The 72,089-nt window shown below is 36.3% G+C and overlaps 1 protein-coding gene across 1 annotated transcript; it reads left to right on the top strand.

Moving 5' to 3' along the window:
- Positions 1-17,942: 17,942 nt before the first annotated feature.
- LOC149796547 (proton channel OtopLc-like) lies at positions 17,943-71,197 on the top strand. Its single transcript, XM_089961251.1, has 7 exons — positions 17,943-18,683; positions 54,171-54,291; positions 62,290-62,620; positions 63,033-63,193; positions 65,251-65,407; positions 65,950-66,135; positions 67,510-71,197. Exons 1-7 carry the CDS (start codon positions 18,310-18,312, stop codon positions 68,208-68,210), a joined length of 2,031 nt encoding a protein of 676 aa, XP_089817377.1. The 5' UTR covers positions 17,943-18,309; the 3' UTR covers positions 68,211-71,197.
- Positions 71,198-72,089: the final 892 nt, after the last annotated feature.

Raw genomic sequence — 72,089 nt, 5'->3', positions numbered from 1 at the left:
AGGATGCCAAATACATGCTGGAGACGGTGAAGTAATATATCATGGTCTTTTGTGTCAAATGCTGCAGACAAATCAAGGAGGGTGAGGACTGTAATCTTTCCGCTATCCAACGCAAAGAGAATATCATTAACTACTTTTAGAAGAGTAGTTTCAGTACAGTGGCAATGGCGATATGCGAATTGTACATTGCTAAAAAGACTGTTTGAATTCAGATGAGATCCAAGCTGGGATAGAACAACCTTTTCTAAGATTTTTTATATGAATGGGAGATTAGAAACTGGGCGGTAGTTCTTTAAATCGTTATGGTCTAGTGTTGGTTTCTTCAGCAGAGGCTTTACAATGGCAGCTTTGAAAAATGGTTGGAATTCCCCGTATGAGAGAGAGGCGTTAATAACATCAGTTAGTGAAGGCAATACTGGATCTAAGCACTCAAGCAGCAGTGATGTTGGAATTGGATCAAGTTCGCATGACTTTGGTGCACTCTTCATCAGGATTGTACGTAAAAAATCCATAGAGACCGGTTCAGATCCTGCTAATGGTTGCAGCACAAATTCTCTATCCTAGCTGTATGGTGACGACGAGTCAATTGAAATTGTGGTGTCAATGTTATCTCTAAAGGTTTGTACTTTGTCACGGAAGAAATTTGCAAACATGTCCGGAAGGTCGACTGGAGAGGAGGTAGTTGGAAGTGGTGTGGATTTGTTCCTTGACATTGGCTTGTTAGTAATCTCGAAGAGCTCTTTGCAGCTGAAACTTTCCATGATCTTAGCAGTGTAGTGGGCTGATTTCGCTGCATGGACTATCTTTGAGACATTCTTCTTAGCGGCTTCATATGTTTGCTAATTGTGATAATTCACTTGATTAATTATCATAAGTAAGTTTTAACTGCAACGCTGATAACAAGATATATGTGAAATTCGCAATTATTTTTAGATGCTTACGTGGGCGTGATAAATATGGCCGCCTCCAGTTAAGGATGACTCGAATTCAAATCAATCAAAACGCGAATTATTTTATTCTAAATGTGCTAATTTACTTTAAATTGGGAAGGAAATTTATGTAACTGTTTATATTTTATGTGTGAATAATCACACAACACCGCCGAACATAAGCGACAAACCGCTGGCATTGCTGATGTGCTGCTTCAGTCGATTTATACAGTGCCTCTTGCTAGCCAATAAATGTGAACATAAATGAAAAGAAATAAGCTTGCTACGAGTGAATAACGGATATATGTCAGTTCGTGTGTGAAAAGCTAGTATTTTTACTCATAAAATTAATGTTTCACCGTTTCTTTGAAATATATCCATTGTTGACTAGTTTCAAGCAAATATCCTCGATGTAACTTACACATTAACGTCCGTTATTAAATACCTAAAAGAAATACATTTTTTCAGTCCGAATTTTTCCAAAAATTTGATTTGCTGAATATGTTTCACAACATCTCATTTGGACACCACGTGATGTGTGTCAAGCAAGTGATTAAAATATCCTAAATAAAATTTGTAATATTCAAAATTAATTTGTTACAAATGCAACAGTTTTGTAAAAATACATGTTTTTTATTTATTTTGTCATGAAAGTTGAAAACATGCTGTTAAAAGAATTAAATATTTAGCAAGCTAACTCCGGAAAATCTGTACATTACTTACTGACGGAAACTACCGAAGAACCAGTAAAGTGAAAAGGTACCATGATATAAATACCGCGATAAAGCAGTATACCTGTATTATTATATGCTCATTTCTTCTCCGTTAACTTCACTATTTTACGATATTGCACTCACGTTCACTTCATATTGCACTCACGTGTGCCCAAACGTGTATTAGGAACTACTTTGTAAACAAATCATGTACACGCACGTAGTAGGATCTTTACGTTTTGGTTGATTAAATTTTTTTCTGAATGAACTAAAGCAGATTTTCGTGGACAGCCACATACCAGCTAGTTTGCCACATTCCGCGTTAACCTTTCTTGATACAGTATTTCGGAGTTAGGTTAGCGATAGACGCCAGATTTCATAAAACATAACATGCAAGTGACAAGGCATTAGCTGTCTTCTTTAGCTGGTAATAAGAATGGCAAAAATGAGCTCACAGTTTTACATCCTGAATTTCCGCAAAATGTACTTTCTGAGTTCTGAAAATCCGAATTACATGATCCATGTCATGGGTTCTCAAGCTTGATAACACATTTCGAAATTATACTATAATTTCGACTATATTCCAAGTGTAATTACATCCTCATTACTGTACTCAAAATGAAACAATCATTATAGCGCCTTTTTGACAATTGCAATAGAAAGACTTCATATTTTTCCCACATTATGGTTTCAAACATTCAGTGGCAGAACAGAAAAAGACTTGCAGATGTAAACACGCTGCTGAAATCCAATGTACTACATGTAGAATTGGCACAGATAAATCCAGTCCATAATCACGAAATTTCGTAGAATCGACACAAATACCAAAATCGATTCATTCCAGATAAAATGGAAAAGTTGTAACAATGCGCATTCATTCCCAATATGACTCGAAATTTCAATTTTAAATAGACCAAAATGCCATAGTCTTTCAAAAGTTATGTCTAGCGCGCGACTAAGTTAAAATTTATCTGGGCGGAGTTATGTGCGCATTAATAATGTTGTTGCTGTGTAATGATGAATCTGCGGTTATGTATTTTGTTTGGGATGCAGCATACATTCAGTTACTTTGTCTCTTGTAGTGCATGTTTGTTTACATAATTAAGCCTTAGGTAGAATAAGAAATGAGCATATATTAAAAAGGTTACTGCATTTGTTTGGGGAAAAATATGAACTCGTTTTGTTGGATGGCTATATTGCACTCTCAAGGTCGTGCAGCATTTCCATCCGAAAAATTCGTTCATATTTTCCCTTACAAATGCAGTAACTTATAAATGCCACGCACGTCTGCTTTTTAATATGCACAGCGTTAACAGTTAGCTTTACATTTATAGTAGCAGTAAACAAAATTTATAAATCTGAATATTACAATGGTCAACGGTATTGCTTATAAAACTTCCACATAATTGTCTAACTCCGAGTTAGATTGTTAAATAAACGGAAATCTAATGAACGAAATCGTGTCTAGAGAGCTCATCCTACTTAACGTTTTGTCACGTCATGTGCATGCACAATGCGACGTCGTCGATATCTGTTGCCATTTGTCACGTGTCCCTTCTAAGGAAATGCTTCTTTTCATCAGAAAGGTGGGGTATTCACAGTTAAAATCTGTCTAACTATGTTTTAAGGATTGTTTTCCTGTATGGTAACAGTTCTAGGCCATTTTGAATGTTTCTAACAATTTTTTTTGTTACATCACGTGATTATATTTTAGACCACTCATAAATTTACAGGTAAATTCCTAGACCCCAGTGTTGTTTCAAAACTGAACACATTTTATATTCATCACTGGTCAACATTAACTCTAGTGCTGTAACACGTTGTACAACATTAACTCTAGTACTGTAACACTTTGTAACCTCTTAATTCTGCATGGAGTAGAGAGGTACAAATTTACAAATAAGTCAAAACATAAAATGATATATTTTTCATAGGTATATTGGAACTGGAAGCATTGTTGTAAATATTGAGTTTAGCAAAACAGCAGCAATCTCTTTTTCCACGCCATAATGTGAATTTGTTTACATGTTTGGATTGGATAAAAGCGTGGGCATGGTTAGATGCTGTTCAAAGAACATTCACGTGGATAAAAACGTTGATTTTGTGCTGTCAAGCATAAACAATATCCTTACACGTTTTTTAAAAAAAGATGAAGATTATATTCAATAATGATACAACAGAGATAAATATCATCAATCATAATAAGAAAAGAGTAAGATACAAGGAAGAAATCAATTGCGCATACGATGTTAATACATTTGCCAGTTTTTATTCGGCTAAATTTACAGAACATCTTGAAGAACTCGTGAACATTAATCGCTCTATCTAGAACGATTCACGATAATTAGAGATACGATTGGTTGAAGAAAATGTTCGGAACATATCAAACTACGGAAAATAAACGTTTCACGCTAATTGTTCAAAAATATAAAATGCGCCTTCTGAATTCCAGTATTCGTGAGTGTCATGACATGATAAATGATGTAATACATACCGTTTTCTGATAAGTTCACAAAAAAATGCATAGTAATGTATTATTCCAAAAGTCAGTAAACACCTTAGTAATAGTGAATATTTGAAATAATTATTTCCTCTTGAATTATACCGTTTCAACAACATAACTGTAATATCTGATCACAAATGTATTCCCTCAGACTGATTTAGGTCATGAATGTCTTGTGTATGTATTAAATACATATGTATACACATTTTCTCTTTACGTTATCATGGCAGTAAATGAAGCTATCCAACCGAGAGAGAAAAAACCAGTCGAATTGTTCTTAAGAGTGGCCTTGAACTTAGATTGTACATAAACTTGCTCACCAGTGTGCATACCTGAATACAATTTACAATCATGGACAAAAGTTATGCATGCAATATAGATTAAATAGGAAGATTTATACAAAAAAAGCTTCCTTGAGCGTATTCGTCAAATATACAAATCATACGATGATAATAAAAATTACATAGGAAGATATAAATGACGTTCAGATTATTTAACGCAAAATATACACAGCCTCCTTTCCTTTAAAGGCAAAATGTGTTCATCTCGTGATATATCAATGAGACAACATACGTACTATATATATCATATTTTTAAAACTACGCTTATTAACGTCGACATTAAAAATGTACATCTTCATTGCATATAGTTTAGTCTTAGTGCTTACCTCTCGTCTTTGAGTTGCCAGGTGATGTATTGTTTATACTTGTTGAGATTTTGGTATTGAAATTTGAAAATAATTTGTATTATGTTGATGTGTTATGCGTACTTGCTGGATAATAAGTTTATATCCATGGCTGTGATGTTTGGCGTTGCTGTATTACAATTTGAAACTACTGTTGATTAAGTGTAAGGATCGTACGTCGCAATTTCTTTCGTAAGCAGAACGTTTCCAGAGGTGATGTGTACTTTCGATACATCACCACTTGCTAATTTGCATAAAGATCTCACTTGGTTCCCAGCTGTTATACGATTGGTTGTATACTTTACATTTCACTAATACACAAATTTCAATGTTTGACCTTTTGGTTTTAGTAATTTCATTTCTTTTTGGTTTCTATACCGTATCTTGTTTGATATACACAGACAACTTTTGCACATACAACAAGTCACCGGGATCCTGTCCCTCCCAGTTTGTAAACTCCATAATTAGATTATCTTTTTAGGATTTCTTACTTTACAGCGTGATATAAATTTGTCGAGCATGTCATCTGTTTTCGTCTATACTGATGACCAAATATATTCGAGAACTATATGTCATTGCCTATATGCAATTATGTCCAGCGATCCTTTTTTCATACGCCTGGATGTCAACAAAGTCTATCTGCCACTTGTCGTCTACTGATATAAGCACTTCTTTGTTTTTCATGTTTGCTTGAACACTTTGTGTAATGCTTAGATAATACTGCTCAGTTAATCACTATCGTAATTCAATTTAATTTTGTTCCGAGAGTTAATAAATGTTTTAAGCAACTGGAATTTCATGACCGTTTGTTAAAATGTCTTAAACACTACTTTTGATCGCTAGTCTCCAATGGATAGATATTTGCTAGGAACACGATTTGAAACTGTCTAAAATCGTGCATTTAATATTTTACACTTGACAAACTATCGTTTGGGGTTATCAACAAGCCACAACACTGACACTTTCCTTTCCAGTAATTCGCAACATTTATTCCGTCCATTCAAACTTAACAGTGATTGTAGACGAATGCAATTTGTTTCGTACCTATGGTTGAACCGCATTAAAGATCTTTCAGGATATTAATTGTAGTTTCCTATGGGACATAGTATGCTGGTTGTTGTTGTTGTTGTTCTAGGGTTTAACGCCATTTTTTCAGCACAGGATAGGCGATACATGGCGGCCAGTATAACTGGTGAAGGAAGAACCCTGGAAAAGCCAGGGAAGAACCACCGACCCACGAGAAGCTACTGGCAGGCTTTCCCACGTAACCACGCTAGCCGAGAGGTGAGATGGCAGACAGAAGTGAGATGGCAGTGATCCGGAACGGTGAGCGCTTTAGACCACTCGGCCACTCGGGGCCCCTTGTATGCTGGTACAAGACAGAATAGATTAAGATCGAGGGTTGCCAGTTTTACTTGATTACTTAGGTTACAGCTGATACAGATCAAACCTTAGGTGTACTACTTATTCAAACAAGGCCATTTACTATGTTTATAAATGATACAATAAGTATCTACCACAAAAAGTTGTATTTGTCTCAATCCCTCAGAACTGCATCCAGCAAAGGCAATAAAAATGTTTTTACCGTAGTAACAGGCATCAATTTTTAGCGTAATTGTACGTTGAATGGCGCGTAAAACGTTGAATTTATGTTTTAACGACTTGCCACACTCGACTGAAAATGACGATTCGAGGCTACACTTTAAAATGTCGGTATTTTGTTGGACAGGCAGCAGATGTCAGAACCATAAAGCTATGTATGCATATTCCTACAACAACAAAACAACATGAATTTAGTTCGACTGCAATAGTGACGTACTTCCTTCAAAACAGAAATATAAGATATAAATACATGTAAAAATGTACAGCTGTCACTCCTTCAGTCCCGTTGACATTACTTACGTATGACAAGCAGCTTTAGCATAAATACCTATTTTTACATATATAAAATTCTTTTAATATATTTGAAATTCTATTTTACAAATCTGAAAATGAATTTCACCTGCATAATGAAAGCATTTTGCATATATGAAATTCTATTTCACATACCTAAAATGTATATTCCCATATATAAAATTAGTTTTACATATGCAAAATAAATAATTTATTTCACTAATGTATAACTCAATTATCACATGTGAAACCGAGTTTTGCTTATTTTCTTTTCGTTTTTTCACATATGTGAAATTCTTTGTTATGTATGTAAAATAATTAATTATTCACAAATGTAAAATACATTTTTTATAGCTATTTCACATAGGTTTACAAATATGATCATATATGATGCAATGTATTTCACAATATGAAAAAGAAACTTATTTGTGTGGGAATTTGCTGTTTCTATTATTAGACATTCTATTATTATCTTCATATGTAAAATAAATTATTTATTTCACATTGAAAAAGAATAATTCACATACAAGAAAAGAACATGACATGTGTGTAATGTTTCGTATGTACACGTGTCAGTTCTTTACCAACAATGTGAAACTCTTTGTTTTCATATATGAAATACAAATATTAAAGAATATTTTGCAAATCATTTTTCATATATGTAGATAAAGAGTTCATACCGAAAACGCTTAAATTTAGAATCACTTTAAATTGTGTGCAACCTCTTCCACTTTCCTTAAAATGCAACTGGTTCTGTCTGGTGTGTGATAAACAGTTCTTGACCCTCAGTTCCATTGGATTGATCCACTGTAAATTTACGGATGTGCGATTATATTTCTTCATGATTGGTGCTGTCGAGCTGGCAGATTGGATGATACGATGCAGCAGAAGGGAGATTTAGCCTATTCTGGTTTGGAATGCATTTAATTCCTGAAGACCGTGCCTCAAGCAATAATACGGGGATAACAAGGTTATCGTCTTTTATATTATTTTGGCTCCAGATAAAATTGTGGGTGCTTCTTAATATCGACATAAAATAAAGAAAACATTAACTCTGATCAAAGTTATCATACATGGCACAGTTTCACAAAAATACTTTAGAAAAGAAGTCTTTCATTAGACATGTTTTAGAAACGAGTCCTTTCCGAAGTGCATCATGACAAATTGTATACCTAAAAATCTGTTGAAGATCTTTCCTAACTTTACGAAAGGGGAAGACGTACCTTGAAATACACGTTTAATACACGTTTATACAATATTGATTTTAAACATAATCATAAAAAATCTAACGGCATGTTTATTCACTTCAGATGACACCAATATACTGTTATCTTCAGCAGCTGTTGTCTTTCCAATATTTCAAGAAGGGGGTGTGTGTTTTTGTGTTCTTAACTCTGATTGACATTGTATTCATATACATACTAATAGTATTTCCCATTATTCCCATGCTCTTTCACCTATACTAATTGTTTGAGGCTAAAACCGAATAAGATGAAAAATCCTATTAAATCAGCTGTTTAGCTTGCAAGAAAGAACGAAATATGTAATAAAAGATTTTGCATGTAAAATTGTTATTAAAGCTGTAAATATATTTTTACGTAAGGAATAATGCAAACATCATGCAGAGTGTGTAGCGAATGATCAACAAAACATCCGGTACTCAACGTAAATTATGTTTATGACCATCGACAATTTATATTAACAAAGTAAACATCAGTGGAATCACTTCAAAGATAGTTCATTAGATTTAATTAGCAAAGATTTGTCTAAGATAGCTTTGTGAAACCGTTTACGATATGGCTTTGAGGTAACAACAATCTTATGGACTATCTTAAATACAGTCTTACAAAATGGCTTAAGAAACGTTGGCGAAACTGGGCCAAAGTCTTCTACAATAAGGCTTTATCTTAATGTTTTCTGCACTATCAGTGGAATGAAGAGTGAAAATATGTTTAAACTGTGGTAATATCTTTACTAAATACGAAGAGAACACTTTCAATGTTTCTGAATGCTTCCTTAGTGCAGAATCGTGTGTTGGTTTTTCCGTGCGTACATATGTGAGCGTCCAAGTGTGAAACCTGTTGTGAAACATTTCTAGTGCACTGGACGCGTCCGCGTGGATCTAATCCTGTGTAATCTCGAGGATCAAACTTGACAGACTGTCTGGCATACGATTCTAAAGTGCCTCTTTGTCCCAACATTTTACCTAATTGACCCGTAAAATGTTCTTTTTCTAGCGATAAATATACGTCAAGTAATCAGTGCTAATACGATGATACACTGGCGCCGACACATTGTACAGACAGGATGAGTTGGCTAATTTATTGTATGTACTTAATGAAATGCCCCGCTGTTGTCTTTTAAACTTTAAGTGCTTTCCAACTGTTTTACTCTCTCTCTCTCTCTCTCTCTCTCTCTCTCTCTCTCTGCCATGAAGGCAAACACAATCGCACACATGTACAGAAATACGAGCACATGCACACACACGTACATGTAAATACAATTGTAAGGCAATTTGGAATCTTACGAGGGGTCTTGTCTTTCACATAAATTCGGCTCTCATAGGCGATTATATTAATACCCTCTTAACTCTAAACAGACTCTTTCTTGGCTGCTAACTACTCCATCCTTTCAGTCAGGTGATGCGTGCAGTATAATCTGTCCCACAAGAGATAGATTATATTGATACTGAGGCAGAAACGCACTCCCTTAGAAACGTAGTAAGCTTGTACTGAATGATTTTTCCTAGACAAGTTTTGTATGTAACCCTCTCTAAATTTTAGAAGTTAATGAATACTTTATAGCTTATTTATATTTGTTTGTGCGTGTTTATACTCATAGGTATTACTCATTTTTCCACGTACAATACTTTTGAGAAATAATTCCAAATCAAGTGCATATTAAGTCACACATGCAAGTTCAAAAAAAAGAATGTGTGTGTGTGTGTGTGTGTGTGTGTTGGATTTTTAACATAGCTTTAAAAAAAAATGAGTCATATCGCTACGATGTCTGCAGTGTGACCGTTTATAGTGATGTCCCTCACTCGGGCATCATGCCGCAGACATATAGCATTATGTCCCACCCAGTCACATTATCCTGACACCAGGCCAACTAGTCCTAACACTAACCTCTTAATGCTGAGCCTCAAGCGAATCAGCTGTTAAAATCATTTTTATAACTCTTTGGTATGACTCGGCCGGGTTGGAACCCGTGACCTCTCGCATCCGCGACGGACGCTCTAACCACTAGTCCACCGGAGCGGTCCAGTTTTAATTATACTGAGGGCCTTAGAAGTGTAGATCACAGAGGTCCAGTTTTAATTATACTGAGGGCCTTAGAAGTGTAGATCACAGAGATCCAGTTTTAATTATACTGAGGACCTCAGAAGTGTAGATCACAGAGGTCCAGTTTTAATTATACTGAGGACCTTATAAGTGTAGATCACAGAGGTCCAGTTTGAATTATACTGAGGACCTTAGAAGTGTAGATCACAGAGGTCCAGTTTTAATTATACTGAGGGCCTTAGAAGTGTAGATCACAGAGGTCCAGTTTTACTTATACTGAGGACCTTGATCACAGAGGTTCAGTTTTATCAAATGTTTGCAATTACTGTCCGTTGTTAAATTGGCTACTTAGATAGACTTTAAAATTATAAAATAAGTTCAATAACAAAGCGAACCGAATCTTAGATGCCATTTGTAAATTTCACTGACACATTCAAAGAATTTCACATAAAACACAACTTTCATTTTTTTAAATAAAAAATATCAAAGATATAATCAACTATTTCGAAACGAAACCTTATTTCTTGAATTTTATTATTCGTAGCTGCGTATAGTTTGTTGAATCGGAAATCAGAACAATGAAAAATGCATCCAAAGGTTGGATGCCTCTTTTACAATATATGTTATATCAAAGATAAAACGCTGCTGCATTTTCGTTTTTCTGCTGAATCTCTCCAATCAAGTCAGCAGCAGTTTTTCTGTTGCTATCATCGAAACCATTACGCTGAAATTCAAAGAGAGGTGGTTATATTTTACATTTGGACTCACTGACCCAAGCTGTAAAAATTGCCATACACGACTGCACTTAAAAACCACATTTCGTGTAACTTTAGCTCACTACACAGCACTAAAATCCGCACAAAATGCGTTGAACTGCACTGCGATGCGCTACACTACTCTACAATCTACTGGGCTCACATTCTGTTTATGAAGGTACAGTTTTGAAGACTACGATTTGAGCGATGGTAAACAGAACTACGATAATCTCTTTTGGGGATACACCACCTAATCTATTTTCTTGAAAATAGTATTGCCTCTAATACAAATAGAAAGTGTGTTTGTGCCGTTAGTGCAGTCGAGTACTCCTGTTAGTAGCTGAAGGTAATTATCTCTGAAATTCGAGCATGTTCTGTAGGTTTGTTATGAGGCGCCGTAGCGGACAAAAGCTTCTCCAATCAGAACGTTGCCGTTGAAATTTTAATGTCATATGCCCAGAATTCCAATTTCGCGTGTTGTGTCAAAAATGCTTGTCTTTAAAGTTCCATTTTCTGGGTCTATATTTTAGATTGTATCTATTGAATTAAACAGTTGTGGTTGAAAGTTATATTTTCTATGTCGAGGTTTTAGATTGTGTCGTTTTGAATTACACGGCGGTGGTTGAAATTTCAATGTCATACGTCGAGAATTCCTAATTTACGTATTGGTTCAAAGAGTTTATGTTGAAACTTCCATGTCATATGTTGAGTATTTAGATTTCATCTATTGAATTACCCAGCGCTGGGTGAAAATTCGATGTCCAATGTCGAGTTTTTAGATTGTATCTTCTGAATTACACTGCGGTTGTTGAAATTGTAACTGTAATGTCATATGTCGAGAGTTTCAATTTAACTTGTTGAATCACATTGTTTGTTCTGAAAGTTCCATTTTGTATGCTGAGTTTTTAGATTGTATCTGTTGAATTACACAGCGGTGAATGGAAATTTTATTGTGCTTGTCAGAATTGTTATTTTTATATGGGGAAATGATGTGTTGGTGTTAAAAGTAGCATTACACAATGTCCACTTTAATAATTCAAAATAATATCGAGTATTAAGATACACCATTCGTGTATTCAAATCTGAGGCGCCATTACATATCATGCATTTACAATTTGAAAGTTACCATTCACAGGTCGAAAATTAATATGAATTTATTCGCTAGACGTCGCTCTCGTGAACCGACCGCGTTATTTTTAAACAAGGAGGCTGCTTCTCGTTGCTATGAAATTCAACAGATCAAAAATAAATACTTGCCATATGAAATGGAACTTTCATCATAAACAGTTAAATACAACGTGTGAATTAGGGATTCTCGACATATGATATTTAAATTTCAACCACCGCTGTGTAATTAAAAATGTACGCTGTAAAACGTCGACATAAGACATACAAATTTAAACGACCACTGTATAATTTAACATACAAAACATAAAATCTCGAGCTAGAAAATGGAACTTTAAGGACATGCAATTTGATCCAACACGTGATATTGGATTTCTCGCCATACGATATCGAAATTTCAACTGCAACTTTCTCATTGGACCAGCTTTTGTCCGCTAAGGCGCCTCATAGTTTTGGTAGTTCTTAACTAAAGGATGTAGGACGGCCTGGTAAATATTTAAAGTTTGCAAGAATGTAGGACTGTTGCCGCCGAATTTCGTTTGCTACGGTTATTCGCTATCTACAAAAGTGGGTAAGGTGAAACGTTTTCCGTGTTACAGAATACTTTTGTGTACATTTTATTTTGTGTTGGAGATACTGATTCAGATCTTATTTATTTATTTATTTAAAACGCCTTGGCGCTAATTAAAGAACAAAAAAGAAACAACATTGAGCAGTATAAATACAAATTACGATATATTCTAAGCGTTGATTAATGACGTATTAAGCATTGACCTGATGTTGGTAACACTGTAACCTTGCGTTTCATAGTGAGATGCATATCATCCAATTAAAAGTGACTTTTCAAAAGTAAGTACATGTATACTATAAATTGGAGGGCCAAAAATGTAATATTTAAATGATATTGTAAATATATTATTTTCAGTCATAAATACTTGCATTAGGCTCATCCACCTACACTTGCCATCATTTCATGCTTGGATAATAAATTGTTATCTTTCATTGGTTATCGGACAAGTGTAAGATAAATTACGCGCTGTGTAGCCTACACTTGTACACACGCCTTCCCGTTTCATACAACCCATGTCTGTAAACCTCAGAAAGACACGTGGGTCCAGACATACACGTTTATCACGTTAATTTAGCATAAACCTAATCATCCGCGATGGTTCCTGGATCTTGTTTCAATTAATCTTATCACCACTGAGCACGAACGCACAGGTCCCGCATGTACCTCGGTGCTGTGCTCAAGTGGAAGCATGACAGTGTAGAATTCCCACGCTTTGCAAGCAATTTGAGATCAAAACATATTTATATAAACCCGTTTTGGTTTCCTAATCATATTTTGTAGATACACACATTAGGCACAGAAAATATTCTTGTGCCAAATACTTCGTCTAATCAACAAATTTGATTTATTTTAATATTTCATGTACATTTTAGCTAGTTGAGTAGACGTTAGTGTTTTCTTGTCGTTTATTTTATGTACTTATTTAACTATTTTTTTTAAAATCCTAGTTCACTTGGACCTTATCATCAACAATTTATTGGGTTTCTTTAATCCTCGGCCATCATGACCCAGCTTTAAACCAATTGTTAAAACGAAATATTCAATGCCACCATAATCCTAATATCCACTCAATAATTTTGACAAACATAGTATAATGTTTGTAAAATGTACATCTGGTTTAAAAACTACATTGTCTCTACTTTTCTAAAATAAAATATATTCATTCGATATGCATGTACATGCCTATGTAATGAAGTTACAGTGCCACATTTAAGACCTCCGTTAAAATATATTTTGCATACAATCAAGTGGAAACATTAGAATAAAAAGGCCAAACATTCATACATAAGTTCACATTACACATAAGCATACTAACAGCTGCCTCGCGGGGAGGAGGGGGGGGGGGCGAGTGGTATAAAGCGCTCTCCGTTACGGATCACTGCCATCTCACCTCTGTCTGCTTCAGTTCGAGTCTCGGATTCGGCTAATGTGGGTATGTGAGAAAGCTTGCCAGTAGCTTCTCGTGTGTCGGTGGTTCTTTCCGGGGTTTTTCCTCCACCATTAATACTGGCCGCCATGTATAGCCTATCGTGTGCTGAAAAATTGCGTTAAACCCTACAACAACAACAACAAGAGCTACCTCGCTAGGTGCTCAGCATTAAGAAGTTAGTGTTAGGACCGCTCGGCCTGGTGTCAAGATAATGACTGGGTGGGACATCATCCTACATGCCTGCGGCATGATGCCCAGGTGCTAGATATCACTATAAACTGCCACACTGCAGACATCGCAGCGATATGACTGAACAATTGTTAAAGCTACATTCAAAATACTAATCCCACACACATAATCAAACAGCAAAACCCTGACCCCCGCCCCCAACTCCGGCCCGGCATACACTCACTCTGCATACACTCAGGTCGTAGACCTTACAAGGATGGCAGACCGCTCATACATAAACACTAAGCTATGTATATATAAACACTAAGCCATCTTTCAGCAAAATATAGTTAGCTTATAGTAAGTGAATTATCTAGCCAGGCGCTAAAGAAGTAAACATAAAATAGCAATAATTTCCTCCCAATAAATTGATCTTATTCGCTCTTTGGACATCCTTTTCTGACCGGTATGTATACCGTCTGTGCAAACACATTTGACACTGCCATGGGTGTATTCAAAATAGAGATGTGAATATTTTCAATACCAAAGTTAGTCGAACAACTTGATTTAGGGGCGAGACTTAAACAAAATAGTCTTTTAATTATGTTGTAGATAGAGATATAAATAGATCACACTTGATTTTGGAAAAGTACGCCGGTCACGCATTATCAATTGTACCTAGAGATATAAAGAGATCACATTTGAGTTTGGAAAGTACGCCAGTCACGCATTATCAATTGTAGCTCAGTTTCCTTGACGCTGTTGCATGTATTGTCATGCAACAGTTTGTATGCCTTCGCATGTCACTTATCACAATACTCATAAAAGTAAATTGTGTTTGTATTGATTTGCTCTTCTTCCGTTTCTGTGTATATGTATAGTACTAGTGAAGTAGGCGAGACACCATTCAACAGAACTTTCCGCTGATTAATTTTTTGTCGACACCTTCACATTTGTTATCCAATAAAAACCATCTAAGAGAAGGAAAAATCTGAAATTTGGATTGGTTTTTATATATAAAAAAGAAACACAGTCGATGCTCTATTTCATCTAACTATATCTCTCGCGTGCTCTTTGCTGCCATTTTTGTTATACTTTTGCTTTTTTTTATTTGCTCGTCTTGTTTCATTTTTTGACCAAGGTATGGTGGACGCTTTATCATGGAGGTAACAGATCTGACGAAAACAAATTATGTGATATACTAAAATATACGGGTGGGGGGAGGCGAATGAGAACGAATTCAAATGAGAGAAATCTAATTACTATTCCAACATTTCAGTGTAAACTCTTTAAATTCTATCATATAATGCCATGCTACCTATATACGGAAATAATACTACTAAAATACTTTTCTAATCGGTGTACATGTATGGCTTTTAACCGCTCTGTGTAAATAGCAGTATTGCACCAGTATGCTATAGCGTCAGATGCTAACGATGCCTCTCTTCAGTACAAAACAAGCAGCAACACCAAGCACATCATCTTTGGCTCATACAAAAAAAACAACAAAAAAAAAAAACAAATGTGAATACTGCAGTGTTCGTAATCCAAGTGCTGGCCTCCTTTTTGGAATTGAATTGTAACCTCCTTTTTCGTACTCTTCCTCAACAGCCAATATGGAAACCACTTATAATTGGGCTATAGCTATGTAAACACACATGGATCCAATTATAACTACCAAACAATAATCCTGTCTTTTCCTTCGTGTTCCTGTTTATTTCTTTCTGTTTTGAAAACTCTGCATTTTGTTCTTGACATTTTAAGAGGATATGAAGTATGAACAATCAAAGCAGAATCAGCATAGATATTGACATAAGCATGAAACAAAATTGTCTTTATATAAACCACTACCACCACCATCATCATTGGTAGGACTTCAGTTATAAAACATTCGGGAGTTTCTTAGACTATTAAATTAAGCACATTTTATTTATTTTTTTAAACTTACAGTACACTGTCTTTTCAGCATTTTTGATAATGAATCAATTTTATTACAACCATATCTGTTTAACCAAGCTATGAACCCGTCGTCGTTTGTCGACGATTTTCTTCTCCCTTCATTTCCAATGATGTCTCATTTATAAGCAGGATTTTGTTTTTTCTAATATAAACCTGGACTGCATGATTATTTGATATCAACTTGGCGATGTTGGCATTTGTTTTTTGTTACGTTTCTAACTGTGTACTCCATTTTTCTTTTTTACTTAATGGTAGTTATAAACAGAACAGAAATGTGTAACTTTCAGTTTCATTTTCTTGAAGGCAAATAGTGTTTATTAGGCAGAATGAGTTTGTCAAAGAGATTATATGTAAATCTACCATTTCGTTTCCGAATGAAACACACCAAACTGCGTCTCAAGATTTTAACACATAAAGGATGGCCTCATTCTTATACAATAATTTCGTAGATGACTTTCATCTTGCACCTATGTGAATACCAACTTTAGACTATTCAAAACGCTTGAAAATGTTTAATGTGACCTTTTGTAGACAAATATCTGCAACATATGTCAAATCTGTCAAAAGTGTCCAGTCTAGTAGAAACAAAGCTTCCACAGACGCTAGGTTCAAATTCCCCTTTCTTTTAGTTAAAACGGCACGCACAGACAAACAATTTACTTGTTATATATAAGGCTACTTACGGCATCCTTATAACTCATCAGCTAATATCTGTGTTAGCAATTTTCATTCTCTAAGATATTAAATGTTAAGTCGTTGTAACTGATTACCTAAGAAAACGTTCTTTTTAGAATCCTTCCAAATATACACTGCTTCGCACAACGCTGCTACAAGCAAGGTTGTAACAATTAGCCCGGATTTCACAGAGAACAGGCATATGTTATTATTAGCTGATATATTGTCTGTGCAGTAACGTTAAAAGCACATGTTTGGAACAAAAGGTGACTAAAAATAGACGCAAAATATTCGGCCGAACAAACATACATATTATGATGCTACCATTTCTAATATTGCTGCATACATACATACATACATACATACATACATACATACACACACACACACACACACACACACACACACACACACACACACATACATACATACATACATACATACATGCATACAATGATACAATGATACATACATACATACATACATACATACATACATACATACATACTTCCTCCCATTTTTGCTCTTCTTATGCTTTTATTATCGAAGAAATAATTTTGTCGATCAAGACAAACAGACAAACAGAAGAACATGTTAATGTGTTGTCAATATTGAAAATAATAAAGTTCCCCAAAAGCCAAATTATTATCAGTGGCTTATGATTTATTTTCTTCAGTCAAAAATGCGTAACATAGGAGTAGATTTTTTCTTTTCTTATAATAGAGAACACTTCTGCAATACAGCAACCCTTAACAAATAAATTTTTAAAAATATTAACGTGTATGGCCTTGTTTAATCTCCTTGTAGGTTCGATGGTAAAGTCATGTTTAAAATCAACATTTAAAGTATCAATAATTCAGTATGCTGAATAATTTGACAAGAAAAAAGGAAAGAAAAAATATCTATCTATCTATCTATCTCTCTCTCTCTCTCTCTCTCTCTCTCTCTCTCTCTCTATATATATATATATATATATATATATATATATATATATATATATATATATATATATATATATATATGCACATATACATCATTTTCAAAGAATGCATCTGATGTTAGCACACCACGTGCTCTTTAAACTAGCGCCTTCACCCAGCGGGAAACCGCCCTTTGTATCACTACAAGCCAGATTCCCGGCCTCAACATAAACTTCACACGTGCAGTCTAATTCCGGTACTCCCGGGAAGCCGACCCTTTAAAAAAATCACACTCCGGGATGGCATGAATCAATCTTGTGGGATTTATCAGAAAAGATAACATTTCTGCTGGGATTTTGTTGTTTGTTTTTTTTTTTTTTCTTAGTATCTAGTTCCGCACACGTTTGATGTGCTGGCTGGCATCAAATCCCAGTGTATGTGATCTAAGAAGGTTTAAATTATTGCGCGGTGGTGATAAGTATCATAACTGATTGGGCGATTGGGAGAATGAGAGTAGCATCTGTGGTTCTGATTTGTGATTTGTTACTAGTTCACAACAAGTGCTGAAGGGAGGAATACGAATACTTGTTGATGGTAGGCTGTTGGTAATACTTGTGAAGGACCACTCTGGAGTATCTTTGTTAATATCCTTTTTGTGGGCGCAAGAACCTAATCTGCCGTATTTTTATGCCCCGGCAAGATGCGCTCAGGGGTATACATTGTAAACGAGCCGAGAGCTGAGTCAAACAACGAAAGCGAACCCGACCACGTATTTCTTAATAATATGGAAGGAGAAGCTAATAAAGTGGTACAAACTCCTGACGATCGAGGTCAGCTTGAACAACCGGACCAAGTGCCCCCTAATACTCCCAATGGGGACACCGAGACCTCTGTTGAACAAAAGGAAGAGCTCGAGGAGATTAAAGTGAAAGATGGACAAACAGAAATGCCTCTTGATGTCCCTCCCATGGCGCAGGAGGAGTCGGTAAGCATCTCACTGGAGCCTCAACACGAGTCACCTCAAAAAATTAACCCCAAAAGGAAGAGGACGCTGACGCTGCCCCCACTTTACCGGTAAGACCCTTTCTAAAGCATGTAATATCAAGCTGGTTACATTTTAACTTAACTTCCCATGCTAAACATATATAAAAGTCATACATGAATTGCAGTATATATGTATTGCCTATTGGTGCTTTAAAATACATCTCATAATCAAATATCCTTTTAAACTATCCTTCAATGGCCTAAAACTGACAGCCGTTTATTTTCCATGCATTCAAATTAACATTTTTTTCCATTATTTTCTTTTCCCGTATCTGTGTCTACATTATCTTTTCTTAATTGAAATAGACCCGATAAACATATTCGGTTTACATGTCTATTTATATTCGGTAACAGCCTGAATTATTCTTACAGCTTTTATGACATTTTATCTTGGAAGAAAATGTTCCAAATCAAAAAGAAAATTAACAATATTTAGTGATAAATTTACATAGATTTCCATTACTCATAAAACCAGTTAGACCTTTTTGATGGAAAAAAGTAACAATTAAGATATAACAATGTGCCACTTTAAAAAAAAAAAAAAATTGTATCACCAAGAATCTGTATGGGTCTAATTGCCTTGAATCCCATTCAATGGGTATACCTTTATGCAATGTTTATCATTTGCATCCTTGTAATAACGTATATCATAAACGCATAAATCTGCTGATTTTTAATATGTGCATTTCATAATTCGTGTCGTTTAAATGCAACAAGACCATTTTTATCAGCGTAATAATTAAGTTTTCGTCTTGAGTGATAATAGAAAGATTTTGAAGAGAACAAAACTCCAAGTGTTCTTCTATATATAGGCGAATTACTATCGTGTGCCACGGTTATTTAGTAATGGTGTCTGGTTATAAACTTTGATAATTCTTGGCAACCATTCCGTCTGTAAACAAGATCTGGAAACGTTAGAGTATGCCCGGTGTTGAAAAGTCAAATATTTTGTCTGCATCCAATTATGATTTAATTGTATCGTTTTTCCATGGGAAAGATATATTGTTGAATTAGATCGTTTGGGGGTACATGTTATTAGTTAGAAAGACATTTTCACACATGACAACAACTGTACTATAAAAGTGGACTTGAATAAATGTTTCAGAAAGAGATGTTTCAATATTTGCTCGAATAAAAATTTTAGCTGTATGTATTTACACGAGAAGTCGCTATTTCCTTTTGAGAGTACAAAATCTCTTCGTGTTGCATCATTTAACGATTTAATGTAAACGGATTGAAATGATGAAGTACTATCTCATAATGCTTAATTTTTAATCTGAACTCCACAGCCGTATTTAATTCCCTATTCCAATGCCGTATCTTGCATTAGGCTATTTCATGCGCACAGTAGCGTGGTCATGTGACTGGTCATTCGGTTACTTCCCCGCACGGCAGGATAATATGAGAACAAACACTAAAATCTTTCCCATTTCTAGCTGATGATCGGACTCGAACTTGACCTTAGGATAATAAATACCTGCCATTTTGCTCAGTTTTCAGACTAAACAGCTGCGATCCATTTTGAAATCCAGCGTTGAATAGCGTTGTGACTTCAAACCCTATCAAGCCGGAAAGCCCTAGCAGTAAACTTTACAAGTAGCATTTTTTAGTCTTTTTTTCAGGTTTCAGATTCACATTCAGTGCGTTTCCAGTAGCGCAAATTCTCGTGAGAATATTTTGTTGGGAATCTATACTATGTATATCTGGTCGACTGTCAAATACGTAATTAACACGCTGTAGACAGGGTACATCTGCTGATATGGAGCCGATAAGCCAAGAACAATTAGCTTTGTGGCACTTCATTGTCTTGGGAACCGAAACGCTGGTGGCTTTGGTTCTTTGCAATGGTTTTGTGAAGCCATGTCTTAAAAGTGAAAAGAATTCACTGACTGTCAAATTGATATGTACGCGTCGAAGATTATAACTGTATTTGTGTGGCATTTTGCATGGATATTGACTGGGTGAATGTCATAGTGTGTGTCTGCGTGTGGGTGGGTGGATGTAGAAAGGAAACAAAGTGAATATAGCGTTGCATATGCATGCTGCTATGTTTATGTATGAATATATTATATACGTGTGTATATGAGTGTGTCTGTTTGGTTATTTATGTATAAATATGTTTCTTCGTATGAGGGCTTCAATGTAGATTTTTTAATCTACTTATGTCACCATCTTTATATGAAGTTATTTTTATTATTATTATTAGTATTATTATTACGATTCTATGGTCTTAAACTAAGTAACATAATAGAGCGAAAACAGTTCAACAAATAATGTATTTCCCTACAATATAAAGTGAAAATTGTAAAGAACATACAGCATTGTGAATTAAATCCCATATAATCTTAAAAGTTCTATCACAAGTCCAAATTATGAAGTTTCAGTTGAATTTCGGTGGTGTTCCAAATAAATTCCAACATCGAATGTGCTGATATCCATGTAGGCTCGAACTTGTTAATGTGCAAATGGCCTGTAATGTGGCGATGTGTTAACAGTCTATTGATATATCATAATAACATAATCCAAAAATGGTTTTGACTGAATTTACTATAAATCCAAATTAATGTTCCAGTTCAAGAATATTGAGCACTTTTTAATTCTAGTGAATTATAATTTGAATAAATAAATCTACCCAATTTGAAAATTGAACATCGCAATAAGACTGATTATGCTTCAGATGTTAAAGCTAGAATGAATAATCGTAATATTAACAATTGCTTTTGGTCGCAATTACCATTATCTGAAAATACTCTGTCAACTTAATGGAAAATTTCCATTTTGGAAGTTTCCAAGATCAGAATCAAGACCGTATCTGTAACTCAGACTAAACTTGTTTACTATTAATGATGATCTGGATATTTAATCCACATTCATGGAGAAGCATTAGCTATATATCATGTTGGTTACAAAATAAATGTCACTAGTCAAGTACACCAATAACTTGATTTTGAATAAATATAGATATACATAACATACAACGATCATGAAAAGCCAGCAAACAATACAAATATTAAGTATACATATCATTAGAAAATTATAAAGTCATTTGTTTGGTAAGCATTCTAAGGTGCATGCTGATGATTTACAAACTTAATTATTGATTCTTTTTACACGATGGAGAAATCCACGCTAATGATGATTATATATTTCAGATATTTCAGATAATGGAACTTTTGTTTTATGAATTTAAATATTTTTAAGTAACGACTAGGTTTCTAAAGCCATTAGGCTTTTAAATCCGAAGAAAAAATGCCAAGTCCTGTTTAACATTAAATGAGTTCTTAATATAATGATGTTTCCCTTATTTAGCTTCTTTATTTAATGTTATTTTTTTCCAGTCATGGTCACAAGGTTATATCAATGAGGCAATTTAGTGACTTTGAAAATTATAGAGGTTTTGCTAGCTTAATATGATCGAAAAGTCTTGTACCCATGTTTTTAAAATGCATTCTTTTATAAGATATTTGTTATTGTTTCAGTCTGTTACATTTGATATAATGCTCAATATATTACAATCCATGTATACTACTGTGAGCAACAACTTTTAAGACAATATTGATTAATCGTGTGAATTGCATTGAAGTAAAGGGCAACGACAAGGGTAATATTTATTACCGTTTATATTTTCAATGTTTGTTAATGCTGTTGGTAATTTATTTTATTGAAAACGGTATTGATTGACATTGCTATGGTAAGGATGTTCCTATTAATATTCCGTGTTGTTTATGTTAGATGTGATTGTGTGTAAAAGACATTAAATGAGTTGAAGGGTTATTGTTTGAAATGGAAAGTAATAATAAATGCCTCTATGACTAAGACTGTGATTTAAAAAGGTGGTTGGTAATGAATAATGATAGATTTTAATATGGTGAAACTGAAATTTAAATTTAAATTGTTGGTAAATTGTTATTTTTGGGAATTTCTTTTTCTTTTTTAGCGCCTAAAGCTCATTCCTGTTGAAGCTCAATGACTTAAGCAGGGCAAGCAATTAAATCTTTGTTTACCTTGACTAAGAATTTGTACATATTTTTTGGGCATTCCACCAAACATTTCATGTAATTCATTTTACATTTGTTTTCGTCTCCTCCATTGTTTTTGTTAGTTTTATTTCAGCAATTAGCATTGATTCAAGAATCATAATTATTCAAAAAGCTTTTAATTGACACTATTACATTTTGAATAATATTAGTAATTTATAGATATTGCATATTATTGCATATATGTTTCATTATGTTTTGTTTGTATTAACTATTTTGTATGTTTGCAAAAGACAGCTGGGCCATTATGCAATACACAATCTAGTTTTTAATTGCCTAAGTCATAATTTATGTGAGAAATTAATGAATCCTTTGAGATTATGCGAAAGGTTTGATGGTAAAGTTTTGGTAAAATGCAGATCTTGCTGGATGTGCACTATTTCTCGCAAACAAATCGTAAGTCTCGTATATGTTAAAAAGTATACTTCTGTAACAAAGTCGATCTGGCTATAAATTGTATTACCACTTGGTCAAAGTAGTAAGGTGCAAATCACGAATAATGTTACAGAAATATATCTTCCTTTTGGTAACGTTACCAGCGCATGACATACTGAACTAATATAAGTATTACTTGTTAGAGTTTTGCAAACATCTGAGAAAAAGATTTGAGCGATACACTGTTCTACAGAGAGATTTTTTTTTAACATTTTGTCTTTCATATACACAACTTGGGTATTACGACTTAATTAAGTTCATCTCTTTCAGTATAAAAATGTTATTTCAGACTTTTGACACGTCTGTTCAGTTGTACTGTAACATGATGATTGCGCTAATACGCTGTGAAAAGTATATCTCTGTTTTCAACTAATTTGATTCTCCGAATAGTGGTTTGGTTTGGTGCTTTACGGCACCCCAGTACAAGTTGGTTATTTAGTGCCGAGGTAATTGGAGTAAAGTGCCTTGCCTAAGTCACACCAGGATGAGACTCTGTCATTTTAGCTGGTCAAAGCTGATTTGATTGTACACATTTTGGTTGCGAGTCCGGCACCCTAACCACTGCGGCACAGCGGCACGTTTAGAAGAATGGAACCAGCAGCAGAGGGGCTGTACAGACCGAAACTTTTTGCACAATAAACCCCTCCAGGAAACTATTCCTCGATAGAGGGCTTATTTCGACGAAATAAACCCTTCTATTCAGAATACAGGACAAAAAAAATGTCCCCCGAAAACTCGAAGAGTTTCCAGGGACAAACTCGTTGAGTTTGCACTGACAACTTGGGTTACTTCAATAAATCTGAAACAGTTTCCGTGGCGGGGTCGTTATTGAAAAATCCATGGGTCGGGTCCATCCCCTCTGCTGCTCTGGGAAATGAGTTTCCAAGGAAAAACATTTTTATGTTAGCGGAATTAAATCATTGACAAATAAATAATGGCAAATATTGGAGAAGCACATACGACTAGATTAGCTCGAGAACGTCTCGAAGCAATTCAGAAATTTCTTCCTGTCCGTGATAGTGTCAGACAAAAATTACAACTAAGACAGCAAGCACGGGAAGGCTTTGCAGAGACTACGGAGGAATTATTTAAACCCGTGACCAAAGCTACTGAAAAATCCGCAGCTGTTACCAAAGAGGCTTTAATAGAGCAAAGGAAAATTTTACAGGATATTTCAGCTGGACTTAAACCCCCGCCTCCACCCGATGAAGTTGTTGTGTCAGTACCTGCTGGTAAGCGAGTAACAGGGAGAATTACTGACCCCGCCAAAAGATTTACGCCGGATTATATTGAACTTCTTAAAAATGTACCAGAAGAGAAATTACCTGAGACAATACTGTTAGGATTGATTAGAAGAGATGTGTCTTTAAACCCAGAACACGGTTCTATGACAGATGATAATTTTATCAAATATTCGTATCGTATACGTGAAAATAAAAAACAAATCAGCAGGGACGATACAAAATACGATAGACTTGTAGATGCTATACGTAAACTTGAAATTCCACCATCGCAACCTCAAGAAGAAAAATCACCGTTGCAACACACAGAACGACAACAATATCCTTCACGGCGAAGAGCAATAGATCCTGACCTAACTCCGTTAAGTGAATACGAGGCTGCATCTGAAGGAAGTCCGCGGGGCCAAAAATTCAAACAAACTAGGTCGCCGATAATTAGCTTAACAACATCTTCTGAAAGTTTGCCTCAAGACATTTTATCCCCAAGAATTGTACCATCAACAGGGGAGGGTTTAGGATCCGGTTTTATTGCCTGCCCTAATAATATCATCGATGATGTATCACGGTTGGAAGTTCTCATCGGAGGAAGACGTGCCGGAAACAATTCTCCGGAAATTATAAATGAAGCCGCAGATATCTGTCAGAGACTATTTCAGCGTGGCATCATGGATATCAGCATCTACCGGGGGCTCATTGATGAACTCGCAGACGGTTACCACAGCGACTAATAATTAAATTTGCTAGCAAATTCAGTTAGATAAACAATAATTAAATAAAATGATACTACACGATTCTTTTCGCAGACCAAGAAGTGTCAGAGTAGTAAACTCACGATTACCAGTATACGAGGTTGTTTACGGAGATGGAGTCGGTGATGTTGTTAGGGATTTAGTCACAAGAATCGCTCCGAAAGCTGGACCGTTAGCAAAACAATTCGCGATGAAAGCCGCTGATGTTGTCAAGGATAAAGCCATTGGCACTGTTGGTAGTCTTGCCGGGAAAGCATTTCAATCAATCAAGGATCGACTAGCACAGCTGATACGAAAAAAAAACCCAGTCGAGAGGTTGGTGCCAGTAAAACTACCATCCACTGAAGCTATGCCGGCAAATGTTAGTAGCGTAGTAAATAAGGCCGTAAATCAGAAATTAGCTGAGATCGCAACAGCAGGAATTACCTCCAAAGCGTTGCAAGATAGTGTAACTGCTAATTTGATAGCTGGTAGTGGTTTCCGGTGACGATAACATTTTAATTAGATCATCACAAATAATAATAATGTTTGCACGAAAATCCAATGACGCGTTTGATATGTCCAAACCAGTACTTAAAGATGATTCTGTACGTGATTTTCAATATTATTCTTATGAAGCACGTGATCCTAACCAACGCGGAAGAATTGAACTACAGGTCCAGGATACAAGTAGATACTTCTTGCCCGCTGAGGCCTTCATCGAAGTTGAAGGTAGGCTTTTAAAGAATGATAACACTAACTACGGAATCGGCGACCGAGTTGGATTTGTTAACAACGGCATCATGGCGTTATTTAAATCCGCTATTTACATGATAGATGGAAAAGAAATTGAAACAATTCATGATAACGTCGACGTTGCCACAACAATTCTCGGGTTGGCGAGATACTCGGATGATTACACCAGATCAGCCGGACCATCAATGATGTTTGCAAAGGATATAACCGACAGCCCCGAGAACAGGAATGTAACAATGAATAATGCCGGTGACGCAGTTGCATCGATGAACGAAAATTTTAATTTGGGTTTTGCAACACGTAGATCGATGTTAAGTGGAGATGAAGAGTTCTCAGGTGTGATTCCATTGTCTCACATCTTTGGATTCTGCAGAGATGTCCACAAGGTCATATTCGGTGCCAAACACACAGTTGTACTTGTGCGAAAACCTGATGATAATGACGCTATCTGGCGAGATGCTGCTGTTGCCCCTGGTCAGGTAATACTAACTAAACTGTGGTTGTGGATGCCAGTGTTGTCTCCGTCAATCACCGAAGAACAACGACTGTTGTCTTTCATGGACACGGGCGGTAAATCACTGCTATCCTGGAAAACAACAACCACAGACGTTATTCAGGGTGATAATGGTGGGTTGTTTACATGGCATATATCATCGCAACAAGGAGTATCAGCACCACGACATATTTTCATTGCATTTCAATACCGTGCTAGAACAGATAGCCAGGAAAGAAATCCAATGGTATTTGATACACTTGGAGTTTCTGAAGTTTCGTTGAGAATAAATGGGCATCAGGAGCCATCTGAGGATATATTAATAGATTTCGAACATCATCGTGTCGCACGCGCGTATCATCGTCTGATGTCATTTATGGGGCGCGACCTTAATGTAGACACTGGCCTGCAAATATCACAGCGAGACTTTATGAGTTTATATCCGATTTATTACTTTTCGCTGGAACATCTTGATCTGGTTAAACAATCTGTTGTCGACCTACATTTCCGAGCTCGTGTAGGTGTTCCTGCTGGTGGTTACAGAGCGATTGCTGTCATACTCTCCGATAAAGCAATGCTGCTTGAAGGTGTTGGCGGACGAATGAGGGTCATCGACGCTCCAATCGAGAATATGTAACGCAATTAAAATCAAACTTAGGATATAATGTCATACAGTCATGTTAATGTCACCTTGACTTCCGGTCAAACGAAGAAATTGCAATCAAAGAACGCAAGCACGTGCGGGACATCAATAACACTAAAACGAGATCAGATTACTGGTGGTCCAAACAAATTGTCGTTGACTAATACTCAGCTTAAACATTTTAATAAGGCACTAACAGCAAAAACCGGTGTCCGACTTGATTTCTCTGCTGCAGCTATCAAGGACATGACTAAAACCGGTGGAATATTTCCTCTTCTCGCAGCAATACCGGCGTTGATTGCCGCGGCAGCACCAGCCGTAGCAAAAGCCGCAGCACTCGGTGCAGTTGGAACTGCAGCTGGAATGGCACTAAAAAAGGCAACGGGAAAAGGATACAAGAAAAAAAAGGGACGCGGTCTAAGACTACCAGGAACTCCACCATCATGGTATCCAAAAAAATTCTAACGCCGTTGAGCAATTTTGATTTACTCGATGCTGTTAAAAAATTGCGTGTAAAACATTTCAGAGGCGTATTTATGCGAGATCAATTACCGCAACGACCGAATAATCCAGAAACTGGCATTATCAATCTCGACAACAAAGATGGTCCGGGAACTCACTGGGTTGCTTACGCGATCGATCCACGTGGAATTATCTATTTTGATTCGTACGGTTTAGCACCGCCAGTTGAGTTTCTCAAGTATGTCAGCAGATTTTCTAATGTTCCAGTGTGGCAGTCGACGTTACCAACACAAACATTAATTGATCCGCCCATTTGTGGGAGGGAGGTTTTAAATGTTCTTGATGCAATCTCAAGAAATCCAGCAACTCCTCCTCATAAAGTAGTGTATGAATATACCGCATCGAGAAATGCTAGCATTTGAAAAACAGCAATAAGAATAATGGTGGATATTTACGGAAGACCTTTCACACGAGGAGGTAAACCAAGCACAGATGCTGATCTCTCAAAATATGCGACCAAAGATGAAGTCGATAATCTTTTGAATATAGCTGGAGTTGACCCAGATGAAGTTGCTATTTTCCAAGACAGGCAAGGAAAACTAAGAACGAGCAACATTAAGTGGAATGATATAATTCGCAGAGTTCTTGGAGCTACCAAGGATAACTTCGTTGCATTTAGTGATGGCGGCCGGATCAAGGACTCGAATATATCAATCGCAAGCATCAAAGACAGTATTGATAAAGGTGTTGATAAATGTGTGAAAAAAGCCGGTGACACGATGACAGGCGAACTCAGCATGAGCGGCAACAAAATAACCGCGTTAGCGAATCCCGAATCCGACCAGGATGCGTCAAACAAACAATACGTGGACATCGTCAACGGTAAACTAAATACGCTGCGTGCAGAGCATGATGTTCACGTGGGCGCGTTTACAAGATTTCGAAGAAACTTCGTAAAAACTGATGAGGTCGTGGATAAGTTCTTTGGGACTCCTCCAGTCGTCGATGTAAAACTCGCTGATGTAAAGACCGACATTAACACGATCAAACAAACACAGCAGGATATCGTATCGGGTATTCCTGATATCGTTAACAAAACCAGTTTGATTAAAGTTCCCACTGGAGTTACTCCGGGGCATATCACCAACATCGTATTCACGGTATCATCGGGATTCGCAACATGGTCACGACAAAATAACACTATCAAATATACAGCAACAGCCACCGGTGTTTACAGGTTGTCTGTGTTTTCAGCCGCTAAATTTGAAATCTTCACAACATATCCTTGGAGACATTCCACCGATAAGTATTCCGGGGTTTGCACTGTAATACTAAACAGCGGAACCGAGGAAACATTTATGCTTGAAGCCGAGGACGATAGTTTAACAGCAACATCTTACTGGTTTTGTTTGGAATTCGTCGCTGCAACGCCTCAATTGGTTACCGCGTAATTGAATAATGTCAACGACGCCAGATGCTCAACAATATCGATACAATCAAGTCCGTGAGTGGCAATCTGAGTTAAAAACTGTCATCGAAGTAACTAGTCAAAAAGTAAAAAAATACAAGCGCCGCATAACAGTGCTGGATATTATGGTTTATTCAGTATCTGCCGTTGTTGCATCTGCCGGAGCAATACTATCAGCGGTCACTCCGGTAACTGCAGCAGTCGCCGCCACGATCTGTGTTTCCGCGGCCACAACAACAGCTGAAGTTTTCGGCATCATAGCAAAAAAAATATCATCATGTGCTAACACAAAATTACACGATTACACGACAAAATTAAATACAGCCACGACCGCATATCAGAAATTATCATCGCTGATATCATCATCGTTAGACGTGCAAAGTAGCGACGCTACGATATCAGATTCTGAATTCAAACTAATGTCAGATGCGTACAATGACTATTTGAAAACTAAACAAATAAATAATGTCAATAGAACTGCTTCAACAAATAGTCACAAACACAACACCGGTAAGGACCACAATGATCTCAGTGTCCTCGACGACACCAGAATTCGGTATTAATTTTCGAACTCCAATTCCAGTGAGTGAAATCGCGTTAGCAAAGCTCAGTGTGTATCACAGCTGGCCCAATGTTAGGTCGGCATCATTTGGTGGTCTGCAGCCAAATAATTCATTCGTGTTCGGGAAAAGCAAAGCCGACTCCGGCGAACAGGGTGAACTTGACTGGAATACAATTACACTTCCCACTGGGAGTTATCAGATCGAAGAAATCAATAATGAGATACAACGCCAAATAAAACGAATCACCGGCAAGGAAGCCAAAATATCTATAACAGCTCATGAACCAACGCTGTCTGCGGTCATTGAAATCTCAACGCCAGGATACGCCGTGGATATTTATAACAGCTCAATCCGAACATTATTAGGATGGCCAAAGGCCCCCGAGGTTAAACCTCGTCCACCAAAACCTGAAAAATCGGATTTTATGACCTATAAAGAAGCACTACACGACCTCGAGTACAATTATTATTTACTCCTTGCAGATCAATTACTAGCAAGAAAAAGTACTTTAATGCCCGATACTTGGAGTATAGAAGCTCCACGTGTTAAGGGGGGGCAGGAGCTCCGTGTTTACCGTCTAGATGATATAGAATCTGAATTATTTATTCCGATCAATCTAGTACATAAACAACAGCTACAACTCCTGCGAGTATATTTCCAAGATTATATTTCTGATTTAACAAGTCCGCGTGATAATATTATCACAACCATAGAAAAACTAAACAAACTCGCATCGGCCATGGAAACTATAAATCTAAGAATAATTCAGGCTTTACTGGATCTTAAAGACTATATCGATGATAATTATAGACAGATAGCCAGAGCAGATTTTGCAATTAAATATGGTATTCAAGTGAATGATATTTCAGATTTTAAATTTCCTGGATATAACGTGCCCGAGCTGAGAAAATCAGTCTCTGATCTCATCGATCAATCTTTCGAAGATATTCTTGCCGCGTACGAACGAATAAAACCACAACCTGTTATTCTCAAGCACGACAACAGTACAGCATCCGATGGCAGACACATCTCACCCGGGATCGTAAATATCACAGATGTTATTGCGGTCAATCTTGTATGTGACGTCATCGATGGCAGTTACAGCGCATCAGATACTACGACGGCACAACAGGGGTTTATCCTGTATACGTTCACACCAAGAGACCCCCCTGGTTTTCTGATTGTGCAAGAACCAATCAATCCGGTCTATCTACGGTGTCATAACCCGTGGTTGTCAACGATAAATTTCAAACTCACCGACCAGAGGGGGAATTTGTTGGACCTGCGTGACGAGACTGTTAGTATAAACTTACTGGTGAAGTCCTAAGTCAAGGGATCCATAATATTTATAATAGTTTTTTTTTCTGCACTGATCCATTTTCGTCATTTTATCGTGCAAATACCCTATCAAAACCAGCATAAGTTATCGTTGAAAGTGCTAGCACGCATTTAAAAAAAAACGGTTGTGTATAATGTATCAACCCGAGTACATTCATGCACGAGTTCATATTCATGATAAGCAAATTCTTTACGAGGCAATAAAAACCGCATTTCAAATACAGACATTCCCAGAACAGTATTTCCCCGTTAAAATAGTTATTGACGTGTATGGTGACGAAGACTTCTTGTTAACTCCGTCACAATTAACAGAGCTACAGCAAAATCATATGATCATAGTTTGGTGTCAACGAGAACAGATTATGAACTATTCTCATTCCTGTATTGATGTTGAAACGCTTAAGCAAATCCTGAAAATCTGAAAGCGCCCTTCACTTGAGAAACTCTTTGAGTTTCCAAGGGCAAAAAAAATAATACACTTTTTTTTTTACCCGTGGAAATGTGCTTTACACTCCAAGCGGGGGGGGGGGCGCTAGCGTTCTCAGGTTCTACTTTCACTTTGTGCTGTGAGTCACACGCTATGCTAGGTTTATACTTCCTTGTCGGCCTCGTAGTCAGAAACACTAGTATTTTTGTCAGAAATGCAAGGCATTTCCGTGTCTAGATTCTTTATATAACCTTTTAACCGTCTCACCCTGGTGCTAATTAATTTTCGAGTCTCATACTCTTGTGACAATCCAAGACGAATCTTCTCAACTGCACGGCACAGTGGAATAAATTCAGATACCTGATTTTCAGTTATCCCGGCAAGTGATCTGTAAACACGATCTTGCAAACCCTTAATGAACCTATAACGAGCAGGGAGATTGTTCTTCCCCAAGCGTGATAGCTCATTCAAGGATTCAAAATCTGACATAATTGTTTCAGTGTCTAGTAAAATATTAAAACCTCGCTGTTGTAATTCTTTAATTTCAACAAGTATGGTATTTATATTTTCGTGATTCATATTATTATATATTTTTATATTTTTAATACAAACACTTTGCATAAAAAACGCTAGCTTTCCAAAACAAAACGAGACAGTCGGAAACATTTATCCCCTGCAAGGGCCTAGATCGTCAAATAACGTTCTAGAACCCCACGAGGACTGCTTCCGACATGACAATACAACATGTAACACCAAACACTTTATCCCCTGCAAGAGCCTCTAGATCGTCAAATAACGTTCTATAGGCTCAAGAAGACGTGTTTAGTGAATTGACAAGGACAAACATATAACACGTAACTTATCCTAAGGACGGACCCCTCTGACTGCCAAGTGACTCAGAGGCACATTTATTTACAAGACGAGACAGCCCTGGCTTCTAGGATCGAGTTCTCTAGCAGGCCCGGCAAACATTTATTTGACAACACAAACAACCTTTACCTCTGATTCGAGTATCACAGCAAGCAAAGGTACAATGAACATGTAATCTTATCCTAAGAGACGGTACAGAACAGACAACCTTTACCTCTGATTCGAGTATGACAGCAAGTAAAGGCACAATGAACATGTAATCTTATCCTAACTTATCCTAAGACCTTATCCTATGACGACACAAACATACACAGGTGGGTCATTTTCTACGGTCAGCAGCAGAGCAAAACCATCCATTGAATCGACCATTGGATGGTGCACAAAAGACACCCGCCATTGGCGGATTAAATTTATGGTTTTGCTTGCGCGTGCTGACTTTCGATCGACCCAAAGGTCTTAGGGAGCGATTTCGTATATAACCCAACTGTTACTTGCGAGTTGGAAATTCGCTCTAGCAGTGGGCGGGACTTGTTTAAAATATTTTAATTGTATGTTTTCTTAAGCGCGGTCATATAACAAGCACAGAAGAGCAAAACAGTCGGATATATTCAGTAAAACGAGGATATTGTTTGTAAAAAAATATATATTCTACGGTAAATAAATGATTACATGTTATGAACTCGATAAAATATTTTATCAAGGTGGCTTTCTTAGGGGGAGCAAATCCTCTGACCAGCAACGACAACTCTGCAAAGCGTTACACACTCTCGGAGGAGTTATCGTCGTTTGTGTCAACGATAAGAGTTATATAACAGAATGAAATCTTCTGTTTGAGCTTCTTTGAAAATGCTGTTTTGTAGATCCCATCTGCGACATGCTGTACAGAAGGTGGACAAATACCGAAATACCTACCGGCGGCGTTTATTGACTGGAATACAATTTCTTCACCTGTAATTGCGTTTATAGATTTAATAGCTCTTCTTGCAACTGTTTTACAACGCCCTGTGTTACCCAGTAGGCAGTTCTTGCTCTGAGTGACCACGCGAAGATTGTTTATAGAGTTATCAAGTATGTTACCGTTAATGTGATCAATGACAAAACCCTTAGGGATCACTCCAAAGAAACATTCGTAAATAAAACGATGACATAAATACCTCTTTCCGCACGTGGCAGTAAATCTTGAATAACCACCATTATCAACTCCACCAACTGGTCGTCTTCGCGTGCAGTGTCGTACTATGCCATCTCGGTTTGCCTCATAATTTGGAATAGTTGGATGTCGGACGAATTCTTGATTCATTATACTATAAGCAAATCATTTGTCTAATTCATAATTTGTCTGAAAACTTATTTATGTAATCACGCTCCGAGAGAGCGTTATCACAGTCTGGATTTTTTTTATCATAATACCGTTTTAGTTCTCGATAGCGTTTTCCCCCACACGCTGAACATAATTGCGTTTTTCCTCGTACTCCAATGCCGCATCTGATACACGGTATCGGTCCTAGACTCCCACCGCGGACCTGTTGAGCATGTTGTCCACAGTATTCGCCTCTGCAGGGTTTGCTACACGGCGCTGATGAATTTAGTTTGATCCACTTGCATTGGTTCATCATATAATATATTTGTCTATTTAAATATTTGTCTTAATTATAATAATGGGTTTTGAAAGACTATCCAGAATAAAACCCATATCAGGTTCTAGATTCGATCTTGACCGGTTAACCGCTGATCCACGACGAAGAGAGTTAGCAGAGGTAATTGGTGTTATCAAGAATGCCAAAGAAGAGTTTCGTCGTGATGGTGCCGCACACACGTGGTCTTCGTATAAAATTATCCTCGGAAACGCGAGCGTTTCTCGGGAAATGCAAAGCATTTCTCGTGACCGTATCATTGATGCTACCATGAACGATACAATCGCGCGTAACATAATTGGGTATCTCGACGATAGAAGATATTTCGTACAGATAAAATTTATTGTTGGAGTCGGCGAGGGAACGTGGATTATCAGAGACAAACTAGACCCTGTTCTTGATGCCAGAAGGGGCGGAAAAACCGTTCTGTTAAGTAAAGACTCAAAACCGGGAGTACTTGTTGGGATTGATATACCATATTATTCCAGAGCGTATCCTGTGACCGCAGTCATTTATGGAATTTATCCGATGAAGAAACCACGCGTTGATAAACTCAAACCGATGAAGGTGTCGCCGTTGACAGAGTCAAGGATGAATTGTGTAGCTGAGCGAGTAATGGAACATTTTAAAAATGCAATGCGAGGAAACGGCCTAACACCGCTAAGACAAACTAAAATAACAGCGTGGGCGACACGAGTAGCGGATAAAGGAGCGTCAATAAATGATGTTGCTGAGCTAGAGCGATTACTAAAATTTCCTATAACGGTTTCATCGTTAACCGGTGAGGTATTGTATGAGTGTAAATACAATTCCCGTGGAACACCAATAACTATTATCGATCATAACAGTCACGCCTGGACTGACTCGGTTAGGATATTCCCGCGAGACCGTGTTGTGAAGTATTATCCGGAATTGCAAAGCAATTCTGGGAGCATGTTTGATTTTATTTATCAGATAAGTAAAACCGATCCGGTGTCTGTGTGGTTATTCAGAAGTAGTGAAGATGGAGAATATGATCAGTTTGTGAGACCCGACGGGGAAATATATAGAACAACGGCGTTACAGCAGGAAATGAAAAAACTCGCAGAAAAATATCATGCGGGCAACACTGATACATTACTGACACACTGTTTTACTGTCCCGGGTGTTGCCGCACATGTAGCCCGGGAACGAAATTCATGGAGACCAACTCCGAAAAGTTTTCTTGCGGATATCCAACAGAGCTGTGTTGAATACGGACACGGCGGTTTGTGGAATACTCGATATGATCACCGCGGTATGATATCCGTCGACATGACGGCGTGTTATCCAGGAAGTTTCCTTGGGCGTGGAGAATGCAGCGAATATTTTAAACGATTTGGCCACGTTACAAACTCGATGACAAGAGTTGCTGTAAACGGACCATTGCCTGATTTTGACTTGACCGGATTTGCTTGTGTGTCGTCGTTTAAATTCGCTAAGGATTTACATCCTGTGTGTTATGTTTGGTTTGGCAGACATTTCGTTGAGAAGCGATGGGCACCGATAGTGTTATTGCGATACATGCTTGACAGTCGAATACTGTTGTCGCTGACGGTCAGCGAAGCGATTATATGTTATTGTCGTCAAACCGAAGTTTGGTTGCCAACTCCAACGCCGGTTACGTTAGAAGAAGTCATCGAAGATTGGTCACGAGAATATCCAGAAACTTCTATCGACGCTATCATCAAGAAAGCTCCTGAAGTACTTAAAAACAAACTCAGAAATGACGAAAGCACAGCAAAAGATCTAGGACGAAGAATAATAGGGAAATTCACTCAAGGTGGAGCGTATGATCATAAACAACATCACAGTCGATTAATCATGGACAAGACTGAATTGGATCTTGTTGTCGCTGATGCAGCCACGAACAACATGTTCTGTAACCGCGAAGATGTGTTTCTGTCAAACGGGGAAAAACTAGGGACTGTTTTTAGTTATATCGACGGAGAATCATCTCAGTACACACATTTGAGATCTTCGATGCTAGCTTATGTATCCATAAATTTGTTGTCGATGATTAATAGATTCCCTGTTGTCGCAGTGAGAGTTGCAACGGATTCATTTTATATTAATAAAAAATACTCAGCGCTGTTGGATAATGTTATATCGGATGATCCATCGTGGGGCTCGTGGAGAATAAAGAATGAAATGTTACAAGGATATTGTGAATCAGCTGACGTTGAAATCGTGGATGAGTATCGCAGCGCAGAAATGTCTTCGACGGTTTCGTTGTCTCCGCCGGTGCACGATCCTGTTACAAGACACAAAACAGTTTATCTAAACGGCCCTGGTGGTTCTGGTAAGACAACTCGGGCGATTGAATTATTTCGCGGTTCTGACTTGGTCGTGCTGACTCCCACACACAGACTTGCCAGGGAGATGAGACAACGGGATGTTAACGCGTGCACGTATCACAGTTTTTTCAAATACAGCGGCGGCACGTGGACACCTGAACGAATGGGAATGAAATATATTCCCGAGAAAATAATCTGGGATGAGATAGACACTGTGCCGTTAGATATATTAAAACAGTTTCTGGATTGGTTGCTAAAGAAAAATACCGCAGTGGTGATGTGCGGCGATCATGGTCAACCACCGCCATTTACAGGTGAATCTCCACACGAGTGGCTGAAAACTTTTGTAGATTATTATGAGGAAATAACTAACGATCACAGAGCACTCGATGAAACGCTGAAAGAGTTTAAGACACTGATCAGGCTACAAACCAATAAAGTCCAGTGTGAGATAATGCGTGAAATAATTCCAGAGACTTCGCTGAGCGACTTTTGGGAAACGTGGAAATCAGGTGATTTAATTGTGGCAAGTAGAAAGATAGTCAGGGACACACTTCAGCAGCGGTTATTTCAGTTACATCAGAAGAAATTTCCCATGTTGCCAGTGCCGTTGTGTTATAGACCAGCTGATACGCGATTGCAGAATATTGATGTTGATATTCCAGGACGCCTGACTGCGTCAGGGACGGAAAAACAAAATTTAGTATTAAATGATATTGTTATCGTTGATGTTGATGCTGTCGAACAGGCACTGAAAATGAGCAAATCCCCGTGGACGCTAGGATACGCTATGACCATCCACAGTTCGCAAGGACTAACTATTTCAGATACAACAGTTTGGATTGTTGATGATCGCATCGAGTGGTCAAATTTAGTTTATTTAGCCGTGTCAAGAGTAAGAAGGATAGCTCAGTTACAAAGAATTGTATTAGATGATGTTATCAACGACAGCATCAACAGATCAATCGCTGATGATACAATAAGAAAGAAATTAGCCGGTTACAAACAGAGCGACAAAAAAAATGGTAGAGAGTTTGATCCCAAACAAAGTTTGGATGTTGAATTTGTAATACAATTACAACAACAGCAGAATAATCACTGTGCGAGTTGTAATTGTTTATTGCTGTGGCAGTATTCGAAAAACGACCCAAGGCAATTCACCGTAGATAGAATAGATAGCAGTCGCGGTCATACACGTGAAAATGTGATGTTGACCTGTCTTGAGTGTAACCGACGCAGAGGTGTTGCTGCAGTTATTTAAATGATTGAATCACTTCAGTGCGGATCACTTTAGTGATCGGGGTGGTAATTGTGTATCCTCGGGAATCACCTGAAGTTGCTCGCGTTTAAATCCGCGTTGAGGAGCAGTCGAATCTAATCTGTAGATTGCGTTTCTCCCAGTTGATCTGGTTATGCTGGATATCTTATGTGTAGTAACACTCCATGTGGGATCGGTTGCTCTTTTTTTTCCTCCTTCTAGTTCGCCTGGTTCGTATAAATACCTAACGGTGACATTACCCAGCAGTGGGGACGCTAGCGTCCCTGGCTGCGTTGAAACATTTTGTTGCTGTTGTCCGCGTTCACTGACGCGGGGTATATATTTTTTTGTGATTGCATTTACAGGTCTCATGTTTGTTGTTCTGGTAATTTCATTATTCAGTGCGGCTATCACGTTTGGCAGTCTTGCAACCCATTCACGAGATCTCGTATCGTAAATGAATTCCCTCGCGTACTGGTATCCGAATAATCTCTCAGCGAGTGTTCTATTAAATCGCTCAACAATTGCCTGATCCCGATGAATTTCAGTATGTCCTCGTCGTATAACAACGTTATGCTGCTTTGTCAGTGATGACACCGCGCCCTGAAATTCCTTGCCAGGATCAACTTGTAATAATCGTGGCCAGTTTAGAGGTCCTCGTTGATAAATTCGTTTAAACGCAGAGGCGACTTCGGACGCTGTTTTAGTCGCTAACGGTTCTGCTTCTTTGTATCTACTGGCAACATCAACTACTGTTAGCGCGTATTTGTATATTTTTCTACGGACAGTATCATGAGGCAGGAATAGTATGTCAGCCTGATGAACTTCATTGGGCACACTAACATCAAAATGTGCAAAGTTGATTTGTCGAGGTGGTGGTAAGTAGATTTGCCATATTGCTTGTTTTGATAGCCAATTTTTGGCAACCTCGCGTGTTACTGATGCCGCGTTGGCGAGTTTATTAATTGCTGAGTTACCTCTCCAGTATCCGATTGGGGAATAATAAATCGCTTGCATTTTTATTTAATTATCCAGCGCCTAATACTAATTTAGATTTCATCGCTGATCTTACTAACCAATTAGCGAGTGACTCCTTAAATGATTTATTTTTTATGGCGCTTAGTGCATGAATTAATTTCACATCCGCGATATGCCTGTCTTGTAGATCTTTACTTCGATAAGCAACATCATGTATGTGACACGCTGCGTCGATAGCGTTTATCGGATACTCTCCCGGTTTTGGTTTAGATTGTTCATCAAGTCTGATATCTAGTCGGGTCCCTGGACCGCAGTAATTGTATCCTGGGAGATGTTTTTCTCCGGGATACTTTGCCCAGGGAGTTCCGGGGAGCTTTCCAAGTTTGGCTGCAATGTCACCTCCGCTAAATTCTCGCTTTTTTTTTTGAAATCTAAATTTGTTTGTGCCACATCGCGTACACTTACCAGAAAGTGCTTGTCTGTTATTTTTTGTTGTAATGGTTGTTAGATCATTCGTAGGGGTTCGTGCCTTACACTTCACACAATATAGATCCATAATTATTATTCTTTATATACAAATGGAAATTACAGATTTTTCTGCGACAAAAAAGAAAGAGCCAGTTAAGCATAATTCAGTGCTACCAAACTCTATCCGCGCGATTATAATTGGGCCATCCGGTTCAGGTAAAACACAGCTGTTGCTGAACTTGATAATGAAGTGGATGAAATGGGATAAACTGTATTTGATAGCTCCATCTGTAGATGATCAACGATGCTATAACGTTATAAAAGATTTTAATGAGAGTGCAAGCGCGCTGAGTAAAGACGGTGAGGATGTTGTTGAATTTATCACTGATATCGAAGAAGCCCCCAGCGTCGAGGATCTTGATGAATCAATTAACAACCTAGTAGTGTATGATGATGTTATGTTGGACAAGCAAAAAAATCCCGCAAGAATATTTTCCCGGGGACGTCACAAAAACACTGATGTGATTTATGTTACTCAGCGTTATACACAAATTCCTAAAGTAATCAGGGATAATTGTAATCTTCTTGCGATATTCAATGGAGTTGATACACATACACTGAGAAATATTCATCAAACCTGGTGTGGTGGCGATATGGATTTAAATAAATTTAAAAATTTCTTCAGTCATGCTCAAAGAAAACCTCACGGATTTGTGACAATAAATTTACACGATCCCAGAACAAGATACCGTATTGGACTTGATACACTATTTGCAACATAAAAATGTTTTTCCTTGGAAACTCATTTCCCAGAGCAGCAGAGGGGATGGACCCGACCCATGGATTTTTCAATAACGACCCCGCCACGGAAACTGTTTCAGATTTATTGAAGTAACCCAAGTTGTCAGTGCAAACTCAACGAGTTTGTCCCTGGAAACTCTTCGAGTTTTCGGGGGACATTTTTTTTTGTCCTGTATTCTGAATAGAAGGGTTTATTTCGTCGAAATAAGCCCTCTATCGAGGAATAGTTTCCTGGAGGGGTTTATTGTGCAAAAAGTTTCGGTCTGTACAGCCCCTCTGCTGCTGAACCGCCCATTTTTGCTTCGGCGATAAAGCATGCGCGTCTGAAAGGCAACGGATTCAAAAGCAAGTTCAACATTTCATTTAAGTCATAGCTTTCATGGAGATTAATCATGAAAATTGATGAAAATGTTTTAACAACTTTGGCTTTGGGGAATAAATTCTGACTTGCCTAATCATCAGTTCTACATTGATGATTTCATTCACACAATGTTTCATTTTCTATGGTATGGGCAAGGAGGGGAGAGACAGTTCTTTGATTGAAAATATGGCTTGTGCTTCATGTTGCATAATGTCATAAACAACCTTAATCTTGTGAAGTAATAATATTACCGACCGTGTGTGTGTGTGTGTGTATATATATATATATATATATATATATATATATATATATATATATATATATATACACACACAAATGATGTTCTTATGGACTTCAGGAAGGTAATTCTCACAATATAACATCATGGTCCAATCAGTTTGGTTGCGATTGCGAGAGGATACCTCAGCGTCCTCTTTATTAGACTTGGCTTGCTGGACAGAGATTTGTGTATAGCCAGTCGCCGACTTTATATGTAAAATAATTTCTAGTGCGATATACCATACCTATTTTCGTTTTTCCTATTATAGTGAATTTAGACTGCATTTTATACAATCATGTTGTCTTATAAAATTACCTGAGTACAGAATGTCAATAGGGTGCCTAATTCCGAAGGAAGAATAAGTCAGGAATTCTTTACTTACAGTGGTGGAGCAAAGGGCTACCATTGTCAAAATATACCATGTCATCACAATGTAGCGCCTCTGAGACGCCATGCCATGTATGGTTCATTAGATTGTAATTGCGTTACAGTTGGTGATAACGTAGGATCCAGCCAGCGCGATCAAGTACTAACGCACGGTTTCAATCGACTAAAGAATATGTTCTCAGACTATGGGACGCGGCCCATGCTGCTGGTGATGTATTAGCCACGCACCGAATACCGTGAAGTGGGCCGTGGGTGGAAAGAAGTTTGAGAAGCATTGGATTGAAGTTTTGAGGCCATGGAGCAGTCCTGCAGCAGCGATATATTCGGAAAGAGTATGAGCTGTGCTGAGCGTGACTGGTGTCAACAATTGTCTGTTTGATGGACGTACATGTAGTATAAAGGCACTCAAACGTGCAAACCAGCGTGTAAAGATGGCCCTGGAAAGTGATGTCATTTAAAAATGATCAAAATATAAATATATGATTTTAAAACATTGGCTCGAAATAAACGATCGAACCGACGTAATACCTGTTATCGTTCTTCTGCAAAACTAATAAATATTAGGAAACATTTCCACATATTCCTATGCTTCAATTTTCACAACAAAAAAAAATATAAAAAAAATAACAAAAACTGAATATTTACAACTGTTAGGGGGTGATATGTGATCCTTCCACCTCCCCCGCCCTGTTTTGGTGCTTGCGTCTACTTTCATTCCAAACTGGAACCATGACATAACTTTACCTCTTTGACAACTATTTTCTCTATCAGATTTCCCTTTCAGCAGAAACACTAGGACTGCCGATTTTCGTAAAGGATGTTACTTAAAACATTGAATTTTATCTGGGAAATACACGCATCATTTAGTTTTGCCAATCAACATTAACTTTCTCTAACCGCCAAATTCTAATACTTCCATAGAAGTCAGAATAATTCTCTCTAATCCGCCTTTATTAATAACTATACCCGGACTATACAATTGTATACCACCCAATTTAAATGGCCCCAAAAGTTCCCAAAATATTCTCCGGCTTGTCTCTTTTTTGTCTTTTCCTCACTTGATCCTACGTTAACATATCTGTCCGGCTGTAATCCTAGCGGGTTCTAAAATCAAATGGTGCAGAGAGCACGAGCATAAATTAACCATCGCAAGCTACCAATTCATTGCGATCCTAGCCCATCTGGTTATGTATCACGCTGACCACGACAAATGTGTTGCGACCAAACATCTAACAAAATGCACCATTACAACAACCATGGGCTGCACACACCAATGGATGCAAGATTTCTTGTAATACGGAATTCAGCAGCAAGTCGTTCTTGATGGAACAACCTCAGGAACAGGCCCCGTAGAGTCGGGAGTTCCTCAGGGATGTTTTCATGGACTCCTGCTATTCTTACTGTATATTAACGACCTCTCAGAATCCATATCCAAACAATCTTGTGCACGTCTATTTGCTGATGACTGCATTCTGTACAGAAAGATTAAGTCAGTAGCATTAGAGAATGCTGAAGTCCTACAATCTGACCTGGACAAACTAAACAAATACGAAAAGGATTGGATTATTGGGTTCCACCCCCAAAAATGTCAGGTCTTCTACATTAACAATAGGATAAAGAATATTAACAAGCCATATAACATCCATGGAGAGACTGTAGACACCGCACAATACTTCAGAATCAACATCCATAAATCCCTAAGCTGAAAAACGCATATCATATGATATTAATACCACTGTCAAGAAGGCCACTTCCATCCCTTGCTTTTCTAAAGAGAAACATCTACCAATGTCCAACCAAGATTAAAGAACTTTGCTATAAGTCACTAGTCCGCCCCATCATGGAATACGGAGATAGTAATCTGAGACCCGCATACCAAGGAACACATCAACAAACTGGAGACGGTCCAGCGCAGAACCTGCAGTGTTACAGCTATGCTACAACAGCTAAAGTTGCCTACCCTCCATGAGAGAAGAGCACAAGCTAGAATGGTAATGACGTTCTGTATTGTCAACGAACTTCTTGATGTACCACTAGGATACCTAATACCAACACAATATATCCTCAGCCACAGCCAGAAATAATTGGTCCCGTTTGCAAGGACAAACATTTGCAGATTGTATTCCACTATGGAACGCTCTGCCCTTACAGCAATTAATTGTGCCACCCTGGATATTTTCGAATCGCATGTGCACCCCATCAAGCTACGTTAAGCACTCAAGTACGTTTTTAATTCACTTTACATAGATTCTTCTAACCCGTACACGATGTTCCTAATATTCCCACGTACGTTTACGTGGTACAAAAATACACCAGACTGTAGTACATAATTGGACAAAGAAAGTTCCTATTATGGAAACCTGTTTAGATTATAGAGAAATGAGAGTCACATTTATACGAAGAAACAGACAAACTTGCATGCATCTGGTCGAACAAAGCGTTGCTTACATAGCGCATGTACCACTTTGTAATTACATATCAACTGCCATTACAGATGTACGCCTAAATTTTATTGATATGCTTATCAGGAGTGAAAACAGGGTTCTGTTGGAGTTGTTTTCATCTTTTGAAACAATAGAATACTTCCATACTAAACTTTGTTCCTCCACTTCATGCAAAACATGTTGGTCATAATGACAAAGAAATAACCTATTGTATTGATGTATATGGATTATGGATGTAGTGTCCAGTTTCTGTTTCCTATGTATGCATACTTGAGGTGTGCGCGTGTGGGTCGAGTGAGTCATTGGCGGTATCATGCAAAACATCACTTTTAAAACGAAGTGCGCGATCTTAAACAAAGACAATAATAATTTTTTCAGCATTGACTTTTTCTTTCCTTTGGCGTTCTTCCTAAGTCAAACATATATTTGAAAACGCCTGCAGAGTTACAATAATATAACGGAGACGTTATAGGTTTGGCTAGATGAGGTGGGGGAAGGGGAGACTCAAAATCAGATTTGTCTTTATGAACATTTCCAGTTAGGGAGTTGCGTGTTTCAAACACATTGTACTCAGAGATATCTAGCGATCAAAATTAGTTTGGCAAAGTACGCGATAAACAATTAGGTGTATAGATACAACGGACTGCATAAGTTCCCATATCTGAAATTCCTAATGACCACTGACCAATCCCATCGCATTATCAATAAACAGTATGTTAGTATTCATGGGTGCATCGGCTCAAGCCACAGGCGATAATATGCTACGCTTCTTTATCACTGTGGATGCATTTGCTAAGATTTCTTCTTTTCTCGTGAAGATGCATAAACATGAATCGCCAATCACTTCGAGTTCTAGTCAGTTTTTCTTGCTATTGTGATCCAAAGATGAGATAAAAGCTGTCGGAATGAGTATATCAAAGATAAACGACGCATTTCCGTTGATATGTAGGAGACTGATACATTTGTATGCACATTTGTGACGATGTGGAGGATGCTACTCTAGTGCTAAATAGGTCACAATTACCCAATTTTCAAGATTGAATGGGTGCAGATATTTTGTATATAGTAAATGGAGCTTAGTTTCCTGTGCAATGTTGCATGTATAGTCGTGAGAGCATGTGTGCATTCATTGTTATTACTGATGTTTACACCAATAAAATGTAAATTGGGGCTGTAATGATCTAGCCATTCTTGTTAAAAGGTATGCATGCATATATATATATATATATATATATATATATATATATATATATATATATATATATATATATATAAAGGCTTCGTGGCACATCAACACTTTCAAGGTTATAGGTGCCTTGTTAGTTTAGGCATTACTAAAATTGCATATAAATATAAACAATATCTTCAAATAAACCGCACTCGTTTAAAATGCATCAAGGTACGCATCCAAGGGGAAAATAGTTACCAGTGTTATCCGCCTCTTTACGAGATATACGATGACAATTCTGTATCCCCTGGTTGGCAGAGGGGAGTGTGATCACAATTTCAGATTGTTGGCGTATTAAAAATCAATAATTCTAATTTGTGAAAAATGGACAAAAATATAATTAGGTATGCTTAAAGCGCATCGGTAACGTATGTAGAATTTCAACACGCTTTCAAAACAAAAATAAAGAGAGGAAAAGAAATTATTTTTGAAATAAATATTGAGCAATGCATGTCAGCAAGCATATTTTCAGATATCTTAACAAGTATCAACTCCTCCATAGATCACAATCAGGTTTTCGAAAGAATCATTCATGTCAGACTGCAATGACAAAACTTATAGACCAATGGCTACTAGCAGTAGAATCAGGTGAACTTACTAGTGCAATCTTCATTGATTTTTAAAAAGCATTCGATTTGGTTGACCATTCGGTACTCATTAAAAAACTTTCAGCCTACAAGTTTTCTGCAAACTCAATTGCCTGGTTCACGTCGTATCTCACAAACAGACACCAGGTTGTTTGCACGGGTAAGCATATATCCGAACCAAGTCATATCTTAAGTAGTGTTCCGCAAGGATCTATACTAGGGCCTCTTCGACTAACAACGATCTCCAGATTCCTTGGTCGAAAACCAGTCATTACAAAAGCTCATTTACTGTATCAGCACCTACTATATGGAATTCCTTACCAATGAGGATACGTAATTCAACTTCCTTGCTTCTTTTAAAATATCATTAAAGAAATTCCTTCTAGACCAGCTGGAATGACATATTAAAAGCTCTGAATAGAAAACTTTATAATCATATCCATAATTTATATATATTTGTATGTTTTCCAGTATAGTCACACATATTCATTCATGTCAAATATGTACGAATGTGTGTGCGACGATACATGGCTATGTGCATGGTCTTCCATTTTTTTAAATTTTTATTTTTTATTTTTTTATTACAAAAATTGAGGACCACATGGCAGATGGGTCAGCCATGACCAAATGTGTTATCCTCGTTAAAGATAGTTTATTATTTATATTATTATTATTATTATTACCAACTAGAAACAGGGTATACGCCTCTTTTGTGCATTCAACATATTATTCTCTCGACCATCTGTGTTATGCTGCTGTTACCAAGCAAATAATGTGTCAGGTCCAGCTCTGTTCCTCATCCGCCTAACGGCAAGATCTCCAAGATTAAACTTGCTGCATTTGAATAATTCATCGAGGACGCCATGATTTTACTTCTGTCAGCATTCAACTTAAGGACAAGCACCGTTACCATTAAAAACGTAATGTCTTCCTAAGAGTTCATTGTACAATGTAGCTAGTTAGTTTCTTTACGAAATATTTTAAAAGTAAAGAAATAATTAGTGGAACTAGTTTATAAACCATTTTTATCTTCATGAGCAAAGCGGAGAAACAAATCATAGTTTCTTCTTGGTAATAGCTTAAGTTAAGTTATGGAGATGTCCTTTTTTAATCTCCTTTGACAATGACGTGAAAAGAAAAGATTATAATCATACAGGGAAGATCAGCGTGTAACCTCTTCATTTTTACTGGCAAGATACTTTATTTCATTTTTTTATAAATTCAAGATTAACACTGTAATAATAGATTTTGTGTCTGCCTTTGTTGGACATAGACCAAGAAGTCATCCATTTCTGTTCTGATTTGAAAGATGCAAAGTAAGTAAATTAGTGGAATAGGCCCAAGCCGCCGAGTTCGTCAACGGAATTGGATGCGTTACATCGCCGTAAATGTCATAATGATCAATGTTATGAATGACTGATTAGTGATCTCATTACTAATACACAGAAATTAATGTATGCAGAAAGACACATGTTAATGGTACATTTACCCAAACTTCCCATTCTCTATCATGAACTACACAACCAATGAAACGAGGTCGATGTTAATTAGGGGTTCTCCAGATGTTGCTATCAATTGCCCTGAGTAAACTGGGTTTATCCCCTAGCTAAAACGGCATACTTCCCATTTCTTCCCCAGACCTGTTTACATTCGATAATTTGAACTTCTCAGTTTTCAGAAAACTTCCTCTGAATGGGATTAATGATGCACAGCATTAATTGCCACAAAAATGGTAATGCTAACCATGTGTCAGGGATTTTCACTTAGTGTAGGGAAGCTGTAATAAAAAAATTAAAATAACTGTAAAATATATTCCCAACATGATATGTACTATAATGTTATGGTGATTATTATTTCATTGATCCTTCCACCCCACCCCCACCATCCACCCCCGCAGCACATGAGATCACACCTGGCCGACTATCTTTACTTGTTTTTTTGGGTTTTTTTAAAATTCCACCTTGCATTTTCTTTTCCAATCCATTACTATTAACACTGTATTTTCTAGGCGGGATATGGCTCAGGCAAAGTTGCTCATTAAACCACAGCCTTCAAAGATTTAAAACAGGTGCGAGCGATTCTGTTTTAGAACCTGGCGGTTTTAGGGGTTACCTTGCTGATGAAAATATACTGTTTACAAATAGCGTCGAGCAAATTAACACATGCGTGTCGTTATAGTGATAAGTAAGGATGGCAGAGAAGATGGAGCTTAGTTTGAAAGGAAAATTGATGATCCTTTTTCTGCGTGGAGTATATGAACATGTGAAACGCTTTGGCTTATGGGGAATGGCTGTAACACTGTTCAAGAGTTTGCCAGCATGTTTCGTCTGCAGGCTTTTATCTCAGACTTTCGTCTTGGAGTTGTTGAGAAGAAGTGTAGAATACAACATTTCATCCAAAAGTAGGGCATGAAAAATATATATGCTCCAGGTTATGCATTTGAAATACCTAATTCTTCGGTATCCCTTCACTGATCATAAACCCATTAAATACCTAAATCCTCAGTATCCCTTCAGTGGTTATAGATCCGTATTTACCTGTCATACATGCCTTTTGTGTCTCTTTAGGACAACTATATTGAAGACTTCTGCAGTAGGCAAATGATAGACAGGTTTTCTCTACACGCAAATGTAAAACGGTGAATACATAACGGCTTTTCTTTATTTTATTTTCTAAACATTAAATTGTCGCCTTTTCTTGGTTACTTTCGTTTTGTTTCTTCTTAACATCGGTATGAACTACGTATTAAATTCTTCATAGTATGATGAAAAAACTTAAAAGTTCTGTTGTTGCAAATCAAATTTATATTCTAAGTGGTGAAGATGATTGTTGAGTCTACCAACACTCATCGGAGACGATCACTAAACTTCGTACATTATATCGCAAAATTCTGAGATGGTGTTCTTCCGTTCAAAAGACCCAGCGTAATTAGATCATTGCCTAGCTATATGAACATTCATTTATAGAACAGTTGCCAAGAAATCCATCGAAACAAAATATTCTGAGCCCAATGTATCGGCTGAGTGATAGAAATCTGCGAGTGTTTCAGCTTACGATGTTAACAGCTGTTGCTTCTAAACTCGCATCGCATTAAGTTCTTCACGCACTATTTACTTGGAATCTACCATAGTAAGGCAACTGTTTGTTTTTTCACTGTTGCTGACATAGATGCACACTGATGGTTTTTCCACCATATTACTTCCCATCAGGCAAAGCCAGGAAAGGTCAAAACGTCTGTAAATGTGAAGTGAAATATGCTTCTTTGCAATCTTACATTCTTGCTTGAACAATAAAGAAAGGTGAAACAAACGCGTTCATCATTCATTGATATTACTTGTCAGTACCTTGAAATTGGCCTAAATATTCACCTGTCAAATACCGGAATGTTCTGGTTTTCTTTCGATATTGTTGCAGATCCAAATTTGTAGTTTTGGCGTTTGGATTCATGTATGAGTGCACGTTGTTTTCATTGACTCGGAAAAACAGATCCAAACAATACGTTTTTTGTGTTACTACTATTGTATGATAATTTAGACACATACGGTTAGATCTTGCTTTGTTACCCAAACACTTTGTGCGTATATATTTTTTCTACTTTAATTTATGATTTGACAGTAAGTATGATTTTTCCTGACGCATGACATAATTCGGCCATGTTCGGCTTCCAGACCAACATTAACAGAAGCTTTTAAAGAATCATTTTTTCTTGGACTTATAAGCAAGATATATTTTAATTTATTCGGCGAGTCCTTTCTATATATATATATATATATATATATATATATATATATATATATATATATATATATATATATATATATATATATGTTGACTATAAACCTCATAAAACAACACCCTAGCATTCGAAAAGTACCATAGAGTACTTCACAATGTGTGTGTGTGTGTGTGTGTAACATCATTTTAAATATCCGAGTCTTACAAGAAAATCTAAGATATATTGAGAACTGCATTCGGATTCAATATACGTCAATGTAGGCCTGTTGTCAAATTGTATGATGAAACCAGTGATACCAATTAAGCCGCATTCTTAATAAAATAAACACTAGTGATTGGTTTGAGGCTCTTTTGGAATATTTACTTGGAGTAAGGTACCGCTTATTTTTCCATGAATTGTGTACAAAGACCGAAAATAAGTACTCACCTGGCTGCCTCGTTTTGCCAAAGAGTTGCGTTCCGATCCGGAACGGAATATAAACATTTACAACTGATCGCGCAACGAACTATTCAATATTTAACCCGTAGTATACCACATAGGTACAAGTTTGCTAGGAAACTGAACACAGAGGGGCTGCATAACCTTAGCAATATTTGTTTCGGACAACGAATATACTGATAAGACACAAAATACAAGGGATACAAATGAATGGTGTTGTGGGTGTGATCCTTTCATTTCTCAAGTCTTTTTTTAACTAAGGTGTTAATGGCATTGTTTGTGCTACTATTTTGAATTCAGGTTAACTTTGACAAGATTGGAAAGAAAACGTGAATCGTAAGAAGAAAGCATTAGTCTATGTGTGATGCAAAGGCGTGATTCCCATTTATATAAAACCAAGCAGATAACAAATTAGACAAAAGACTTGTAAAGCAGTGGATTGCCTTTTTTTCCTATCGATCTATATGATATTTTCCCGGGGTTAATCAAAACTGTAAGGAACGTTTAACTGAAATATCACAAATCAGACTCATAATGTACCAAAATAAGTCAAGCACATGTATTACTCGTAGGCACATAGATTACCATTAAATTACACTGGCACACGGTTGCAAATACCGTGCTGATGGAATCTTTCATATAATTCATGGAAACTGTTCATCAACACTTTCACAAAATCATCGCGGGAAAAAAGAAAAACTTCTGTAAATAGAAGTCAATACTTCCCCTGTACCTTACTGCCCCTTTACCAGCTGCTGTTGATTAAGGTTCTACAAGAAACATTACGCTGCGAGGCGATAAATGTTATCAAGAATTTCTCGATGCATGCTTCCACTGATGTTTATATGAAAGTGCGAGAAATTGTATATAAAGCGCAGGTGTTGTCCCGTAGGTCTTCTGCACATTACCATGGCGTCAGAACCATTTTCTTCAGAAATTAAAAAAAAAAAATGTTCATATCTGACACAGATTATGAGAGAGTCTGGCATCTTAAGTGTTTTGCTAGCTCGAGAAATACACATTATTTCATATATCAGTACACCTCATTTTTTGGCAACTGCGTCGAACTCAAGCGATAACAACGAAGCTTCAACGTGACTTCTTTAATTGCTAATTGCTTGCAGTGTTTTCAATGAACCAATTATTTCTTATTAAGTAAGACGATTAATTTACTTCTTTTACTTTCTAATTCATGCCTTTAGTACAGCTTTGCCATTATTGTGCGGTGATGGGAAAATCACTGCGGAGATCTTGATGATATATTGAACGTTGTTGTTTTATAAAACAAAATCTGTTCATTTGGTGTATCTGATACAATAATAGCAAGTAAAATCAACCATATCTAACATGTTTTTGACAGCTATCGTCAAGTCAATATTTTTTGGGGGGATGGAGGGGGATTGGAAGTGCGAGCAAATTGAACTTGCATTTTTCATGTATTTTCTTTTGGTCTTAGACTAAGGTTAAGGTTTCATTTGTTAAATATTGAAAGAAAGAGGGTATTTAAGATGGAAAGGGACACAGACAACTGTCAAACAAAATGGAGTTGGAAAGTATATTAACAATATAACTCAGTAACAGCCTAGAAAATGTTAAGGTGCTTCAGTAACATGTAGGTGTAATACGAAAAACTGTGACATGTATTACTTTGAAATTACACCCAAAACATGTGTAGCAATGTAGTAAAGAACCGGACGTACGAAGTGTAGCTCATTTTCAATTGATCAAGCAGACATTTGCTGTTACAGAGAACTTTAGAATAATATTCAGTGTGTAATTTACTGCAATGTAGGACATATTGTTTTATTCAACGATAGGGATGTCGTTCTTTCTTTGTTTTTTTTTTTTTGTTTTTGTTTTTTTTTTCCTTTTCTTCGCTTTATTAGTTTTAATGTATGATTTGTTTATTTATGCTCACAGATATAATGGTCACAATAGGTCACACTACTAATAAAGTTCACATATTTTACGAAACAATCTATATCTAATAGGTGCTATTATAAATCTTCATTCAAAACATATTTTGCCTGTGTAGGTAACTTTCTCCATTTTTTTTTTGTATATGGACATGCGACCCGATCCCCCATTTAGGCCTGTTCTCCAAACCTTACATTGCATCAGTAAGTTTTATTATTATTATTATTATTATTATTATTATTAATGGATAATTGAATGAACATCTAAGATTAGGTCAATAATTTATCACATCGGATTTATCACCACCAGCTATGTTATGGCTAGAACCAGGGGCATGGTTAAATAATTCCATATACACCTTAACATGTATTTTTGTACTTAAGACTGTGTCGATTAAAGTCACACATGTGTTTATACCTGCAAAGGAACGTGAATTTAAAAGTACAGTAGCACATTATTTTGGGAACTGAGGCAGCAAGTCCCCATCAAAAATACTCTTCCCAAGATTCTCTCTCTCTCTCTCTCTCTCTCTCTCTCTCATCCATCCTTTACATCCACCACTCCTCCACCGCTCTCGCCTCTCCGTATTATTGTCTTCTGTTCTGTGTAGGTTTAGTGCAGCTGTTGACAGTTGCTGATATGGTGTTCACCCTGAGACATCAAAAGCCACAAAATAGTAGATGATTACTGGGGCAAAATGTTCAGTTATGTTTATTTCAATTTAAACAAAACCATGTATCACTTGAAATTTTATGTTTGTGAAGATACTATAGTATTTTTTTAGAAATATATGAAAACAGATTCATTTTCTAATTAAACAGACTATCATAACCCAAACCTTGGGAGGATTTTCCTGTATTTTGCTTGATGATTGATTGATTGTTTGATGAATATTGATTTTCAGGCGAAATTCATTGTAAGGCTATACAAAAAATTTGAGCACTCCTTAATGGTTGCAAGATATGCCGTCCCAAATTAATACAATTATTCATTTCCAAGACAAGACCGTTATATTTCAGCAATGTTTTTTTGTGCTTTTGTTTTTGTTTGTTAATACAGGTGCTAATGATGCTCTAATGCACGCTAACGGTGCTAGTTTAATATTCAAATATCTGAAAACGTCAATATCGGTAAATTACTGCCAACGTTATTGTTTACGGCTGTTTACGGCCGTTATGTTGTATGTAACAAAGAATGGCACGAAATATACCTAACTAGCACACAGAATTCTATCTGTAATTGCAATTCAGTATGTGTCTTAAATTTAGATAAATATTTTCCAGAGAGCTAATAAAAACGCTACTGATATTTTATCTGGCAAGCTGCGATTACAACGCATGTCAGCCAGCTAAGATAAGTCGTCATTCCGACAACCGAGATTTTCACTTTTCACCCGTATGGAACGATGATAACTAGCAGCGGTCATTTTGACACGCACGATATTGGTTATCTGCACAGATCTGCTCACTAGGCTTGCCTATCACTTATTTCAACAGTTAAGAGGGTCTTATTTTTCCTTTTTTTAAAAGAGTGGATAAATTCTAATGCAAATGAATAACTCAAAAAATTACCATGAAGGTATCGGGGATCAAGAGTAAAGTTCATTATTAGATATCAGCATGTTCGATCGATTTACGTCAGTGTATAGAAATTGACCGACTCGGAGTTCGACAACAAATTTCCCTTTATATACATTGGCTGGATCATTCAAATGATCTTGACTGAGTTATAACATGGTTAATAAAATATATTAATAATCTTTCAGCTGGATTAAATGTTGCTCCTTAGCCACATAAAAGTTATTACGGGGGGGGGGGGGAATAGGGATTCAAGTTTGAGATGCAGCGAGTTATAACTTGTTCATTAATTATGAAGAAAACGTGCATAGATACGATAAGCAATAGAATGGGTTTTGCGTTTGAAAAAACCCCACAAAAAACAACCTCTTCCTTTTCTCAATGAACATAACCTAAAAGTACAGTTATTAGCATGTGGGGTCCGCGAAATGTTTTGAAAAGTTAAGACGGAGTCCTAATGCTCGAAAATGTTGTAACCATTATCATATAATGTTATACACTATGTGCGTCAGTTGTATGTTTAGCCACACTGACGCTGGTGTAAGCTACATGATCTAAACCCATACAGGATTTTATATATGATATTTTACTGATTTTCTGCGTATTTGTCAACGGCGTGGCTTGGTGGAAGATCCTATGGAAACATTACGTTGGTTGTACAGGCTAACAGGCTATTATCTTTTCTACAGTTGTCAAAGCTACCGTGATGACTTTCTTTATCTGGTTTCTTTATATTTTTCCATTTTATTTGTAGCTCAAAACCCAATAAATTCTCAGAGACACGCACACTTTATGCTGTTATATTACCAAAATGAAATATCTTACATATTTAGCTTTGATCAAACAAAATTGCACTCGCATTTTTGTCTTCTTCCACAAATGGCAACTCCAGATAACGCGGCACTTCCTTCCATCACATAAATCCCCACAGAACATCAAAATCTGTGTACTCACTATAAAATATCTTCTTGAAGATTTAAACAGATGCACTAAAGATAACGATTTAGCGTCTCGTGAATGACCGTATCGGGATGAATGTGCAACTAGCAAGCTTTAGAATTTTAAAGCCAACATGTCGAGAGCTATCTTAATTGACCCGCTCGGTCCCGGGAGTTTGAAAACATGTTTATCGGTTTCAACTCAGCCGCGAATCCGAAAAGGCAATTACACCGTATTACCTCTTATCTGATGCTTGAAGAACTCGGGAATTTAAAAGATAACTACGGTCTATATCTCGTATCAGTAAAGTGAATTTTACTAGGAAAGCGTCAATCATGGCTAACATACGCGACAACCTGTAAGTTGTTTTACGGGATTTTTTTTTTTTTTTTGATCTTGTAATCGGTGTAATGTTAAACATTGTACAGATGTATTCTTGTTTAGGATAGCAAAAATGCAAGTAGACTGAAATGACATTAATATAATCTGATGCAATAGCAAGATCAGAGATTACAAAGGCTTTGTTTAATATAGAAGTCATTCACCGGATCAATCATTCAATCAAAACGAGTTTTCTCGTTGATTATGTGTTCAAAGAAATATTTACGGGTATAAAACTCCAGAAAACCGAATTAAATTTCGTCATTGATTGGGTCTTGGATAACTTAGTGTTTTTTTCTCATTGTTATGTTTCCATCTTCTTTTCAGGTCGTCTCTGGTACGGTTAATATGCGGACTGTACGCTCTTCTCATCATCGTTCTTAGCACTGTCTTCGCTACAGCTACCTCACTCACCGCCAAGGAGAGACAGCATCTTTACTACCTAGAGGTACATGCCTTTTCTGCTTTTGTTTTTAGTTCTTCTTTTATTAAAAGTTATTATCCCATTGTTTCTCTCCATAAAATAATATGCTGTATTTGTTTATTACTGTGAAGAATTCTTTTTATCATACGATTAATGCCATATCATCTTCATATTTACAACACGTTGAAAACATATAATCCCGTCATTTGTGTCATTCTGTCATGTAAAGCAAAAGAGTAGTGACTGGATTCCGAATGAATTTCCAAGTCTTTTCCCTACACTATGTCGCTGTTCGTCAAATAAAGTCGTACCTTTGTGCCCATTCCAAATTAAATTAACGAAACGAGTCAAATAATTTCATTTACTCTCCAAGACTGGCAAAAGTATAAAATTTTAATTATTCGCATCGCTTCATGAATTTTGTTTGTAAATAATACGCACGAACGATACTCTTTTATTTCAGTATGAAAAAATCATCTTATCCTCAAAACTTACAGCAAACAGCAACATATGTATCAACTGGAAAAAAAAGTATTTTCAAAAATGACCCATGCGCAAAAAACATCTATCCAAAAAGCAATATATAGCCTAATTTTTCTTTAGGTAGTCTATCCCAAACAAGTGGAAATTCTTATATTTTGGCAAGATGTCTCTACGATTTGTTTCCGTTTTGTTCATATAGTTGTAGCTCGTTTAATATCGTAATCGTTAACAACTTCTCTTACGATATTATCAACTGATTTATTGCAAACAAATTTATAAAATATATTTTCAATTTTGATTCGAATTGTTTATAACGATGGTAAGAATAAAAGAAGGTGGCTTTATTTTCATTATCATCATCATCAGTCTCATGACCTAGTGTGGTCGTCGAGGCACTGTGCTGCTGAACATCTAACCAGTTCCCTCCACTTGTCTCGATCATGTGCCAATGCCTGTGTCTCCGCAAAACTTTTCCTGGTCCATTCTGTGATGTTGTCAGTCCACTTTTTTCTCTGTCTACCTCTCCTTCTGCCACCCTGGACGCTGCCCTGCAGGACTGTTGTGGATCGACTGTTGGCTCTAGTGACAGATACTGCTAAATATGTTACAGCTGTGATTCTACCACATTTTTTATTTCTTTAATTTGATCTTAATAATTTATTTGTTTTAAACTTAACTGAATACTTTAACCCAGTAATTCAATTCACTGTCTCCCCAAATCTATTTGATAACTCTGACGTAAACGATCCTCACTTCCGACCTTACTTGCAAATCAGACGCTAAGTCCAGGACATGTAGAAAAATAAAATAAAAGATCAAGGAAACATTTCAAGGATTAACTATTCCTATCCAAAGTAGGAAATGACATCATCAGCATATTGAAAGATCAAACAGTCTTTATTATTAATTCGTATTCCTGGAATATCTTGACTTCATATTACCATGTGTGCCAGTATATCTGCAAAAACGTGTGTGTGTGTGTGTGTGTGTGTGTGTGTGTGTTGTATTTTTGACGTAGCTTTAAAAATTTTAAGTCATATCGCTAGGATGTCTGCAGTGTGGCAGTTTATCGTGATGTCTAGCACTGGGGCATCATGCCGCAGATATGTAGCATGACGTCCCACCCAGTCACCTTATCCTGACACCATGCCGATCAGTCCTAACCTCTTAATGCCAAGCGAGGCAGGTGTTAGTACCATTTGTGTAAGTCTTTGGTATGACTCAGCCGGGGATCGAACCCATGACCTGCCGCATCCGAGGCGAACACTCAAATCACTAGGCCACCGGAACGGTCTCTGCATAAAGAATAAAAATAAATGAGATGAGGGATCTCCTTGCCTACATCCTCTTTCTATGTAAAACCAAGATATATATAGTTATTTTCATTAACAGAGGCTTTGATATTGTTATACAACGCTAATATTCAGTTTATAACGAACTCACCCTAACTGAAAACATTTTTAATATAGGACAAAGGAACCGAACCAAATGCCTTGTCAACGTTAATGTAATGCTAATAAACTTATAGTTTTGTGTTTTGCAGCGTAACATATTTAATCATATAATGGTCTGATCTTTTCCTCAATACATCTGCTATTAATAAAATCAGTCTGTTCCTCGTTTATAAGGTGTGATAAGATGTTTTTCACTCAATTAGCATTACAAGCAGGGGCTATTTTAAATGATGCATTAAACAGTGTTATTGCTCTTCTGTTCTTAAGATATTGCTTTGGTTTCTCGCCTTGCCGCATACAAGTAAGTATTCCCTTTTTCTGTGTTAACCATAGTTTATGGATGTGATAAGAACATGACATAAATGTTCCAAACAATCTTATAAAAAAGTGGCGAAACTTTCTGAACATGGACTGTTATTGTTTACCATCTGTTTGAAGCATCTTAGTGCTTCCTTGCATGACATGGGTCCTTCTCCAAGTTATCTGGTTTTGGTATATCCACATTCATATTATTGAAACTTTCATTTAAACTGATGGAGCCTATTTTCCTGTAGTTGTAAAAATGCTCAAAATAGTTTAAAGTTTCTTGTATTATTTCCTTTCTAGTTATTGTCTGTGACCCGTCATCCATTATTAACATAGATAAAATTTACTAACATAATATCTTTTCTTAAGGGTACAGAATTAGTAACCTTTTCTTCATGAACCCATTGTTTTAATGTTATCCAATTTGTCGTCTATGGCAGAAGAACTAGTTTTATCCGTTATTTCTAACAGTAATGCTTCAAAACACAATTGATAATTATTCACAAGTGGAATTTCACATTTATCATGTGAAATCTCAAGTGGGTTTTCAGTATATTGTTCTACAACATGCGCAGTTTGTTTAACTGGTTGTACATATTCTGCATTTTTCAATAAAGAATTATTAAACTAACAAAAACCTTTTCTCTTTGGAATTTGTTTTAGAATTCAAATTTAATAGATAACATAGGGTGGTCTTTTCTGTAATCAGGTTCGATCAAAGCTTCCTTAACATCCACTAAAAGATGTCTAATCTAGTTCATTTTACAGGGTTTGTAGTTCTCCGTGTATACTTTTTAGTATCCATGTTCAATTCCCTCCAAATATCAGATCAAATCCATAACATGATCAAGGATTATTGCATTAGGTGTATGAAGAAAATCATAGAGTCTGAATGTAAAATGTGGCTAATCGAACAATCTACCTACATATTACAAAAGAAAAAAACAAACGATTACCTGCAAAAAAGTTTGTGAGTCATGTGATTGAGCCATGACCAGCAAACACTGTTCATGTGCAATGATATAAAATAATTTAACATTGGACATACATATAAGTTGATAGGATTTTTACGTCTTTTCTAAATATCCTTGGGTTGAGGGAATACATATAATGAAGATTACATTCAAAGTGATTTTCAGAGAAATCTACAATGAAGAAAACCCCCAAAACACAAGATATACAGTATGATGATGGTGTTTTACAGCTCAGAAATTAAGGATTTACTACAAAAGAAAGTACTGCATACTTTTCAAATTAGTCAAACTTAAAAGCTTCTGTAGCCGAAATGTTGACAAGAACCTCAAAGACTTGAATGTGGAAGTATTTTAACAAAGCCAACGGAATGAGTTAATAACACTCATTACAGATCAATAGATATTGCTCTGGTTGAAGCATTCAAAGAAAGCAGTTCAAAAGTATAATCGGTTACTGAATGCGATAGATGTAGGAGAAATAACGCATGTGAGAATGACGGAGTTAAAACATGTATATACTGTGTACGGATTTTATGCTTAGCGCAAAACTAGTGGGGGGGGGATTATATCCAGAAGCATCACCTTTAAACAAGAATGTTGATTCAGTTCTCAAATATATTTCAACTTACTGAATGTCATTGAAAGAAAGTGTATCAGTTATGTTAATGACAACATCAATTATACACTTTCCTGGATACAAATTTGTACCATATTCAATTTTAACACATCTGTGTTACTTCCGTTACAAAGAACTACCACAACCGTAATCACAGTAAATCAATACCAGAAGAGTGTTCCAAATTGATGGGGTAAAATCTGAAACACCTGTATGTTAATATAAGTATTATGAAGCTTTATTGTTTCCAAACTTTCATGTTAAATCCAGATGGAACTGAAAGTAAACTTCTAAAATAAATGGCATAAGTATAACCTGAGATACGCTCGTCACTGGAGTAGTGCACAAGTAAATGTGTCGAAAAAATAGCAAGACGTTTTGAACGAACAAAGTGCCACAGACAACGTGCAGGGCTGCAACAAGTTGACAATAATACAAACGAAACAGTGAAAACTGATAATTGATATGGATAAATCAAAAACAGAGTTACAGCGATGTAAGTAACGTGGTATTTCAAAGATTGAAATAATAGGATGGGGAGCGAGTTCAGTAAAGAGTTACATACGAATGTCGATATATAATAAATTGAGGTCAGATATATCATCACAGACAAAGCCAATTTTAATTACAACTTATTGGTACACATTGTTCCGCACATTCATTGTTTCAATAACACATAGGCACACATGATTGTTGTATGATCAAAATATTTGGTTTGCAAATATTTTGTCGGACATATAGAGGCTCACGATTTGGGAGGAAAACACATAACAAACAAAAAATACAAATAGACTAGCACTAAACCCTACCATTGTACTGAGCTTCGGGTTAAGGCAGTAAACTGGTCAAGCAACTCTAACCAAGATAACATAGTTCATCTAAGAGACAAAGTTTAACCAAAAACAATCGAAAAAAAAAAGCAATCATTATTGGTGATTTGTGTGCCAGAATAGCATAAAGATGGACAATAAGTTTTGGATTTTTTTTTTTTTTTTTTTTTTTTTGGCTGCTTCCAAACGTAGCTATAGAACAGGTATTGTTGAATATTGGTTAACATTGTCAGTGGATGAAATGAACTATATGACAGATAAAAAGGAACATACTAGCTAGGCTTATTTCTTTCTGTAAGATAGCAATGGTCTGATTGATGAATAATGTGTTGCAGGGTTGAATCAAAGGATCAGGAGTTATGTAATTTTCATCTCAGGTATACAAGTTGGCATTTAAGTCTATCCTAACAAGTTTGTCTACACTATTAAAGATTCTACACCAAAAAAAATGTTCATGCGGATATTCATTTTAGGAACGCGATGTTATGAGACAGAATAAAATATTGCGAAAAATGCCAAGCCATATATCATAACCATACTTGAAATTGAATGTGATGATGGCAATGGCATCTTTTGAGTGATTTGTATTAATTAAACCTAAGTTATAAAACACATGATTACCACTCTAAAGTCTACACCAAAGCTCTCTTTTATACATAGTTATACCCCCAAGCCGTTGTCACTCACCGACTAGGCTTGTTTCGTTTGGGGGGGGGGGGGGAATGAGCGCTCACTAATGTCAAAGAAGTCTACATGGGACTTCAAAAATGAACGAGACAAAATTGATCTGGTTCCAGATCGATTGTGTATGTTAAAGCAAACGCAAGAAGTAGCATTGAGAGTTCCATTCGGTGTAGATGTGTCTGCAGCTCGATGAGTTTAGCTGGAATAGTTACAGCAATGGATTCTTTCGCTATTGCAGGTGTTTGTACAACATGTGTGGCTATTGTTGTAAATCCCATTAAGGAGAAATTGAATTGCAATAAAGTTTTAAAACATGATAAAATATACACGTGTGAATTTTTTTAAGTTAATCACTTCTTATGATCTGTTATCCAATGCTATCTGTGATAGTGAAGGAGTTTACTTTCATCGTTTACATACAATCGCACACACACACACACACACACAGAGTTACCTATTGACATGGAATTAAAACTTATTTTGAAAAAATTGAATGAACTAAAAGAAAAATATACTTTCATAAATGAATCTAATTTGACAAGAAAAATATCTTAAGTATAGTTATTTCAATCTTACCTATACAAAGAATGTGTTTGTATGAATACGCATGGTTTGCTCTTTAGGTACTAATATTAGGAAATGTATATTGAAATGTAAGCGATCAGTGAGAAAAATTATATTAAATAAACGAATTGATAACAAAAAGGAAAACTTTACATTCGTTTAAGAAAGAAAAAGATCGTATTGTTGGTTACCACAGGGTTTTTGATAAACGTTTCCTACATTAATACCGGATATATTTCATCTTGTAGTGCAAAGTTGCCCGTAAGTCAGCACAGCATTCTTAAATATTACAGGCTGGTTCAGACCATAGCTGGTTCGGGCCAGACTTATTCGGACAAAGTTACGGGCTGATTAATATCAAAAGCCAAGGAGATACAAACCATATATGATATTTTGCTAATGCTGTGTTTCATATTATGTATCAATGTGGCATTTACTATTGTTAAATACAATGGTTCTAAATATTTCAAAGTACCTTGAGTAGTTCACAACCACATTTAAGTAAATAAAACCCGTATTTTATGTGAGATAATGGTGCTGTTATGTACACAAAATCAGATCATGTAAGACTGTTTATCTTGCATTGCCAATTTAATAGTGGAAAATGTTGAAACATCTGATTCACCTTGGTGCAAAACTTTTAATAATTCACGTTCGTTCATGAAGAAATAATACAATAATACCCTTTTTTTTGTAAATTGACGCCACCATTACTGTATCCATAGGCTCATCATATAAAAATAAGCGACTTAAGAGAGTGATTATGATTGGATGACATAATATTACATTACATTTGTGACTGTTTTACCCTACCTAACCACAAATCAAGTCCGTTTCCATATTGCATAAGAGCGGGTCTCTCATTGTTGGCAAGGTTACATGGGGAAATAACTTCATAAAGACGCGAACACGACAAATCAGATAACTGCGGTAAAAATAGTTTTCAGTGCCAGAAAGGTAATGCAGTTTCCATTTATTTCCACATATTTCTTCAAGCTCAGAACGTGCTGTCTTTCTTGCAGCAAATGCATCTTCTGTAGACACACACAATCGGTTGTCGGATGGTTTGATGTAAATTACTGTTGTTTCAATTTGAGAATATAGGGATATGTTTGTCTGAATAGGAATGAAAACCAACTATTTCAATTATTTCAACAACCAGTTAAAAAAACGAGGACTGTTTAAATGACTGCTGGTTTTTACAAACCTTGGCGTGTATATGAATGAAGCCAAAGAGAGAATGATCGAAAATGGGGACAACTGGGAAAATATTAGTTCTAAATGCTAAGAAAAATCCCAAAAGTTAACGTTGCTTCACGTAGCAATTGCAAAATGTATATTAACCAATTACATTGGTAGGACTGAGTTGTGATTTAAGCTTTCACAAAGGGACTGTGCAGACATTTTTTGATATGATTAAATCTGTAGATTTTGAAACCTCGGAATTTTTTACATTTATCTCTATCAAATCAGTAACACAAACTATTCATTGCTAATTATTCTACATTGTTTTAAAAAATATAATTGTTTGAAATGACCTTTAACTATTGGCGCCCACATAATTATGTTGGGGGGGGGGAAGGGGCAAACGTATGGTGGTCAACAATTATGTCTTAGGATGTAGGTAAAGATATGTTCAGAGGTGAAATTGGGGTGGGGGTGGGGGGCAAGTACACCCCTTTGCACTTATGTGCGGGGGCCAATCACCTTGCTAGACACTACTTGATAGTGAGTCACGTGCATGGTGTTGCATGACGAAATTTACATGCCAAGAGAGGTTTAATGACTATATCTCTTTTAAGGCAAGCCATTAAAGTGACTTTGATTTGTAGAATATATTCTTATATTTAGCTTTTGCATAAGTCATGAACATAATGTTTTGACATCAAATATATTAAATGATTGCCAGCACAAAGGTGACACCAACACCCATAAACTAGATAGCTCTATGATTCAGTGTGCCATCATTCCAAACCTGAAGATATAGCATCCATTCAATGCAAGCCTTGTAAGATTCTTGTCCTGTTTACTGGCGTTGGCATGTTTTTAGTGAGCGAAGTGAGCACAACGAAATACCTAATGTGTGATGTGAAGGACTGTATTTTTTGCAGATCTTCCTGGTGTATCTGTACGTGACATCCTTGCTGATCTTAACATACTTCCAACTCGTCATACTCCGTGGTGTAAAGGTCAAGGCCAGCTACTTTGAGACCAACATAAGGGTGACAGTTCGCCCTGACGGCAGCATTGCTAAATCTCCCACGGCTTCTCCCCACCCTAACCGCCACTTTGCACTTCCTGAAGAAGAACAACCTCTAGATAACGGAAAAGAGGAGCAAATTTCCATATCAAGCCGGCACAGTCAGCTCGTGCTGCCAGCAGATGGCAGCGTTGCGCACGTGGGAGAGGGCATCAATTTTTACCTTAGGCTGGGCGCTTTAGGCAAGTGATTTATTTTCTATTTTAGAAACATAATCTAGGGTTAAATAACAAATAAGGTATATGGTGTTACGAATTCAAATCAGTCAGTGTATACCTTTGATCGGCAATGTAAAGATCAAGGAAAACTGGAGTATGGAATAAAGTGATGTAACAAGAATTAAAAAAAATGTCACTTTTTTAATAATATATTGTTTTTCATATTTATTGACAATTAAATTACCCCAATACTTTTATCCAAAGCTTGCATATAGCTGACTGTAATTAAGAATAATTCTTAGATGTAATTTAACGTTTCTTAATATTTCAATACGAGATGTCAGAATACTTAGCTTGATACAAGATTTGAGAGCCACTATTACTGCTATTTATTTCCCGATTATAAGTTAGATGCTGTTAACTTGTGTTTTTACAGCTTTCGCGTTCGGCAGTGTGACACTGGATGGCTTCCACATCGCTTCCTATTTTGAGACCCTTGGCATGGAGTCCTGCAACAGCTCCATCTTCATTTTGGTCTATGCCATGCACCTCCTCTTCACTTTCTTCCAGACCTTCTTTCTTTTCAAGAACCACAAGGTAACTATTATGACTGGTAAGGCTTTTAAGCTTATGTGGAAGTGTACACGTATACACCATGTACATGATTTGTACCTAATTATATATAATGTACCTAAATGTACCCACTCCATTACTCAATCGAAACTGGGCATTCTTCCATTGGGCTTGCGCAAAAAAAAAAAAAAAAAATGATCTACGACAAACTGGAATGATATATCTATCCGAGATTCATAGTCTGTTAAACATTTTTCTTTAAATTTTTTTTATCTTTCTTATTCATTGATGGCAATTTTCTCACGTCAGTTACAGGCTGTAGATTATATTAACTACTGTTGGATAAGTCTCTAAGCAACAGCCTTTATTCTCCTTACTACTCACACTATTACAGATAGGATCAAGCATCTTACCAAAAGCCACAACTTATAGGTTTCCTGAAATATAGCAAGTTTTAAATCCTTTCACGTCCTGTGTTTTGTAACCGATTATATATATATATATATATATATATATATATATATATATATATATATATATATATATATATATATATATATATATATATATATATATATATATATATATATATATATTTATATATATATATATATATATATATATATATATATATATATATATATATATATATATATATATATATATATATATATATATTAAAAATAACATGGCAGTTAAATTGCTGTTATAAAGCAAATTGATATACCAATACTATTGGTATATCAAATTGTGATCCGCCCATGGCGCAATAATACGAATATATAAACATTCTTTCAACTGCAGACAGACAGATCAATGGTGAATTTCTACTCATTCCTTAATGAATGATGACAAGTATTAATAGTCCCTGTTTTCTAATGAAATTAAAATGGTACACAATTTCTTCCGAATCCATTCTTTTTCTACCCTCTTCCCTCTCGTGCGTAAGGGACAAAATAGGCTAAAATCTGGAGTGACAGAGAAAAACATATGGCGCTGGATGAAAACATTAAAACTGAAAATTTTACCAAGTAACCTACAGTAATCTGGTTCGTCGTAACGGTATGTTTACGCTTTCCTTGGGACACATACGTCAGTGCGTGAATGCCTGCCAGATTAGGTTCAGTGTACAAATAGTAAACCGTGTTTATAGTGCACTCCTTTCTTCATAAAAACCATATATCGTGTTTAAATCATGCGTGTGTCTTATATTGATTTAATAAATGTGAATAAAAATAGAAACTCAAAAGGAAAACAACCAACTTATCAATTTGCATATGTGATTGTGAAAAACAAGAAGAATCGTAAAACTATATTTTGTAGCGCATACACTACGACTCACAGGGATGTGAGTTCATTCACTCGGTCAATATACAGATGCCTGGATCATACTTCAAAGTGCAGATATATATATTTATATGTGATATAAATAACATATATATATATAGTATGCACGGTGTATCAATAATATACCACTCGTTGTATAATGTTCTCATAAAAGAAAACATGGCAAGCCTCGTTTCCTTTTAATGAAAAACTTGTACATCTCGTGGTATATCAATGACACACACACACACACACACACACACACACATATATATATATATATATATATATATATATATATATATATATATATATATATATATATATATATATATAAATATATATATATATATATATATATATATATATATATATATATATATATATATATATATATATATATATATATATATATATATATATATATATATATATATATGGTAACTTAGAACGATATTCTTAATTTATACTATTTGTATCTGTCATAGCCATCTGGATCATGATTCAACCTGTTATCACTAGTTTCGTTGTCGGAGTCAGTTCCTTTGTTCAGTGTTCAAGGAAGGTTAAGATACTCGTTATTTGCACATTACTGAAGCAACAACCTCTCTTCAGACTTGCAGAAGCATAAACGAACACTTTCATTATTTATTTACATTTAACCAAGACAAATGATTGCATATAGGTGTTATGGAATTACCGTACCCATGGGCAATACCAGGAATCTAAAGTGATAGTTCAAATCTTCTTTTCAGTTGGTGATTGACAAACAAAAAGCCCGTGTGCGTTTTGGTATGATGCATCTCATGGCAACTAACATCGCCGTTCTCCTCGTAACTATCATCACAGAAACTGCTGAAGACTATAGACTTAAGAACTACCAAGAAAACAAACCAGTTAATGTTTCAAAAGGTAAAAAAGGTGTTTTTTCTCAAACATGCTCCTTCATTTCTCGAGCAAAATGTGTGTGTATATATATGCATACATACATACATACATACGTACATACGGCAAAATGTGTTTGTGCTTCATATTTATGCAATATTTTGGTCTTAAATGTACTGGATTGAAGAGACGCATCCACACTTTTTAAATTACATATAATTTTGATAATGAAAATGTATGTTCATTTAAATTTTATTAATTAATTATAAAAATTGCATATTTTTACGAAATGGAAATGTGTATTAACCGTTTGAAGATTCGAACAAAACGAACAATATATGCAGGCATTCAGTTTAATATGTCATACCGTTTTCATTTGATGTATTTACATGAAAAGGTACTGTCAAGATCCCCTCTGTCAAGCAATCATGCCGCATAGGTGCTTAGCAGACAATATTGTAAATATCAAAACCGTTGAAGCAACTCCATGCCTTTGAATTTGAATTTTCTGCTTTCCTAGAGGTGACTGATCATAAGCAACTGTGGGAACATGTATTTGTTTATTCTAGATGCGGTAAAAAGCTGTTACGATGACCTTACTTTGGCCAGAACATCGTCTCCATACCTTTTCCCCTGCATAATCATCTACAGTATCATAGCTGCGGGTATTATTTACCGTCTGTACCAGTACATTGGCATGAAGATCAAACAGCGATGGCCTAGCCACACCTCCCTGACGAGTTCAGTGCCCCAAGGTAAATGTGATCACCTTCCAGAAGGCCCGTTGTGTGTTTTAAAGGCTATGGCGCTCATTAAGGCTGATTCCTTTACCGGTACAACACGTGTACCTTATAAACAATATTATATAGCAGTTGTATATTTACAGTGAAGGTAATATGCTGTAACAGCCGTAAATCGCGTTTCATGTATACAATATATCATAATTTTAAAGATATGTCTTAATATGTACATTATAAAAAAATTCTTGTGTGTCTTGCATATCTAATCAGATATCTCATAGTTTATCAAATATCTAATATAATGCATTTTGGTCTGATGAAGATTATAAAGTATCTTGTATAATTTATTACCTATCTTATAAAATGCATGAGATGTCTAATAAATTATATAAGATACCTTAATCAGCCCTTTTTACTATGAATAATATCTTGTACACTTAATCAGATATCTTCATATGATATCTTACATACTTTATAAGATATTAAGATAAGATTAAGATATCATTGACTGTATAACATATCTGAATTAAAACGGCATATTAAATATCTTGTAAAGTAGATATCTTGTACATAATATAAGATATCAAATAACGATAATATGATACATTAATGATACATTTTAATGTTATGGTTCATAAGACATCTCACAAAGTTCATAAAATATCCTAATAAATAGGATTATATGTTGTAAACAGTTCTGATATCTCATATTTTTTATAAGATATCTTATAAACTTTGCTTGATATATTAAATAAAATTTGTATTTAATATGTCTTATAAAGTAGATAAGATATCTTACAATGTTTAATAGATATTATATAAAATGTATGACATATCTTAACAAGTTTATAACACTGATGATACGACATTTCGGTGCATATAATTTATACTATTTAATGTGTAAATGACATGACATGGTCAGATTTGAAACCTTTTGCGCAGCTGAAAGCAAACATAGTTAACTTACTCCTTTACTGGTAACTTCATCTGATTTTACCTTTTCTTACTGGAAGTCCATAAGATTGTAGTCACTACTATGACGAGCCAAAGTATGACTTGCAGTTGTTCTTATTTTTTTATTTATTTATTGTTGTTTTTTTTTTGGTTTTTTTTTTTGGGGGGGGGTTTCGTTTAATGATTCGCTCTTGTAAATTATGAGAATCTGCACGGGTAACCTTTTGTATAGTACAGTGGAAAGTTATGGCGTGTTCACAAGAGTGCATATTTGTAACCGTGTACGATGGGCGAAGTTGCAGACAAAATTATTTCCTTTTGAGAAACGACTCTTCAGATAAAAATCTAGATATATTGATGACTACCGTGTGAACCTTAACATAGACACCTTCATTTATTTACATACTTAATGTGTTATTTCATATTTTTTAACAGGAGCTACATCTATTGATTGCGAGAAGGCAAACAAAGGTTTATTCCTGGGACTTCTGGTGGCTGTTGTGACACTTATTGCCATGGCAACCTTTTTTGTCTTTGAGAATCGTATATCAGACCCCAACACCGCCATCAAAGTATTTTTTGTCACAGAGATTGCCCTAATGGTGGTAACAGCTCTTGGGATTGTCTGGGGATACGTACGCCTGGCCCGTCTGAAGTTCCTCGAGAACTACTTCTTCACCGTGGATTCAGTCCTCCTGATCGTAGCTTTGGCGGGAACCTACATCTATCTCTGCTTCATTCTTATCTCTGTCGCCTCAGGGATTGGCTCCCACGGTGTCACTGGAATTCTCTCTATCATCACCATTATCCTTGCACTAATCCAGGCCACAATGCATACCATCTTTGTCCTGGATGGATTATGTCGCTGCGCGGAAAACGATGAACAGATGGCACAAAAACCAGGTCGAGCCGTCGTTACATTCTTGCTTGTTTGTAACCTAGCGCTGTGGGTGGTCAGCATGTTTGAGGTGAAGAAAACGCAAGTCGTACAGATTCATATTGATTTCTATGGAATTCTTGCTTGGAATATTATCAACCACTTGTGTGTTCCGCTACTCATCTTTTTCCGGTTCCATTCGGCCATTTGCTTGTCCAAAATATGGTTCAACGCCTACCAGAAGGAGAAACAGATATAAACACCGTGAGAATATTTTATCCTGGAACATTTAAAGGCAGCAGTGGTTGATGGGATTATCTGATTGTCGTCACGTAAAAAAATAATAAAGTACTTAGGTGGAACATATGATTAAAATATAGGATCAACATTTATCGATGGAGAAGATTTTGTCTTCCATCAAGCGATGACACATGATGTACTTATGAACCATAAAAGTCACACTATTGATCCGTGGTCCGTGTAAGGCATTTAACCGCGAAAAAAGAAGCTAAATGCTGACATTATTAACTGTATTTTAGTTTCATGTGTTCGTGTAGATAGATTTGACCCAAAGAATAATCTTGAGCACATGCAATGACGTGTTTCTGGTGTGTACCGTACAGGACCAATTTGTGCTCGTAATGGGTTTTAAATTATTGGGGAATATTCATTACGTGTCTCATTGATTTTATTTTCTCAAAACTTTGCGTCAGTGAAAGTTTCCAAAGGAATATATTGGAGACCAACATTATAAGTGTGTGCGCGCAAACACACACACACACACGCACGTGTTTGTGTGTTTGTTCATTACAAGCGCATGGAGATTTTCGTGAGATTAGTTTTCTTGGCGGATTATAACACTGTATAACTATTATGCGTTGACTCAATAACTGACAGGTCGAAACTATTACAGTGGTGTCGGTATCTCTTTCGTAAATCTTCATTGTCTGAATGGTTTCGCTATGGGTGGGTGGGTGGGGGTATTGCTTATTTTTATTTGTAAATTCCTATCTCCAGGTTGCCAGGGATTCTGGCAAAATAATACAGACTATTAATCTGGCAACAGAGAGAAAACATAGGATGGGAATTTCTTGGTCTTTGTTTTTATTTGACCAAAGGACAACATATGAATTAGTAATGCAAAATTTCATATATTTTGTTACTTCGAACTTTGTGTTAAGGGTTTATCTTTAATACGTCATCATCAGGAAAACTGTATTTTGATTGAATGCAGACATTTTGGGAAGTGTCAAATGAAAATATATATATAGTTCTTTTGTTTTAATAGAAACCACCTACTCAGCAAAGTTAAAGCTATGTTTTGCATAAAAGGAAGGCAATGCTATCTGTTTCGCTAAATTTTTATATCTACCTCTCAGAATATATTTACTTCTCAAGGTCATAACTTTTTCATTTCACTCATGAAAGAACATACATGTATTCAGACATGTTTACTTTGAAAGCACAAATCCTTTTAGGGTCTGTGCATTAACAATTGGTTTTTTTATATTTAAATGTACATATATAACTATTTCATGTAAATCCCTTTTAGCAAAACCATTTTATGTATAAATATATATTTCTTAGAAAAATATCGATCTATGTAGATTTATAATGTGTAAATGTATGCGAGAAATAGCACATGACAGTCGTCATAAGAGAACAGGTTAGGTGCTCAGAGTGAACTCTAATGACGTTTCATAGGAGTTTTATACTGTTCCAAAGATTTTAATCTTTAATGATTCTAGTACTTTTACGACATGCCAGCGAAAGGGAATCTGTTTAGGAAAGTAGTGACGAAAAAGTACTTTTCGACATGCCAACGAAAGCGAATCTATATATATATATATATATATATATATATATATATATATATATATATATATATATATATATATATATATATATATATATTCTTTGCATAGTAAGAAATTCATTATTTCTTAGAGTCAAGCAAGTCTGTGAGAACCAAGGGTACACAATGTCATCCACCTGCTCCTCCTCTTCTTCTTCGTCACAATCATCATCGTCATCATCTTCTTCTATCGCGACTCATCTGATCAATAAATAAATAAATACCCTAATTCCCCTCCCCCCCCCATTGTCCCGATGCACATGGCTGTATGTTCTATGACGAGACTAATGAATTTAAGAACCGCGATGACTCAATGGTCAGCGTGCCAGACTCTGGACCGAAAGGGTACACATTCGAACAAACAAGACAATTATCAGATCATTCCAGGTGGTCTGCTTGACATGTTCTTAGGCAAGGCACTTTTTCCAATTGCATTGGCGATAATTAATCAATTAATTGTGTTGCTGTGTCGTAAAACACCCAAACCAAACAGCTATGCCAGTTGGAATCAAAGGTTTTCCTTTTGGACCAAATATACAAACTGCCCGGCTCAAAGGGCGAAAAGTGCACAATATCTGTCATTTCAGACCTGTCCGTCTCAACTGTCTTTTTTGCTTCGTGTAGATCTGAACCACATTTGTTCGGTAGTAATGAAAATCTGTAGTGAAAAAAGCAAAGAAAAAGCGACAAAAGTCGCAGAAAATTAATGGAAATAAGACAAGTCGTGCAGCTTTCTGAAATAATACAAAATCTGGCGCATAGTTTACTGATGAGCTCGTATTACCAGAAGATGACACATGCGCACGGATTCCAAGGTTGTGAAGTATTTACTGTTAACATGACCTCACATGCTACATGGTTCCGTGTATATACCGGTGTCCAAACCAGTCACTTTGAAAACACGCGCTGACCAATATGGTTCGTTTTACCATGAGTTGTGGCTCTTTTAAGTCTAGCTTCATTTCGTTTGGCTCCAGAAGGACATGTAGAAGAGATGGAAACAGAAAAGTCGAATCTAATGAATGACTATAAAATATCGATCCAAAAGTTCTAACAACTTTCTTTCGTTAATTTTTAAATTTTATACTACAGTTTATGTTTTCTACACTTTGGTAATATTCCGTTCATTAAGTCGATATTTGTACACATATTGCAATATTGTAACAATGCAGTTAGTTTACGGTCCCTGATCAGAGAAATGGGCTAACAATGCTCTCAAATATAGAGTTCAGAAATTATTACGTCTAGTATAATGGCTATTATGTAATTCCGTGTTATATTGTAGTGTTGTGTAATATATTCAATGTTTAATAGTATTATGTAATTGTAATACTAACGTTTAGATTCCATGTATCCTAATTTTGTATGGAATAAATTATTCTTGTACTTCCTATGTTTCTTCATCATCGTCTATGTGACTGAACCTTTACGCTTTTCTTTAGCGTAAAACGAATAGTATACCGACTCCAAAACAATGTTTATATATATATATATGTATGTACACACCCTCACACACACATACACACACGCGCGAGCGCACGCACGCGCGCACACACACACACACACACACACACACACACACATACACACACACATACATACATACATACATACATACATACATACATGCATACATACATACATACCTACATAAATATATACATACATGCCTTAAACAGCAGAATGTACATGTCTTTTGTTATTAATACGACAATTTTATATAAAGGCGGATGTACCTATTGTGTCATGAAAGGGATCGCCTGTGGAGTTTGCATCGCTGTTCATGTTTGTTTTTATTTACTGGGATTTTTTAGTTTTGGTTTGTTTTGTTTTGTTGGGATTGTTTTTTTTTTGTTTTTTTTTTTTTGTTTTTTTTCGCCCAAGAATCAATACGAAACTTGTATGGTGACCACTTATTTAAAACTTAGAATCCCTTTAAACGAAATATGTGAAGTATATTTTAAGTCTGAATTTCTTTAACTCAAGCAAACAACCCTGGTCTACATTGTTCATTCTACGCATGTTTTCAAGCTACCTGCTAGCTCAGTTTTACACTTCTCATTCTACCATGATATGTAGTGATCACCGATGTTCCTTTTCTGTTGTCGTATTCACTTTGTTCTTTCTGCACATTATTTCAAATGGTTGGTGTTTACCATTTTCTGCTGCCATATTCTACGAGTTCTTGTTCTAGCCACGACATCAAGTGATCAGTGTATCTGCTGTCGTATTCTACACTATTCCTTCAAACTATGATTTCAGATGATCTGTAATGACCATGAT

The sequence above is a fragment of the Sinohyriopsis cumingii genome, chromosome 6 (assembly GCF_028554795.1).
Source record: "Sinohyriopsis cumingii isolate HCF-2022 chromosome 6, ASM2855479v2, whole genome shotgun sequence".
In the NCBI taxonomy this organism is placed as follows: Eukaryota; Metazoa; Mollusca; class Bivalvia; order Unionida; family Unionidae; genus Sinohyriopsis; species Sinohyriopsis cumingii.
This window is presented reverse-complemented; position numbering and strand designations above follow the sequence as displayed.

Bases quoted from the DNA above. Each gene is read 5' to 3' on its own strand.
- LOC149796547 (XM_089961251.1), top strand. From the start codon at position 18,310: ATGCGCTCAGGGGTATACATTGTAAACGAGCCGAGAGCTGAGTCAAAC. The intron at 54,292-62,289 runs GTACATGCCTTT...TATTTTTTGCAG, and splicing joins AGCATCTTTACTACCTAGAG to ATCTTCCTGGTGTATCTGTA. The intron at 66,136-67,509 runs GTAAATGTGATC...ATTTTTTAACAG, and splicing joins GACGAGTTCAGTGCCCCAAG to GAGCTACATCTATTGATTGC.